The sequence below is a fragment of the Schistocerca americana genome, chromosome 2 (genome assembly GCF_021461395.2).
Source record: "Schistocerca americana isolate TAMUIC-IGC-003095 chromosome 2, iqSchAmer2.1, whole genome shotgun sequence".
NCBI lineage: Eukaryota > Metazoa > Arthropoda > Insecta > Orthoptera > Acrididae > Schistocerca > Schistocerca americana.
In genome coordinates, this window is record NC_060120.1 from 844989405 (window position 1) to 845061493 (window position 72089).

Genomic DNA, 72089 nt, shown 5'->3' on the forward strand with positions numbered 1-72089 from the left:
CGAATAACGTTCCAAGTTGCCTTACGTAACTGCGCGAGTCATGAGCCACCCGCTGTTAACTTCTGCGGCGGCCGTGTACACATTACACATCGGAGTCGGCACAAAGGACAGTGTTAATACATAGTGAAGATAGCGAGTGCGCTTCTCTCGGAATGCGGCCTGCTGCCCAGGTCCGGCCGCGTGCTGGCGGTGGCCTATTTCCGAGCAGCAATCCGGAACCTCGGCGACAGCCGCCGCGCCGCCAGCGCCTCTGGCGGCGCGCCGCCACACCACGCCTCGGTCGCCGACCTCCCAGAGGTCCGCACAAAAACACGTGAGCGCCAGCCGTAGAGGCATCGGCCCAGCCCTGTCCTTTCGCTGTGTCCCCCACCCCCTCCCTCACGGCGAGCACGCGCCGCTACACAAGAGCGCTTGCTATACTGCAGCTGCCAGTTGCGGTCACGTCTCGTGCGTCTAGCGACTGTAATGTCGAAAAGCAGGGAAGACTGTTTGTTGACGTTTCTGTCTTTTTAGTCCGTACGTACACGGCGCTCGGGAGAGGCCGTCGACTCTGGCAGGCTACAGTTTTGAACTAAGAGTTTGATTCATGAAAACTTTAAGTATTTATTACTACGCAAATGAAGTAAGAGAGAAAAGCTACACATAGAAGTTGGCCAAAACCAGTCTGAAAGGCTTGTAAGAATGTTGCAGGGTAGGTTGCGCTGAGAAATAATTTTGCGAAAAAAAATTCGATGCATTGTAACGTTATCAGGTAATTAGCACTCACGTTGGCCAAACAGGCCGCTGCGCGCGACATTTCAAGCGGGCCGCCAGAGACGGTGTCCCTGAATGTATTCTTTGTTTCGTTTCCTAAAACCGAAGAAGCGAGCAATACAGAAATTGAAAATGGAGCATTAGTAACGATCGAACCCGAGCAAAACGATGAAAGGTCTCGTGCGTTATCACGTACGCCGTGAGAACTGACACTAATTGTACTGGCGGTCTAATTTCAGTGCTAATCAACTCGGAAATGGCGCAACGTACGAATTTGTTTAATAAAAACTACAGGGTGGCGCACGAAATGTGTTACCAATCGTTTCTTTCAAAATTTACGACGCACATTAGGTATCCCGCTGGGGTCTCTATAGCAGTACCAGCAGAGCTTGGAAAAACAAATGAGGTACGAAATGACGTGTAATTCACGATACTGCCGCTAGGAGACTAGTAAGCAGCAATGGCTGACAATGGAAGACTGACGAGACAGCAACGATTGGCAATTGTGTTACTTCTTCATGAAACAAAAAGCCTTGTTGTGACTCAGAGGCGTTTTCGACAAAAGTTTAACACACGATGGGTCCCTTGCAAGAAGATCATCCACAGGTTGTAAGATAAATTTGTAAAGGAAGGAACAGTATTGGAAGCGAAGCGACCTCGGCCTAAGCCTGTTTGTTCGCCGGAGAATATTGAAGCGGTACGAGTTGCTGTACAGAGTAGTTCCGGGAAATCGTGTAGAAAGGCAGCAGTGCAACTGGGAATATCCAGACGCTCCGTTCAACGCATTCTCCATATGTACCCATACAAGATAACCTGTGCACAGAAGCTCACTGAAGAACACAAGGAGCAGAGACTACTGTTTGCTCAGTGGGCGGAGGGTAGGGAAGAAACTCCCAATAACGTTTGGTTTTCAGACGAGGCGCATTTTCATTTAGACGGTGTGGTTAACAAACAAAATGTACAGTTTTGGGCCACTGAAAACCCACAAGTGCTTCATGAACGACAACATTATGGTCCGAGGATTACAGTGTGGGCAGCAATTTCCAGTCACATACTTATTGAACCCTTTTTCTTTGAAGAAACTGTGAACAGCGCGTGCTTCGCAATAGCTTCATTCAACAGCTTCTTGCTACTGCCTTGCTCTTCAACACGCAGTGGTTCATGCAAGATGGAGCAAGGCCACATACTGCAAACACTGTGTTGGAGGTTTAACACGAGCATTTCGACATGCGGATCATTTCACTCAGGTTTCCAGGTCGCTTCAATGAAGGACAAAATTGGCCCCCCAATAGTCCAGACCTCAATTAAAAAAAATGGTTCAAATGGCTCTGAGCACTATGGGACTTAACATCTATGGTCATCAGTCCCCTAGAACTTAGAACTACTTAAACCTAACTAACCTAAGGACAGCACACAACACCCAGCCATCACGAGGCAGAGAAAATCTCTGACCCCGCCGGGAATCGAACCCGGGAACCCGTGCGTGGGAAGCGAGAACGCTACCGCACGACCACGAGATGCGGGCCCAGACCTCAATCCATGTGACTTTTTTCTTTGGGGGTACCTAGAGGAAAAATTTTCCCGAAACGTCCACGTGATTTAATGGAGCTAAGAAGACTTATTCTTCAAGCTTGCAGTGAAATTACGGAAGACTTGTGGCGTAGGGTAATACTAGCTTCAGTATTCGTTTGAAGGAAGTTAGGAAACGAAATGGTGGACATATTGAGCATGTGTTGAGTTAGAACAAATCTCCGTGGACGGCTCTTCATTGTAGTATATGCTCCTTTCAAATTGTATTGACAATAAAGTTTATATTCAAAAACAAAATGGTAACACATTTCGTGCGCCACCCTGTATTTCTCAGAACAACCTACCCTGCAACACCCTTAAAAGCTTTTCATCCAGTTTCTGGTCACCCTGTACATCATTTTTCGATTCTGTCCGCATGGCGTGTCAAACGCACATTCCACCGCCGCGCTATGGAAGTGCATAGATAACTCCAGAGAATGTGAATGCAGGCACTCGTACATATCGTTTTACCTAGTCATCGCCTCAAAATACTTCCCTCCACGGCTTCTTTGAGCTGTCCGAACACACGATATTCACTCAGGGCGGCGTCTGGCGAGTAAGCAGGGTTTTATAAGACATTCAGATTTCATATCCGCATTGCTGGTACAACTGAACGGGCAACAAAACACCTGCCGTCAGACGTTCTTCCCGTTTACCCCTATTGCAGGGCGAAGGTGGTTTCGTATCAGATGTAAGCATGAACTGCTGGTCACTGTTCATCACCTTTAAATGGAATGCTCCAAAATTACACCGTTTGCATCTCGAAAGAAAATGAGCGTTCTGGCTTAACCAAAAGCGCGGGAACGAAGACAAACAACGCGAGACCAGAGAAGGTGGTGAAATGACATCGGCCAATGGTGCGCGGAATAGGACAGCAACAAGACAGGGGCGCCCTCAAGCCGAAGTAAATATAAGGGCCGCTCCTGGCAGCCTTGGTCGCTCATATCGGCTGAGTATTCACGTACATTAGTGGACAGGATTCGTAGAGTATTAGCACGGCCTAGCAGAGTGTGCTACGATATCAGATTGTAGTGATCCATATCCATTGCTTGTTTGAACACTATAGCAAGGACTCGGATTTATGTTGCATGTTGCCCATCGCTTGCGACTCCTTTGTACATTATTGTCGATCTGCTTCATAGAAATAAAACTACTAACGTTATTTGCTTGAATTGTTATATAGCATTCCGAGAATGCAGCATTCCCTAGGCACGCTACACGAGTCGAGTGGGCAAGACTCAACAATGAGCATGACTTTTTCTGCCGATGATTGAGAGTTGTATTTTTTTGGTCTCGCTGAAGAATTATGGCGCCATTCATCGCTTGATATTTTCGATTCAGGTTGGTGACCGTACACCCACGTTTCGTCAAGTCTCCTGGCAGAATTCTGTGCAGAAAGCCATTACCTTCGACTTGGTAACAACGCAAAAGTTCCTCACAACCATCGACGCGACGCTGTCTCAATTTAGCAGTCGACTGACATGTACACATCTTGGGGTCACGTTATGGAATTCCAGCGCAGCAGGAATAATATTGTTTGCTCAACCTACACGCCTGTTTTATTTCAGGATCTCTTCCACGGAGGCAATCTGCTTGTTCTTCACTACGCGCTGTGCCTCTTCACACTTCGTGTGAACGTCGTACTTTTGCTGCAGGAACAAACACGTATCACCGTACTTTGGTTTCGTCCTGCAATGCGTTTCCACGGCGCAAGTCGACAACGGTACGGCAGTCTTTGAACCGACACAGCTGTGATGAAACTGATGCAGCAACGGGCTACCTAGTAAACGCTAGTCATTTGTCGAAATTCAGAGCTAACTCCTGCCAAAGGCCAAACCGATAGTTCAACTTTTAGCAATTGTGTTGCACGTTTAAAGCCTTCATTTAAATCGCTCTCTTACTATTATCCAGCTAACCTTACGAGTTAAGACTCAGATTTTGGTTCCACCAGAGGCTGACGTCGGGGTTTCACTTTCGTCGTCTTATTTTGCTTTAGTGACTGTGGTGCACTATTAGGTAAAGCATTAGATACGGGTCCTGGAGATCCAGGGTTCACTCCGAGATAGGGTTGGGGATTTTTCGTCGGTCCAGTCCACCTGCAATCATAGGAGTACTAAGGATCTTTCCGTGGAGTAAAAGGCGACCGGAGGGATGGTCCCACCACCCTGCCCCTCCTAGTGCCGCGGAGAAAAAGGCTGTACCCTACCTGCAGTCAGGCCAATAGCCCAGACGCGAGCTTGCGCCACAGACTATACTAGCTACTTTGGGTTAACGTGATGTAAGGTTAGCAATTTGGACCCTGTGCTAAATTCGAGACATTACTCACATTTTTAATAAAAATCACCAGCAATGACGGCCAAAGACTTCCGGTATAAAGAGTCTACCAACACCTTGTAGAAAAGGGCAGAGGAGAGCAGAGAGTTCCAGGAAGGTAAATCGTCCCTAATGCATGAAGAATCACCCATTATTAATATCACGGGAATGCAGAAGGCAGTGGAAAAAAGCATTAAAAAATACATGTATCCACAAGACATGTGACGTGTAGTGTGTTGCATTAAAGGACACTCCCTTTACGTTCTGCAGCTGCACATTTAAGACTGCGTTCTCTCGCTCTGCACAGCCACTTGCTGCAGTAGGAAGTGGACCAGGGAGGGAACTGGTTGCGGCGGCGACGCCACAAAAAGAGGCGCGGGCGCTGGTGTCCAGTGTGCAGCACACGACCTGACGCCGGCGCGCGGCGTAGCTGCTAAAAATACCCTGTTTGCGGCCACGCCGCGACCCCAACTATTTTCGTCCCCCACCGTAAAGCTTTCCTTCTTTTCCTTTAGTTCCGAACACAAACTGCCCCCTTCAGTATATTCGGGCTGTTCCTATAGTCCCTCTCCTTTAAAGAACTCCTCTTACATCGCTTTCTTTTTTCCTCCAAGCATCGACGAAACATCTCAATCTCTCGTCTTCATCTATTACCACAGCTCTTATGAAACGTCCCCTTCGAAAAATTATACATAACTGTGCTTAAACTGACACACAGTATTTTTAGCGCAACGCAATCTGACTTTCAATAATCCCTACAAAAGAATGGCCCTGACTAACATTAACCTATACCTTTCACAGATCACTTACCTCACGAAAATCTTCGTTACTCGAACTACTGCAATACAGCAAGCGCCACTACTGCCAGCTAAATAAAAGATTCTAACTACTGAAGAGACTAACTACTGATAGGCATAGTTAGCAAAAGAAAGATTTTGATAGAGAACAAACAATGTATTTACCTTAATAGTGTTCAAAAGTCATAATATATATATATATATATCAGTCCATGATATCCAATATTACAAATTTACTCTTTCTGATGGACACACGTCCAGATCGTCCGCTCTCAAAACTCTGCCATCTCTCTCCCCACATCCACCACTGCTGGCGGCTCACCTCCAACTGCGCAACGCTACGCGTTGTTAACAGCCAACTGCCCAACACTACAATAGCAAATTCCAACAATGCCACCCAGCCACAGACTGCACACAGCACAGCCAGTGATTTTCATACAGAGCGCTACGTGGCGGTGGCGTTACCTAAACAGCTTACTTACACTCTTTAACCCAGTTTAGGCACTAACCTCATTTTGCTGATTGTCGTATTTGGCTGACTCTGCGCTTTGCGCGAACTCCCCTATACAATGACGATCCGAAACAATAATGGCCACCTGCTTACTAGCCTATTGATCCACCTTTGGAACGTAGTACGGCAGCGATTCTGCTTGACACGGATTCGACAGATGTTTGATACGTTTCCGGATGTATGAGACACCACAAGGCTACGCACAGGTCACACAGTTCCTGTAGATTATGGGCCGGTGATTTGTGGGCGAGGAGCTCGTCCCCGATAGCAGCGTCCAAGATGTGGTCCGAATTTGGCGGCCGAGACACAAACGAGAGTTTCTTCTGTGAGGATGCGCACATGCTCCCCGAACTCTTACGAGACTTGGTAAGAATGTATTCCAAGAGTAATGAGTGTCATGGTGTGGGACACTACGAATGTAGTGTGTGGACATACAAGGTGAGAATGTGGGTCTCGCGGGAGGCGTGTGCGAGATAGTCCTCTGTGTCCTCGGTGGGTCAGATGGATAGAGCGTCTGCCATGTAAGCAGGAGATCCCGGTCGGGGCACACATTTTCGCCTGTCCCCGTTCATACATATCAACGCCCGTTAGCAGCTGAAGGTATAAACATAATTCTAATTTCGTTCTAGATGGCTGCAGGTCATCAATGGTGTATGTTGTTTCGGACATGTCCGAAAGAACAGACACCATATCCCTATAGTTCATAACACAACTGTTATCTCGAAATGTGCTTTCAAAACTGTTATCAAGTGTTAAAGATGCTGTCACAATCCATCCACTGTTTTATCCAGTATAGCGGTAGGACTCTGCGACCGGGTACAAATTAAATGCAATGGTTGGGAGCAACGCGACAAGTCACAATTTCGGCAAATAATCATTCACTTTTCCTGTAATGTGTGCTGCCCCTGAGTACTCCATCCCAAGGTAACGTATGTTTCTTTTGCAAATCAGACACTATTCATCAAAGCAGAGGAAACACCATTTCCTCAAAACAATACGAAACACGGACTGTGTTCTGTGAAACAGTTTAACTTGGAAAAACAGAATCTGCATCCCGTTATGCTGATTAAAATGCTCCACAGAATCTGCATGCTGTTATGCTGATTAAAATGCTTCACGGAATTTATGCTGCTTTATTATTTTTAGAGAAAGCACGCTTTCCCTGCATGAGAAATATTATACAGGGTGCCCAGGTTGAGTACACACCCGTGACATTCCACAGATGTTACCTTATATTGAAATTTGATATTCAGCAGTCGGGGACCTGTCTACAGTTAATAATCCTAACAATGTGCCCAGATATCGAAGCAAACTCCACTTTTTGCTATATCTTTCGGAGCGCTTAAAAATATTAGTGTCAGACAGCGATTGCAGGTAAGGGGGAAAAAAAGCAGATTTGAGTTTAACGTCACGTCGACAATGATGCGATTAGAGGCGGAACATAAGGTCTAATAGAACTGGGATGGTGAATGACATCGCTCGACGTCCTTTTTCAAAGGAACAACCTCAGCAGACGCCTTAATCCCATTATGAAAATCGTGGAAAATATAAAAGATGGTCAGAAGCGGATTTGAACTCTGCTCAACCGCTCTTTGAGTGTTACTGTTTGTGCTAGGGCTTTTTACAAAAACAGAAAACTATTGTGTTACTCGTGACGACGAAGATTACCAACACAACCCATCTTGAATTCCATTAATCGTTATTTACTTGTCGATGTAAGTGGAAGCGCCCTTTGTCGTCTGTCTTGGACCTCATCCCTAAAGCATTCCGCAGCTATTTTTCCGAAGTTTCACTAAACACTTAAATGAACGTAACAAAATTTTGTTCATCTCCTCTACAGCCGTGATAAATGTACGTTACTCAATTATAAACAAAAGATTTACCTCAAAATCAACGAAGACAAAGTCCGGAGAGTTGACAATCCTAAAAAGGTCTTGCCCTCTACGTACGTGGATATTTTTTCTATTATTGCCATTTAGCCATCGCCGTATCCCCACACAACCATTCTTAATACCTACTCTACTACTGATTTCATTGATTGATGTTTACAAATAATTAAAGAGGAACTAATGTTACATACATTGCATCACTAAAAAAGAGAACAACATATACGTTAGTAAACGTCTCATAAATAAACTGGAAATAAACAAAATATTTAAACATCAATTCTCATCGTCTCTTACATTGTCATGCAATATATCTTTAAATGAATAAACATAGCAGTCAGTGTGAGCCAGCCGGCCGGGATGGCCGAGCGGTTCTAGGCGCTAAGTCTGGAACCGCGCGACCGTTACGGTCGCAGGTTCGAAGCTTGCCTCTGGCATGGATGTGTGTGACGTCCTTAGGTTTAAGTAGTTCTAAGTTCTAAGGGGCTGATGACCTCAGCAGTTAAGTCCCATAGTGCGCAGAGCCATTTGAAGCAAGTGTGAGCCATATGTAATGGGATAACAGCGAGACTGCAGTCGATGTTGGAACGAGAACCTCTGACTTAATCAATGCTCGGAATAAACTATTTTGTTGCGACTTGCGAATCATCTAATATTATCGCACATCTGATAAGCGTCTTCTTTTCAGTGCACAAATCGCACACTACAGATCCCTTAAAATCTTTCTGGAAAAGTCGACTGAATATTTTACAGTAGTTCACTCGTAATGACACGCATTAATACCCGTAGTTACCCAATGCCTGCTCCGATTCAAATGTTCAAACCCGGGCATGATACTAAGTGGAGCTAGTGGACCGTCAAAAGTGTGTGGATGCTGACAATGACGATCGCAGCAGCCACTCGCCACGACACACGCACTGCTACCGCCAGTTCCTGCAGTCAACGAGAGGCGTGGAGCGAGCCGAGGCCCGCGCCACTTCGTTTTGTCCCGCTTCTTCCCCTCGCCGATCCTCCCTCGCATTTTATGACGGCTCCCCTCAGCCTGCTGGTCCAACTGACGTCGCACCCCCCCCCCCCCAGACCCTCTCCCCTTATATTCTCAAGAAAGACAGCGCATTCTTCTCTCACCCCAGACGGTCGACCTCATTCGTCTCCGTCTCGGCGAAGTAGCGAGGGAGGAAAGGTCGCGTGAGTCATCTGTCTGTGAATCGTGTGAGTTCTCGTATTTTAACTGTTTGTACATTGTATTTTCCGAGGCGGCGACTGGGGACCAGTCCGGCACATGCCTGAAAGAGCGAGGAAAACCGCCTAAAACGACACTTTGGCTAGCCGGAATACCAGACTAACGGCTTTTAACCCACCACTCGGTTTCGATCCGGGTCTGGCTTACCACATTGTTACGCAATCAGGCCTGTTCCATATCATTACTGAGTACTGAATGTTCCGCTTCCTCACTACCTGAAATGTACCTGAACTCCCTTCTTTTCTTCTCCACACGCGGTTCGGCGTCGAGTCGACAGTTTCAGAACTCCTCCAATTCGTTACCATCGGCAGAGTCGGAGTAACAGGCCTGCTTCCTTTCACGCAGATTTCTGCCGCCTCGTTAGTTTTCGTATTCCTCTATTTCTTATTCTCAGCCGAGCAAATCGTTAGTGCCACGGAATAACTACCGAATACATTTTCTCACTTCTCATCTTTCTTTTTTTTCACGTAGAATTTGTTTCCAATTCGGCAGTATTCGTATCCCTCCAGTTCCTTCGTGTGGAACTCTCCGTTTTCCGCCGTGCGACAAACCCGCCGGCTTTTCGATTGCCCACAGCGTTAATCGGGACTACGGCAAAGGACTCGAACACAGTGACTCTCGTCCGGCGACCATAGGTGTGTAACCGTGCCTTGTGGTTGCCGAGGCCGATCACGGTGCGGCATCACTGCCCTGTCTGCCTATTGCGGCCTACGTGAGGACCCAGCGTGTTGCTTCACTTTAGAATTATTTTCATTTGACAACGAGTTCAATTCTCGTAATTTCAGCTGTTACAATTAATGCCAGTATAGTGAAGGGTCTCTGTTGCATTCCTTTCATGTTAATTTCTTAAATCTGTTGTCACTTACGGCGTACATTCTACTTCTAAATTTACTATGGTGTTTCTGACTCTATCTGGGAGGAGACCGAGCAGTTGAACGTGTTACTTTTACACGTAAACAAGAACGATCTGTCACACTACGACACTTTAAAACACAGTTTACATGTAATTCATGTCACACAGTCTCTTACAGAACCTCGATCTGTCACACTACTACACTTTAAAACACAGTTTATATGTAATTCAAGTCACACAGTCTCATACGGAACCTACATCCGCTTTCTTTTATATACTGTATATGATAAGATACTGTCATCCCCCTTCCCTTCTGTGTGAAAGGAAGAATGAGCAAATGTATTTATAGTTGCATGCTTGATGGTAGCAGACAAGCCTGTCTGCTAGAGAACAGTAGGACCAACATCAGAACAGGTAGCAAAGAGGTTTCTATTCTTAGTATAGTCCTGTCCGGCCCTTGTTATGTTGGTATAGGAAGCTGCCTCTCTGGTCACTTCCGTTTGTATCTGTGAGGCACCCTCGGTAGGGGCCCACGCCAGTCGGTCCGTGGCGAGCGTCGGAAGTGGTAAGATCTCCCGCTAAGCGCATCTCTGCTAAATCCATAGGACAATGGATTTCTTAACTTCAGCCTAATTGAAAATTTAATCACCTTCGTTTCAGGTTTAGATCTAAAATATCTTATGTTATCTTAAATTGCAACGCAGTGTAATTCGAGTGTGAATGGTTCAAATGGCTCTGAGCACTATGCAACTTAACTTCTGAGGTCATCAGTCGCCTAGAACTTAGAACTAATTAAACCTAACTAACCTAAAGACGTCACACACATCCATGCCCAAGGCAGGATTCGAGTGTGAAATTCAGAATATCTTCCAGTAGTTGCTTTGTCTCTACTTTGTGGGCAAAGTGGAACCACATGTTGATGATCCGTAACTCTAACTAAGATCATCTATCTTAAATGCGAATGTGCGTGAGATTATAACGTCTCGTCTTGATTTCAACATAGCAACTTGTGGGGTGTACTTTGTGAGACCATTACCACGTGCTTATATAATTGTTTGACCCATCAGGTTAATAGTATGACGATAGTAACCAGTTGGAGGTTTTTCTTTTGTAAATTGCGTTTCGATATAACTTATTTTAATTATCAAAATTATTGTGGAGTTACACTCTTTGTGTAAACCAAGTTGGCCAGGTGAAGCATGTGGTGTGATTATCAAAGCAGCCCCCAGCTATTCTTTACGAGAAGATTTCACAGACAATTAGTATGAATTTAGAATACCAGTGTGTGGTAATTTCGCTGGCCAAGTTGGCCGAGCGGTTCTAGGCGCTACAGTCTGGAAACGCGCGACCGCTACGGTCGCAGGTTCGAATCCTGCCTCGGGCATGGATGTTTGTGACGTCCTTAGGTTGGTTAGTTCTAGGGAACTGATGACCTCAGCAGTTAAGTCCCATAGTGCTCAGAGCCATCTGAACCATCTGAGGTAATTTCACGACGGACAGGATTGCGCTACGACCGTAACTTGTTTGGATGAAAGTTGAATCGGTTGGTTGTGGTTAATTTCGTCTTGCATATGTTTCAACGTTCTTTGTGTGTTATTTTATGAATGAAGTGTTGTATGCAGTCTCCCAATCTTGGCTCCATATTTGATGTGTTCCGTAAGATTATAAACTCACATTTTCACAATCCTAAATAAGGCACCTGTTTAGTTATGAATCAAGTTTAATATGCTGAAATTTTAACGGAACAATGATCAATGTTAAAATAAATGTCAAAATATAAACTGATTTATTTCTTTTTATTTAAATTCTCTTTTTATATGTAAATTAACGGCTGTCGTAAGATGACTATTAAAAGATTATAATTAATGTTAGTCTGGTTGGCAATTTGGTAAATTAGACTGGATACCTGGTGAAACAGTTGCTCAGTAATGCAAGGATAACTTCCCCAGATAGCTCACAGCTTTTAACCCGCCTTTATTATCTTGAATATCAGCACAGCTTTCAGAACAACTTAATGCATCAACTTTACAATAGTACAGCCACGGTGCCTATTCGTCAGTATGTAGGAAAAAAAAACCTCTTCAGGAACGAGATACAACTCAAACAGTGTACTCAAAAGCACCGTTACACCCACAACTTGGTAGGTTGGCAAAAAAAGTATTTGTGTGCTGTGGCTACGTCAGTTATGCTGTTCAGTGACGAAAGCGACACAACGAATACTTCGTAACCGGTATATCTCTCGACAGTACCGAATACATGTGGTACAAAATCTAGCTGTTCATTTTCCATGCCTACTCGATGTAGCGCGCTGCGCGTTAAGAAATACAAACAGATCCATACAAAAAAGAAAATGAAAGCGAAAAAACTAAACGAGCAGTCCATTACTGCCGTGAGGGTGGCAGCTAGGGGAGAGTGTAATGTATGCACCGCGACAGAAGGGTCGACGCTTTGCGTGTCCCAGCTAGAACTGAGAATGCTGAACTCCAGAGTAATGACTACGTAGCGACTTACGACAGTCTGTGTCAGACGGAACATGAACGTGAAACTCCTGGTTATAGCGAATACGTGCCTTAACTATTAACTCCGAGTCTTGCAACACATCCGTTGACCCAGTAGGACTATTCGCCCATACGGCATGAGAGAACCTCTTACTATGGTTTTCGCAATTAGTCAGTGGGAAGACTAAAAAGTAAGTTCTCGGATTAGAAAGCGCATAAATCAGGAATGTAGTCTTTCACACCTACTGTTCAGTCCATACATCGATGAAGCAATTTCAAAGGACATAAATGATAAGAGTAGCTGATGGCATTTCTATTCTTAGTAAAAATGAGAAAGAACTGCAGAAATGAAGAGTCAAAGCCGGCCGAAGTGGACGAGCGGTTCTAGGCGCTACAGACTGGCACCGCGCGACCCCTACGGTCGCAGGTTCGAATCTTGCCTCGGGCATGGATGTGTGTGATGTCCTTAGGTTAGTTAGGTTTAAGTAGTTCTAAGTTCTAGGGGACTGATGACCTCAAAAGTTAAGTCCCATAGTGTTCAGAGCCATTTGAACCATTTTAAAGAGTCAAATGAGCACACACGATGGACTGAAAGTAAACCAAAGACAGGTGAAAGTAATGATTAGCAGAAACGAGATTAGCGATAAATATAATAGCGAAACTGGGGACCACAAAGTAAAGGAACTGAAAGAATTTTGCTACCTTGTTAGCAACAGCGCACGACGGAAGAAGCACGGAGGAAACAAAAAGCAGATTAGCACAGGAAAATAGGGAATTCCTTGCAAAAGTAAATCTACGAGGGTCAAATGAATCCGTTAACTTGATGTGAAAATTTCAGAGAAGATATTTTTGGAACACAGAATTACATCGAAGTGAATGAGGGATTGTGGGCAAACTGGATAGGAAGTGAATCGACGCGTTTGAGATGGAGCGCTACAGAAGCACTTTGAAAATTAGAGGAATTGGTAAGCTACATAACGATGTTCTCTGCAGAATCGGCGAGGAGACTAACACGTAAATTTTGGCAAGGAGAATACACAGGATAACAGAACGCGTGTTAAGGCATCAAGGAATAACTTCCGTGGTAAATAAGGAAGCTGAAGGGACTAAAACTGCAGTGGCACACAGTGATGAAAAACACTGAAGAGCCAAAGAAACTGGTACACCAGCCTAATATCTTGTAGGGCCCCCCGAGCACGCAGAAGTGCCGCAACACGACGTGGTATGGACTCGACTAATGCCTGAAGCAGTGCTGAAGGGAACTGACTCTATGAATCCTGCAGGGCTGTCCATAAATCCGTAAAAATATGAGGGGGTGGGGACACAACACGTTGCAAAGCACCACAGATGTGCTCAATAATGTTCATGTCTGGGGAGTTTGATGGCTAGCGGAAGTGTTTAAACTCAGAAGAGTGTTCCTGGAGCCACTCTGTAGCAATTCTAGACGTGTGGGGTGTTGCATTGTCCTGCTGGAATTGCCCAAGTCCGCCGGAACACACAATGGACATGAGTGGATGCAGGTGATCAGACAAGATGCTTACGTACGTGTCACCTGTCAGAGTCGTATCTTTACGTATCAGGAGTCCCATATCACTCCAACTGCACACACCCAACAGCATTACAGAGCCTCCACCAGCTTGAACAGTCCTCTGCTGACATGCAGGGTCCATGCATTCATGAGGTGGTCTCCATACCTGTACACGTCCATCCGATCGATACAATTTGAAACGAGCGATCGATACAATTTGAAACGAGACTCTTCCGACCTTTCAACGTGTTACTAGTCATCAACAGTTCAATGTCGGTGTTGACGTGATCAGGCGAGGCGTAAAGCTTTATGTCGTGCAGTCATCAAGAGTACACGACTGGGCCCTCGGCTACGAAAGCCCATATCGATGATGTTTCGTTGAATGTTTCGGATGCTGGCACTTGTTGATTGCCCAGCACTGAAATCTACAGCAATTTGCGGAAGGGTTGCACTTCCGTCACGTTGAACGATTCTATTCAGTCGTCGTTCGTCCCATTCTTGCAGGATCTTTTTCCGGCCGCGGCGATGTAGGAGATTTGATGTTTTACCGAATTGCTGATATTCACGATATACTCGTGAAATAGTCGTACGGGAAAATCCCCACTTCATCGCTACCTCGGAGATGCTGTGTCTCATCGCTCGTGCGCCACCTATAACATCACGTTCAAACTCACTTAAATCTTGATAATGTGCCACTGTAGCAGCAGTAACCGACCTAACAACTGTGCTATACATTTATTGTCTAATATAGGCGTTGCTGACCCCAGCGCCGTATTCCGCCTATTTACATATCTCTGCATTTGAATTCGGATGCCGTTACCGGTTTTGTTTGGCGCTTCAGTGTATATCGCAAAAATAATGAATACTTAAGGTAAAGTGCTTTTCTAGGATGAAGAGGTTGGGACCGGAGGGAAATACGTGGGGGCCGCCTCAATCTTCGTATAAGACCGATGACTACCCCAGCTCCCCCCCCCCCCCCCCACCCAAAAAAAGGTAAGAAAGGGAACATCAGAGACACTAAATATACGACGCACCCCTGGTTCAGGTGACTTTTCGCTGTAAGCAGGGGATCCGGGTTCGATCCCAGGCTGGCAGAGCTTTTCATTAGTTGCATCTCATTCACTCCACGGAACTGTATATTACCTGACCGGAGGATCAATTCACAAATCGCAGCCGTGACCAAGAAAACCGAGACGCGCTATTGTGGTAGAAATCGATTGGGAGACGGACCTTCGGAAACAGAGGTCTGCGCGGACAAAATAAACGCTATCCTGATCCGCGAGTTCCCTCTCCGCACGACCCACTCACGCCTCTTACCTTTACCTATAGATATGAGTTTTGTCACGTCATTTAATCCGTTCGGTACACCAGAACTCTGACGGTAGGCTTGCGCTTGACCTGAATTTTCGCCTTCTGCACCGGACCTTGTAGATTACATTACGTAGGGCCTGTAAGTACAGGATGGCATTTACTATACTTTGATGCAACAGACGATCCGTAAGTTAGAGATTGTTGCAACAATTACTGAAACTTTTTTGCCGGAACGTTTTCGCAATATCGGAAGGTTAAATGAAGTCGTCACATGTCGCATACTGTCAACTGTTTATAATGTACATCGTTTATTAAATGTAGGTTAATTTGGTATAATATTAAATCAAATTAACATGCTACACCTCTCAACGTAGCAAGCGCTGCAATGTGTATACGTATGTTCAAGAGAATTGTTGAGAATTGATTCATTCTATACCGTACCAAAGGAATTAGCCCCCCATCTGCAATCTGAGGCTACATTTAATACAAACTTTTGCCACTTCAAGCTATCATCGCCTGCGATTTATAATCACAGGTTTAGCATCGTCAAGCTCGATGATAACTTGTGATTTTAAAGGTGTAATTCCGCTTCTACACATTGAGGAGCAATAATTTGGAATTTTTGCTGATTATTTTTATCGTCATCGATCAGGATTTCCTCAGTCGATATGACGTTTACTCTGTTTGAGATTTTTAATTTTCTTTGAAAATCTAACATTACTGGTAAGTAACAATTTTTCTCTGTCAATAACTCATTGAGTAGTACACATTTACCATCAGAAGGCTGTTAACTGTAGATCGTTGTACCAAAATAGTGGCATTCATACTCACATTAATAATATAAAAACATATACTTCACATATATTAAAGAAATAGGCTTGCCATTTCAGTATCAAAGTAATGTACCTAAATGCAGAGTCGATACCTGTCAGTCGTTTGAGATGCATTAACTTTTATGTAATCGCTAACAAATTTAGCTCTTATGGCATTACACATCCTCAAACTCACTGAATAATAGCAATTTTAGAATTTTGCCATCTCTTAGATGAATTTCTGCGATGGCAGTGTACCATACATTATTTACGTTGTATGTGAAACACGGACAGGAGTCAAAACATGGAGCGAAGTTTATAAGCGTTGGAGTGCCCTGGAATCGCTTTCATGCAATGAAGACCAAACAGGAATGTCTCAGACATAAGCCAAGTGTTGGCAAAAGGGGCATGAGCTGTACGTGTACGTCCAGCAAGAGGGACATGTCGCCGTCTTTAGCTTTTGCCTGTATGAACAACGTATCTACCCTCTCCACTGTGCATTCCAGTCATCACTGTGGCAGTCTGTCTCGAATGGATAAAGGTATTGACTCAAAACAGTAATAACTATTACTACCGACGATATGTAATCCAAATGGACAAAATCGTCGTACTGACACTACCGTTTAACTTCCAACCAGTGAGTAACGATTGTTGTGGATATCTGGGGATATACCCGCATATATCCGCAACGACATGGACTTATTCACAAAGTAACCACTGCTGTCGAGATTATGTTAACGGCAAAAATTTTAATCGTTAGCAGTGGCGGTAAATGGGGGAGGGACGGTTGCGTACGTCCCTGGTCAGCAGAGCTTGGGTCAGGGTCCTTGGCTACATGCCAGACCTTCCCGCAACAACTCGTGGAGTGAAGGCGTGCAACCGGTCTTCTGTCAGGTGGCGGACTTTCAATTCGCCGAGCCAACTCACAGAATTCAAGACGAGCAAGCTGTGTGCCTACAGCGAGTTTCACCGCTTCCCTCATCTCGTATCACCGTAATCGCAAAATCAACGCTATACAAGACATTCACTCTTCGCCTCAATCTACGCGAAACAGAGCAAAGAGAGAGAACAATGACCATTCGCCAAGAGATAATGCCAACATGCGCAAAGCAAGAAAGTCTGCACAATTAGCGAAACTCGATTTGTGGCTCCGGTTTCACGCGAACACTTTGTTATCCCTGAGCTGGTTTCACTGATAATCACCCATTATCGTTATATTCTTATTCCCTAAGACATGAAATGTAGATTGTTGGGCAGTTCAATTACGCATTTTAAAATACTATTATGATTACTGTAACGATTATGATGAAGACAGTACATTTCGTCTTTATGTATTCCTTACGTGTTACACAATTACTACGCAAATGTCAGCATACAAAGGAAATAGGTATTAACCTTGATTTACGCAAGGTTAATCCCTAGACATTACGAATTGATTGTCGTTATAGCGATTAATCTGAAGACTGGCGAGACTCAGTTCTCCGAACTGTTCTATCCTTCTGTAAATCTTTTCACACCTGCGTTACTATAATCAAAACTTGACCTCCACCAACAATCTTTGTCCCCCACACTTCCTTCCATTACCAAATTATCTCTTCGTTGATGCCTGAGGTTATGTCCCGTCAAATGCCCTGTCTTCTGGTAATATCGTGTCGTATAGTTCTTTTCTTCCTAATTCAGTTGAGTACGCCTTCCTTAGCTACTCTGTCTACCCGTCTAACATTAATTATTCTCATACTTCAAAAGCTTCAATAGCTTATGGACTATACTGCTTAGCGTTCGAGTTTCTCTTCCGTACCCTCTCCGTCTTCAGGCCACGAGTGGCTTACCGGGACCATCCGACCGCCGTGTCATCCTCGGTGGAGGATGCGGATAGGTTGGGCGTGGGGTCAGCACACCGCTCTCCCGGTCGTAAGATGGTATTCTTGACCGAAGCCGCTACTATTCGGCCGAGTAGCTCCTCAATTGGCATCACGAGGCTGAGTGCACCCAGAAAAATGGCAACAGCGCATGGCGGCCTGAATGGTCACCCATCTAAGTGCCGACCACGCCCGACAGCTTTGAACTTCGGTGATCTCACGGGAACCGGTGTATCCACTGCGGCAAGGCCGTTGCCTCGAGGGTACAACCAAACAAAAATATTTCGTATTAGGAACTGGATCGTATGGCATACAGTAGTGCTAATGATTTTATTTCGGTCAAATTCTGATGGTTCAAATGGCTCTGATCACTATGGGACTTAACTGCTGAGGTCATCAGTCCCCTAGAACTTAAATGGTTCAAATGGCTCTGAGCACTATGGGACTCAACTGCTGAGGTCATTAGTCCCCTAGAACTTAGAACTAGTTAAACCTAACTAACCTAAGGACATCACACACATCCATGCCCGAGGCAAGATTCGAACCTGCGACCGTAGTGGTCGCGCGGTTCCAGACTGTAGCGCCTAGAACCGCTCGGCCACTCCAGCCGGCTCAAATTCTGATCATCCGTTTCAAGATCGTACATTTCAGAAAAGATTTCCTAACACTCACAATTATATTCGATGTTAGAATATTTATCCTTCTCGGGAATGATTTTTCTCACATTTGCCACCCTGCATTTTACATCCTCTCTACTTCCGCCATAGTCAGTTATATTGCCCAAATAGGAAAACTCGTCTACTTCTTTCAGGGTCTCATTTATTAATCTAATTCTGTCACTGTCACCTAACCTATTTCGAGTAGACTCAATTCCGATTACACGTTCATGTCCGATATACGAAGCAAATAAATAAACGTGCCTATGACACGGCACACTGCTGCGTTGAAACACCGTAAAAAGCTGATCAATTCCGGACACGGAAGAAGAGAAAAGAAAAGGTTCGGCTGAAGCGGCAGCGGGCCGAGTGAAAGGAGAGTCTGTCTCTCCCGAGAAGGGTCTGCGGCCAGAGAGAGCGGCCAGCTGGTACCTTACCGCCCACGCGCCGCGTTTGCTGCCAGCCACACTGTACACTCGCACTTGTTTGTTTACCTTCCCAAACAGACAACGGCGTCTGGACACTGGCGTCCAGCAATAGCATCTACTGGGGCCAACAAAGTACAGAAGAGTGTGGCGCTCACCACTACCCCTCAGAGATTCTTTCATCAGGTGACCGAAATAAGCTCACAGTACAAAATAAGAGTGACCCCCTTAAAAGAGCGCTCTGGTCGCTTTGGGGCGCGTTAGATAGATGGTGTGTACCAGGCGATAATCTAGCACGTCTCTACTGACACACACACACACACACACACACACACACACACACACACACAAATACACACAGTGCTCCAAGGGGAAGACCATAATTCTATCAGTTGCGCCTCTCGGTTGACGAATAAAAAATAATAATAATAAGAACAAGAAATTTTATGTGTTTGTTTTATTTGGCGTGACGTTGTGTAGACCAACTTGAGAGACAGCGATGTATCGAAAGTTTCCTATAAACATATCAAATGAATATGTAATTGGCAAAGGCCGGCCGATGTGGCCGAGCGGTTCTAGGCATTTCAGTCTGGAACCGCGCGACCGCTACGGTCGCAGGTTCGAATCCTGCCTCGGGCATGGATGTGTGTGATGTCCTTATATTAGTTAGCTTTAAGTAGTTCTAAGTTCTAGGGGACTGGTAACGTCAGATGTTAAGTCCCTTAGTGCTCAGAGCCATTTTCTAATTCGCAAAGATATGAAATAATGATGTAGATGGCTACATACCTGGGCGTCTGCACACCAAATAAATCACAGACTACTACTACTACTACTACTACTACTACTGCTGCCCGCCCGGTTGGCCGTGCGGTCTAACGCACGGCTTTCCGGGCGGGAAGGAGCGCCTGGTCCCCGGCACGAATCCGCCCGACGGATTTGTGTCGAGGTCCGGTGATCCGGCCAATCTGTGGATGTTTTTTAGGCGGTTTTCCATCTGCCTCGGCGAATGCGGGCTGGTTCCCTTTATTCCGCCTCAGTTACACTATGTCGGCGATTGCTGCGCATAAAAGTTCTCCACGTACGCGTACACCACCATTACTCTACCACGCCAACATAGGGGTTACACTCGTCTGGTGTGAGACGTTCCCTAGGGGGGTCCACCGGGGTCCGAACCCCACAATAACTCTGGGTTCGGTGTGGGACGGCGGAGGGGTGAAGTGGACTGCGGTAGTCGTCGTGGGGTTGTGGACCACTGCGGCTGCGGCGGGGACGGAGTCTCTCCGTCGTTTCTAGGTGCCCGGTTAACATACAATACAATACTACTACTAATAATAATAATAATACTAATAATAGAATATAATTGAAAGACGAATTATTAAAAACTGAGTGTCTTATGAACAACAAATGGTTCGGAAATGAGAAGTAGTGAAGGAGATCTTCCAAAATATATAGAAAATATCACAAGTAAATGCAGAGCAAAAATTAATCTTTTTTGGACACCTAACGAGTCAATAAGAACAGGCGAACGAAAGAATATTCCTGTATTTCAGGTAAAAGAAGTTAACAAGAGCATGCGCCGCAGAAAAAAGAAAAGAACGAGAAAGAAACAACATCAAACAACCGAAAATAACAGAAAGAAACTTTTTAAGAGCGAACTAAATTCAGAAGGTTTTCAAGGAAGAATAAACGAGAAATCGTGTAGAACATGGACAGAAGAGAGAATAAGGACACAAAGTAAGACGGTGTAGTAGCTGTGGAAAAAAAAGGAAACAACACAGAAAGAAGAGCAAGTTAAGTTGTCAGGTCAGTCAGGAGTCAGTCACCACGAAGATTACTTGAAATGAAATAAAGTACACTACTGGCCATTAAAATTGCTACACCAAGAAGAAATGCAGATGATAAACAGGTATTCATTGGACAAATATATTATACTAGAGCTGACATGTGATTACATTTTCACGCAATTTGGGTGCATAGATCCTGAGATATCAGTACTCAGAACAACCACCTCTGGCTGTAATAACGGCCTTGATACGCCTGGGTACTGAGTCAAACAGAGCTTGTGTACAGCGTGCCCATGCAGCTTCAACACGATACCACAGTTCATCAAGAGTAGTGACTGGCGTATTGTGACGAGCCAGTTGCTCGGTCACCACTGACCAGACGTTTTCAATTGGTGAGAGATCTGGAGAATGTGTTGGCCAGGGCAGCAGTCGAACTTGTTCCGTATCGAGAAAGGCCCGTACTGGACCTGCAACATGTGCTCGTGTATTATCCTTCTGAAATGTAGGGTTTTGCAGGCATCGAATGAAGGGTAGAGCCACGGGCCGTAACATATCTGAAATGTAACTTCCACTATTCAAAGTGCCGTCAATGCGAACAAGAGGTGACCGAGACGTGTAACCAATGGCACCCATACCATCACGCCGGGTGATACGCCAGTATGGCGATGACGAATATACGATTCCAATGTGCGTTCACCGCGATGTTACCAAACACGGATGCGACGATCATGATGCTGTAAACAGAACCTGGATTCATCCGAAAAAATACGTTTTGCCATTCATGCACCCAGGTTCGTCGTCGAGTACACCGTCGTAGGCGCTCCTGTCTGTGATGCAGCGTCATGGGTAACCGCAGCCACGGTCTCCGAGCTCATAGTCCATGCTGCTGCAAACGTCGTCGAACTGTTCGTGCAGATGGTTGTTGTCTTGCAAACGTCCCCATCTGTTGACTCAGGGATCGAAACGTTGTTGCATGATCCGTTACAGCCATGCGGATAAGATGCCTGTCATCTCGACTGCTAGTGATACGGGGCCGTTGGGATCCAGCACGGCGTTCCGTATTACCCTCCTGAACCCGCAATCGCGTTAGGCTACAATCCGACCTTTATCAAAGTCGGAAAGGTGATGGTGCGCATTTCTCCTCCTTACACGAGACATGACAACAACGTTTCACCAGGCAACGCCGGTCAACTGCTGTTTGTGTATGGGAAATCGGTTGGAAACTTTCCTCGTGTCAGCTCGTTGTAGGTGTCGCCACCGGCGCCAACCTTGTGTGAATGCTCTGAAAAGCTAATCACTTGCATATCACAGCGCCTTCTTCCCGTAGGTTCAATTTCGCGTCTGTAGCACTTCATCTTCGTGGTGTAGCAGTTTTAATGGCCAGTAGTGTAGTTTTAAGTGATCGGAACCGTAACTCCGTAGACATTTAGGTCCCTTCCCTACACCTACGAGTATCGGACGCTGCTGAGTTTGTTTACGTATCGAGGTCGCCAGCAGCTGCACGCTAGTCGCGTTCCGCCCTGAATTGGACCCACGACGCCAGGCGACAGCGACAGCGACAGAGCAGAGCAGAGTAGGGGAGCTGTGTGCTGTGGTGTGGCGGCGGCCGACCTTGCCTTGTTTACGGCGCGCTGCCTTGGCCGCCGTCCAAGCCCGGCGCCTCCTGCCAGCAGACAACTGCCCAGTCCGGCGCCCGCGCAACGCGGAAGCAGTCAAACGCTCACTGCTGCACCACGCATACGGAACATCTATCTGCACAGACTGGTGCGCGTTGAAAGAAGAGAAGGAAACTGTTTCTGAGTGGCTTCCAGAACACGGTAAAGAGAAACGCAGCAAGTGCATTTTGCGTTCTTATGTAATATTTTGCTTGGAAACATGTCACCACAGACAAGGAAATGTCCATCTCGCCCGTGGCTCCGAGCTTCCGTTGCGTGATGAAAAACAACGCTCGTGACCGCCGCCTGAATACATGCCGTTCTGTCGATGTGCAGCGCGCCACACAAATTACGCAACGTCCTGCTCCACGGATTTTTAACGGATATGATTACCGGCAGACCAGATTAATTACCTCCACTGCTACACACAGTGAGTAACGACAATATTCGAACACTATAAGATATTTACTTTGTATAGCACCATAAGTTTATTCTTAACAAAACAAAAATACGAAATAATCAAGTACTATATTAAGGTAGATGTCAAGTAAATAACAGTATGAACTATTTCACACAACTTATAACAGCTGTAAACAGTACGATTTAAACTAAACATTGTTCGAATTTCACGTTACTTTAGTATTCGGAAAGCTGGGACTTTACCACCACGACGTTTAGATCGCGGTTTACCTTCACACTTTGTACTCTTTTAGTAGTCCATTAGGACAAAATAACTTCCAAGTAGTAAGGCGTTCTACTAAGGCGATTTCGAGAAAATCGCAACAGAGGTTTTGCGTGTCAGTGGCGTGCCGGTGTGTTGCAACCTCGAGAACGAGTTGGCAGCGGTCGTGTGGTTAGTGCTCAAGTTACATGATCAAAACTAGTCATATTGTTTCATTGTTTCATTTGAAAGGTAATATGCTGAAAAGACACGTGCATTTGCATCAACGTTTACTGACTTTTCAATATTATTAGACTGTCTGCTAATTTTTAATATCACAACAAATATTATATTTATAATAAACGTCCAAACGCAAAATGTATGCCTGTCGTGATTTCTGAAATACCTTATACCTGCAATCGCGTAAGGTGCCGAGAACTGCTTTGCACCTGGACACTTCGATGTGCATGCACAGTTGTCACGGACGAGGCACAGTTCTGGAAATCCCTAGTCAAACATCGACAAATAAAGATGTAAATAACTTTATTCAATAACACCCTGAATTACAATACCCCAGAATATGAGGATAAGGTCTAACTAAACGTCGGATTTGTTTTCGACATTACGAGTTGCACCATGATACTTTTCACACAGACACGGAGAACATAACTAAATTGAACTGGCATCTACAACATCGAATGAATGCAACTTTAGGGCAAGCACAAGGAATCTTCAGAGTTTCCACGGAAAAAATTCTCTTTCTTCCGGCAATCTGGATGCAGACTATAGGTAACGCAACATTCTCGTAAATATCGGTGACGAAAATTGGCGATGTATTTTAATAGCATCTTCACAACAAGCAATTTCTCGTTCATTGTCAATCAAATACGAACAAGTTTGAAATCATTTTATAAAATTTTAAACTTGCCTGTTATGTTTGTGGTCTTCAGTCCGAAGACTGGTTTGGTGCAGCTCTCCACGTTACTCTATCCTGTGCGTGCCTCTGCAATCTACATCCTTCTCAATTTCCGTACTGTATTCAACACTTGGTCTCCCTCTACGATTTTTACCCCCACCCACACTTCCTTCCAATACTAAATTGGTAATCCCTTTGAGTCTCAGAATGTGTCCTAACAACCAATACCCTCGTTTGTTTGGTGAAGTTGTGCCACGAATTTTCTGTCTTCCCAATTTCATTCAGTAGCTCCTCATTAGTTGCGTGATCAAGCCAATTAATTTTCAACATTCTTCTGCACATTTCGAAAGCTTCTGTTTTCTTTTTGTCTAAACTATTTATCGTCCATGTTTCTCTTCCGTACCCCGCTACACTCTAGACAAATACATTCCGAAAAGACTTCCTAACTGATAAATCTATATTCAATGTTAATAAAAGTCTCTTCTTCAGAAACGCTTTTCTTGCCACTGCCAGTCTACATTTTATATCCTCTCTACTTCGGCCATCATCAATTATTTTGCTACCGAAATAAAAAAACTCATCTACTACGTTAAGTGTCTCTTAGCATCACCTAATTTAATTCGACTACACTCCATTATCCTTGTTTCATTCCGTTCAACTGCTTTTCCAAGTCCTTCGCTATCTCTGACAGACTTACAATCTCATCGGCAATCCTCAAAGCTTTTATTTCTTCTTCCTGAAATTTAATTCCTACTCCAAATTTTTCTTCCGTTTCCTTTACTGCTTGTTCAATGTAAACATTAACTAACATCGGGAATAGGCTACAGCTCTGCCTCACTCCCTTTTCAACCACTGCTTCCCTTCGATGCCCCTCGACTCTTGCAACTGCCGTCTGGTTTCTGCACAAGTTGTAAACAGCCCTTCACTCCCTGTATTTTACTCCTCCTGCCTTAAGAATTTCAAAGACAGTATTCCAGTCAACACTGCTGAAAGCTTTCTCTAAGTCAACAAATGCTGCCCATCCCCTAAGATAAGTCATGAGGTCAGTATTGCCTCGCGTGTTCTTACATTTCTACAGTATCCAAAACTGAGTTTCCCCGATGACAGCTTCTACCAGTTTCTTCATTCCTCTCTACAGAATTCGTGTTAGTATTTTGCAATCATGACTTATTAAGCTGATAGTTCGGTAATTTTAAAACCTGTCATCAGCTGCTTTCTTTGGAAATGGAACTACTGCATTCTTCTTGAAGCCTGTGGGTATTTCGCCTGTCTCATACAACTTGCACACCAGATGGAAGAATTTTGTCGTGGCTGGCTCTCCCAACGTTGTCAGTAATTCTGACGGAATATCATCTACCCCCGGGTCCTTGTTTCGACTTAGGCCTTTCAGAGCTCTATCAAATTCTTCTCGCAGTATCATATCTCCCATCTCATCTCCATCTACTTCCATTTCCTTTTCCATAATATTACCCTCAAGTTCATATCCCTTATATAGACCCTCTGTATACTCCTTCCACCTTTCAGCTTTCCTTTCTTCGGTTAGGACTGGTTTTCCGTCTGAGCTCTTAATATTCATATAGCTGCTTCTCTTTCTTTTTGCCAACCGACTCCTTAATTTTCCTTTCCCCTACTGAAATATGGTTCTAAATTCTTAAATCTGTCCTCTAGCCATTTCTGCTCAGCCATTTTGCCCTTCCCGTCAATCTAATTTTTTAAGCGTTTGTATTCCCTTTCGCCTGTTTCATTTGCTGCATTTTTAAATTTTCCCCTTTCATCAATTAACTTGCCTATAGAGGTAAAAGTCGCATGATATTTGGTTAATAATAAAGTAAATAAACAGTCAAACGACATTGTAAATTTAATAAACGTTCTTGCAAGCACACGTGTCTGTTCATTATAGTATCTTTCACATGTAATATGTACGAAATACCAATTACTGAGCTTGAACGTTAACTACACGATCGCCGTCAGATTGTACTCAGGGATGCAACGCACCTGCGCATCAGTAACGCGTAGAAACTTGTCTTGTTATTTTCTCGAAATCGCCTAAGTAGCATGCCTTACTACTTCCACATTATACTGCCCTAATGGTATACTAAAAGTGTACAAAGTTTGAAGCAAATCCGTGACCTAACTGTCGTGGACTCTCCTTGTGAGTTAGAAGGAAGTATTCGTTTACAAGAGCGATGGAGTTGTCCAGGCGGTACAGTGCCACGCAAAACTAATACCAGTTTTGCTATACGACAACTTGTGACTTTTCATAATGCGAAAGGTACATCATATAGGCAAACTGCTTCAATGTTCAACAAACGAGTGACGTGGCAGGTATCGTGAGACGATCTAAAAACGAGGACCGTACAGGCTCTCCACAGAGGTGACAGAACTCATGGGATAGTGATATGCACACATGTAGATGGCTTACACATGGTACAAAAGGGCAATCCATTTCCAGAACTATCATTTGCACTCAGGTGATTCATGTGAAAAGGTTTCTGGCGTCATTATGGCCGCACAATGGGAATTAACAGACTTTGAACACGGAATGGTCGTTGGAGCCAGACGTATGGTGCATTCCATTCCGGCAATCGTTAGGGAATTCAATATTCTGACATCCACAGTGTCTAGTGTGTGCCGAGAATGCCAAATTTTAGGCATTACCTCCCAGCTAGGACAATGCAATGGCCGACGGCCTTCACTTAACGACCGACAGCAGCGGAGTCGGCGTAGAGTTGTCAATGCTAACAGACGAGCAACACAGTGTGAAATAACCGCAGAATTCAATTTGGATGTACGACGAACTTAGCCCTTACGCGGCGAAATTTGGCGTTAATAGGCTGTGGCAGCAACGACCGACCCGAGTGCCTTTGGTAACAGTACATCATCGCCTGCAGTGCCTCTTCGGGGCTCGTGACCATATCGGTTGGATCGTAAACGACTGCAAAACCGTGGCCTGGTCAGAAGAGTCCCGATTTCGGTTGGTGGGAGCTGATGGTGAGGTTGGAGTGTGCAGCAGACCCCACGAAGCCATGAACCCACGTTATCAACAAGGCACTGTGAAGCTGGTGGTGGCTCCATAATGGTGTGGGTTGTGTTTACATGGAATGGGTGGTTCAAATGGCTCTGAGCACTATGGGACGTCACATCTGAGGTCATCAGTCCCCTAGATTTAGAACTACTTAAACCTAATTAACCTAAGGACATCACACACAGCCATGCCCGAGGCAGGATTCGAGCCTCCGACCGTAGCAGCAGCGCGGTTCCGGACTGAAGCGCCTGAAACCGCTCGGCCACAGCAGCCGGCGAATGGTCTGGATCCTCCGGTTCAAATGGCTCTGAGCACTATGGGACTTAACATCTGTGGTCATCAGTCCCCTAGAACTTAGAACTACTTAAACCTAACTAACCTATGGACATCACACACATCCACGCCCGAGGCAGGATTCGAACCTGCGACCGTAGTAGTCGCGCGGTTCCGGACTGAGCGCCTGAACCGCTAGACCACCGCGGCCGGCGATCCTCCGGTCCAAATGGCTTCATCACGTCAGTGTATGCCTCAAAAAGGCCTACCAAAGAAGTTGGATGCACATGACAAGAGGAATCTAATACGAAAAACAAAGAAGAATCCTAAAATCAGGGCACCCAAATTCGCAAATGAGCTAAAGGAGACTGAAAAGAAGGTACATCCTCAAATGAATAGCACAGCACTGAAAGATAGTGGCTGCAATGGAAGAGTGGCTAGGGGAAAACCGTATGTGAATGAAAAGAATCGAAAGAAGAGATGGGACTTCGCTAAAGAGTTTATTACGAAGGAAGGAACATACTGGAACGACGTCACTTTCACCGACGAAAGTAAATTTAACAGTTTCGGGCAGGATGGACGAAGAGTGGTGTTGCGGAAGAAGAATGAAGAATTCACAGTAAAAAAACGTGAAGAAAGCTATGAAGCATGGAAGTGGCAGTGTTCTTGTTGAGCATTTAGATAGGTGGACTTAGAGGTCATAGACACTATTATGGGCAAATACGTCTACCTGAACGTATGAAAAAAACAACTTGCTCGGGAGTGCACAAATAGGGAAATCAAACGCGTTCACGTTTTACGAGGACAGTGACACGAAACGCAAGGATTGCATTGTGAGCTCTCAACCCAGTTGAGAATATGTGGGGAGAACTAGAGCGACGTATTAGAAAAACGCCAATATCTTCTATAGAAACTTTGAAGCGGCGATTAAAACAAGAATGGAACGGTCTATGACTGATTGTTTAAAAATATCATCAGCAATAGACTGCAGCGTTTGAAAGTGGTGATACATCAGAAGGGTTACCTGAAAAGATACTGAAACATACATATTTTTTACAAAATGAAATAATTAGTTATGACAAGTGTCCGGATATTAAATTAATGCGAAAATAGTATCGAGTTTTATTTAAACGATCTTATTAAACAACTCACGTAAATTATGTTAGTAAAGTTTATGCTTTTATTTACAAATCAAATAAATTGGTTACATTTTTTGTTTGTTTTGTTAAGAAAAAAGTGATAATGCTACAAAGTAAAAATATCATGCTGTCCGAGTATTAACGTTACCCACTGTACGTAAAATGAGTCTAAACAAACCGCCAACCTCGCTGTGACTCGCGAGACAGGCTTAAACTCCTTACTCCTCCAAAGTCAATAATCAGTGCCTCGTAGCTATCCAACTACTTTCAGTAATTCCGGGCTTCGACCACTGGACTTGGAAATTTACACCACTAACAACACTTCATACACCGCCTCCAAATGACTTCTTACTGCTACTGCGTAACGTCCACGACAACAGAACAGTATATAAAAAAGAAGTAACAGCAATCCCTACCAGTCCACGATCTGTCTTCTAAGACATTTCAACTGTCGTTCTCATTAAATCAATCTTTGCTTCCTGGAATAGCTGTTTGCAGAGTATTAACCGACCTTTAACAGCGAAGCAGAGTGGAAAACTTTTCTTCCGAAGGAAATGCGAAGTTGCATTTCAATCGTTTTAGTCGCTAGCCAACTGAGAACCTGTGTAGTTGTTGTTCCGTTCAAGTTGGCTTAAAAGAAGTTCCAGCTATTTCATTATCAAAGGTATTTACTGTGGTGTCGATGAATGTAAATGGATATATACTGTACATACAAAACACAGAACGAATGTTTGTAGCGCCAATCGGCCACACGAGATAGAGGGGCTGGCCAGTACTTACCTCAGCTCAGTACAGCCGATAGATACACATAAAACAGAACTGAAAATTTACATTCCTAGCTTTCGGAACTTTGTTCCTTCATCAGGGAGGAGAGAGGGGAAAAAAGGGAAGAAGGGAAAGTGGATTCAGTTACTCACAACCCAGGTTATGAAGCAACAGGGAAAGGTAAACAGGGAGGGTAGCAAGGATGGAGGCATGGTTGTCAGAGGGAAGCCAAAGATATTCTACTGTAAGTACTGTGCCAGCTTCAAACCAAAGAGGATGCATACAGAAGTAAAGAGGTATATAGTATAAAGATAAACACAACTATGTAGGATGAAAAGATGCGTGAATGGCTAAAGAGGAAAGGGAAAGAGGAGAAGACTCCCATCCTACATCAAAGACACAAACCACTTCCTAGAACGCCTCAAATCCATGCCCACTCCTCTCCCACCTGAAACCTTTCTTGTCACCATAGATGCTACATCCCTTTACACAAACATCCCACATACCCATGGTCTCTCTGCCCTTGAGCACTACCTCTCCCAACGCCCACCCGAAGATCTTCCAAAAACCTCGTTCCTTATCACACTTACCAACTTCATCCTCACCCATAATTACTTCACTTTTGAAGGCCAGACCTACAAAAAAATCAGGGGAACGGCCATGGGAACCAGGATGGCTCCCTCCTATGCCAACCTCTTCATGGGCCGCATGGAGGAGGCTTTCCTGAAGACCCAACAGCTGCTTCCCCTGGCCTGGTATAGGTTTTTAGATGACATCTTTGTGGTCTGGACTCATGGTGAAGAAACACTCCTTAATTTCCTCCATAACCTCAACTCCTTTTCGAATCTGAATTTCACCTGGTCCTTCTCCAAAACACAAGCCACCTTCCTGGATGTTGACCTTCATCTTGTTGAAGCTCACATCCACACCTCTGTCCATATCAAACCCACAAACAAACAACAGTACCTTCACTTTGATAGCTGCCATCCTTTCCACATCAAACGCTCCCTTCCCTACAGCCTAGGTATTCGTGGCAAACATATCTGCTCCAGTGACGAATCCCTCAACAACTACACCAATAACCTGACCAGTGCTTTCCTCTCCCGCAACTATCCTGCAGACCTTGTCCACAAACAGATTTCCCGAGCAATACATTCCTCCCCGTCCAACAACAATGTTCCTACCCCCAGACCACACAGAAGCATCCCCCTTGTCACCCAATATTATCCTGGCCTCGAAAACATCAACAAATTACTCCGCCAGGGATATGACTTTCTCAAGTCAACCCCTGAAATGAGATCATCCCTTGACAAAATTCTCCCCACACCACCCAGAGTTGCCTTTCGTCGCCCCCCTAACCTCCGTAACATCCTTGTTAAACCCTACAATATTCCCAGACTACCTTCTCTACCCAGCGGTTCCTACCCCTGTAACCGATCCCGCTGCAAAACCTGCCCCATGCATCCCCCCACAACCACCTACTCCAGCCCCGCTACTGGTAAAACATACACAATTCAAGGCAGGGCTACGTGTGAAACTACACATCTCATTTATCAACTGACATGCCTGCACTGCACAGCCTTTTACATCGGCATGACAACTGGCTGAGCGCATGAACGGACACAGACGAACTGTCCGCCTAGGAGATGCCCAATACCCAGTAGCGGAGCATGCCCTCCAGCATAATTCTAGGGACCTAGGAACCTGCTACACCGTATGTGCCATTTGGCTTCTCCCACCCAACACCAGTCCCTCTGAACTGCGGAGATGGGAACTTGCACTCCAACACATCCTTTCATCCCGCCATCCCCCTGGACTGAACCTACGTTAAACAACCTCACTCCCATTCACTCTTCAGTCTTCTCTTCTTTCCCTTTCCTCTTTAGCCATTCACGCATCTTTTCATCCTACATAGTTGTGTTTATCTTTATACTATATACCTCTTTACTTCTGTATGCATCCTCTTTGGTTTGAAGCTGGCACAGTACTTACAGTAGAATATCTTTGGCTTCCCTCTGACAACCATGCCGCCATCCTTGCTACCCTCCCTGTTTACCTTTCCCTGTTGCTTCATAACCTGGGTTGTGAGTAACTGAATCCACTTTCCCTTCTTCCCTTTTTTCCCCTCTCTCCTCCCTGATGAAGGAACAAAGTTCCGAAAGCTAGGAATGTAAATTTTCAGTTCTGTTTTATGTGTATCTATCGGCTGTACTGAGCTGAGGTAAGTACTGGCCAGCCCTTCTATCTCTTTGTTAGTATTTGTTTCACATCTTATATGAGATTTTCCATTAATCATTTACACTAGATATTTACAGAAACAAGACATATACCACACTGGTTTCAGAAGGCAGACGTCACTTTTAGCTGCGAGAATAAATTAATCTCGAGACGAAGCGTTTGTACAATGGCGAGGCGGGGTATTCGGAGCTGGTATGCTCTACCCCCTCCCCTTGTGAGGCCAACTTCCGGTTTCTAATAAATCCCCGTGCAAGGATTAAAGGTGAGGACACGGCCCTGTAAAACTGTTGATAAATGGCTACTGCGGCCGCGGCCCCCGTTTATCTGATTTATCGGCTTAAATTTCCCCTTGAAGAAGATGGGGCGCGTGGCCACAACGCGCACCGCAGATTAAAGCACGGAAATTCCTCTGCCGATAGAATCGTAACACTGACATTTTCCCGATCGTAATAGAGATAACAATATCTTCTTGTTGAAAGGAAAGTATACCTAGTGAAAAACTACGCTAGTAAATGCCAGGTTATATATCTCTCATGTTCGAAGTCGAAACACACACAGTCGCGCGACGCAGAATCTGACACCTATTTTGAGGGGGGGAGGGGGGAGGGACAAAGATGCCAAACGCACTAGTGCTCGGATTTTTACAATAAGCAGACGACTTTGAAGTTCACGACTTGCATTGGTGAAGAGCGCCATTCACTCAATCGAACACACTTTTTGCTCGAAGCTTTTACCTTACAGATAAAGAAAGAAAGAACGAAAACTTGTAAAGAAAGAAAGAACGAAAACATGGTACAAAAATGATCAGCTTCTTCTCTTGGAAATCATAATCTATTCACTATATTCAGTATAGGCGACGAACTGTAACTGTGATTTAAATTGAAGGTTTATTTGCGAATAAATATGAAACCACTTTTTTAATACAATTTATTGTACCACTAATATGTTTTCGAACCACTACAGGCTCATTATCAGATGGAGGTATTACAAGAATATTATGTCGTGGACCAAGTGTAGCTAGGCGCTGAAGAGGTGGTGACTGCACCGCATCGCGTGTCCATATCAAATCCGTTCTCATAATGTATATTCTCAGGTACTATACACAAATATACACAGCATTTAGCTGCACTTGGTTTTACACTTATTCAGAGAACGTAATCACTGGATGTTATTACAAAGAATATGAATATCACATATGACACTTTGTTAGATCATGATCTTTGGCCCGAGACGCATTGCATTGCAGTACAAATACTGTAACTACAGTTAATATAAAGTGAATCCTGCCAGCAGCAGCAGCGATCTTATATTTGTAATATACACGTAATATGGAGTGAAAGTTGAATAAAAGAGTGTCATATAGAGTGAAATATTTACTATGTAATTAAAGATTGGACTAGTTACCGAACGCCACAGCTGTTACACTACTGGGAGAACATAATTTATGCAGCTCACTCACCATCACCACCACAGTGTCTAAATTCGCTTGGTCCACGATATAACGTTCCTGTAACATCTGCATCTGATGATGAGCCTGCAGTCGTCCGAAAACATGTTGATGGTATAATAAATCGTATCAAAAATGCAAAACAGAATTGTTGCATATTAACTCCCAAATAAATCGTCAATCATTATCTTTTTGTTGGCCTTTATCCCGTAACTGAGTCGGGACGTGAATACCAGCCCGGTATTCATCTGGTCGGATGTGGGAAACAGCCTAAAAATTACATCCAGGATGACCGGCACACCGACTCTCCTCGTTAATCAGCCAAGTGGATTCGATCAGGGTAGGGGGAGGGAAGGGGGGAGGGGGGGGGGACTCCATAAACTCCGGAAATTCTCTCATTGTCCGCCCCGGTAGCGCGTCGGACTCCTATTCCCGGTCAGGTCGGAGATTTTCTCCGCTCTGGAACAAAGTGTGCTGTTGTCCTTACGCTCCTATCGTCATAATTTTTATTCCAGTCTTGAGATGGCTGAATCGGCACAGCTCGAAAGCTCATTAAATTTAAAAGAAAATTATGAAGTAAGTAAACTTAAAGTTTTGCACTGCCCTCATGACGTTATTGTGTGTGTGTGTGTGTGTGTGTGTGTGTGTGTGTGTGTATGAGAAAGAGAGAGCCATGCGCCTTGTGTGCACTCTTCAGACTGACAGCATGCCTCAAGCGCTTTACGGAAGGAGGTTTGTCAATAGGGCAACTTGCCCACCGAACAGGCGTACATCGCAGTCACGTCATTCCGTCTTTCTGCTGCTATCGCGTGATACGAAACACTGAAGATCTTCTTCGTAGTGGTTGCCCGGGTCTACAACGCCGATAAATACAAAATACAACTCTAAGGTACTTCGAGCAGGGTGCAACAAAGCTAGGCGCTGCCTTTTTGGAGAAAACTGGAAGGCCTTTGTATCTCTCAGACAAACTGCACCCGTCTCCATACGATCTGTTTGGCTTCTATGTGTCCATTGCCAACAACAGTACCAACTCCCCGGCACCTCCGTGCGCGAAAAACGTAGGCAAGGGAATACCTGGATAAAATGTGTTGGGATCTTTCTAGTGACGATAGCAGGTTTCTGCCTGCCGTCTGGTAACCGACATAGTTCGCAGTAGATGGATGCGGCCAAGTACGAAGGCACCACATGCAGTCCCACAGTTTCAGCAGAGAACTCGGTCAGTCACGCTTAGAACATATAATGTACAGACGATGAGCACTTCCGATCGTTAGTGAATGCAGTATCGAGGCAGGATCCTCCAACATATTGTCCAGCTGTATAGTCAACATTTCGGCGATGCGGTTGCCTTTCAATATCACAATGCACGACCATTCAGCTTCCACCTTGTGAACGCCTTCTACTACTAGACAGCAACTGACTGAATGAAATGCAATGGCCCGTGGTATATGTTGACCCAACTGGCTGTTCTTGCGACCAGTTGAAACTTGCAGCCCGTCTTGGCAAGCACACTCCTAATGCAACAGATGACTACAGAACGGGTGTCATCGAAGAGTGAGGCAGGTTTCGACCACCTTGCGGACAGCATGCCAAGAAGTATCCAAATGCGTTACAATGCCAGGGGTTGAGCAAAACACTATTAAATATTACCCAGTAGCAGATTCTAATCCCACAGATGTGGAAAAACATCATACATACTATATATCTTTCCGTTTTCTTTGATAATGCTCATTCTTTCATTCTCTGCTCGCACTGAATATAAGTCCGCTCAAGTTCGTTGATTTGCACGTGGAGCAAAAATCGTTGAGCAGATTATTTTATTTAAAAACTCTCAGCAGTTTTTAAAGATCATTAGCCGGCCTCAAAGCTGCAATTATTGAACGATTTATACGAGAAAAAGAATTTGTTCCTGGTCGTTATAAAACACAGATGTGCATCGCAGGGAATTATGTTGATCAACTGGGTCAGGAATAGTTCAAATGGTTCAGATGGCTCTGAGCACTATGGGACTTAACTTCTGAGATCATCAGTCCCCTAGAACATAGAACTACTTAAACCTAACTAACCTAAGGACATCACACACATCCATGCCCGAGGGAGGATTCGAACCTGCGGTCGCGCGGTTCCAGACTGTAGCGCCTAGAACCTCTCGGCCACCTCGGACGGCCAGGTATAGTTATTTCGAGATGTATACCAGTTCTTATCATTTATAATTTGGGTTCCTTGTTTCACTTTTGATCCTAAGCTTAGGCACGGAAAAGAAGCGGCGATGTGTGATCTAGTGCCACAATAAAAATTTAACGCAATTAATGTGCCAGACAGAATGACAAATGTTAACTCAGCGCCTTTTTGAAGGCAGACATATTACTGGTAGTGAAATTAAGGTTAAAGTTGTTTAAGTTATTCTATGTTCATTTCGAATTCGTGAAGAATTACACAACGTTTTGTGTTGACTTCGCTGTTACTAATAGGGCGTTTAACCAATTTAATTTCAAGTTACTGAAGTTTCAACAGATGCTGAAAGTAAAATTTAAGAGTTTGTTTGGAACAGAATGGAGTCGACGACGAGATCATTACAGATGAGGTTGCGGTGGCGGACAATAGCGTTTCAAAAACGAATCGCTCCGTATTTAGCTCTAATCAACATTAGCGTCAACGAGTTATCGGCCAGTGCTGCACACACGTCTCAAGATGGCGCTTTGTGACGGTCGGAGCTGGTTATACGAAATGTAAATGTGTGCGTAATAGTTTACTAAACACAGCATTCACGGTCGTCTCCAAAGGATAAAAATATCATACTTCATAAGAAGAAACAAGTACGTCTATTAGTGGAAAAATGTGAGCTCGAAAAACACAGCGAGCCGGCCGCGGTGGTCTCGCGGTTCTGGGCGCGCAGTCTGGAACCGTGCGACTGCTACGGTCGCAGGTTCGAATCCTGCCTCGGGCATGGATGTGTGTGATGTCCTTTGGTTAGTTAGGTTTAAGTAGCTCTAAGTTCTAGGGGACTGATGACCACAGCAGTTGAGTCCCATAGTGCTCAGAGCCATTTGAACCATTTGAAAATACAGCGAACGTTACAAAAAATGTAAAAATACCCACTGACGACAGGTGAAGTGTTACAATGCAAGAGACGTCCGTCGACTGCCAGTGCTGATTACAGATAAAGGAAAGAAGTAATGTAGGGTTTCTCCGGAGGATTGTGCAAACGGATTCGCAGATTTAACTTGTCTATTTTGAAATATTGGCACATGTCTATTTCTCTTTCAGGTGCCAGAGATTTCATAAGACACGCTAGAGTAACTAGCAGTTCTTTCAGTTAATAAAGGTAACAACGCCACCCGACAAGATGGCCGGCACGCAGCTGCTGAAGCGTCCAGTGCGGAGAGGGAGCTGGCCGCCTGCCGCTGCCTCCACGCTACGCTGGGGGCTCCTGACGGCCGATGGTCTGGCAGCGTGCCGCCGCACACCGAGAAAGACAGCCGCACTGGCAAGTGCACGCGTCTCTCCCAAATGGGGACGTGGGCGCACCGTGGCTGCAAGAAGAGCCCATTACTCACCGCGACCAACCAGGCGCTGCATCTGCAGCGCGACAAATTGCTACACGTCTCCGAGTTGCTCGAACGACGGTAAATACACAGCAGTAAAAGCAGTCACTTCGTTTTCGACGTGTGTTAAATCTGCACATAGGATGTCATCGTACAGCGTCAACAGTATCATATCACCGAAGGAAATTATTTTTTTCTTTCTCGGTGAACGCTTAGCGTGATTTGATAAATGACTCCTATTTCGTCGGGAGCAGTTGCGAGTTTGAAATCTACGTAAATATGGGATATAATGAAAAGGCTCAATGTATAACGTTGGTAGCTATCAACGCATCATTCAGCACTCCTCTGGCTTGTCACAATTTGATGACATTCGCGATTGTGTTAAATTATATTTAGATCCTGAATGAGTAGTACTATTGCGTCGACGCATTTGTTCAAAAAAACAAGATGTGCACAATGCACATCATTCATTGTCGAATGGCAATTGCTTCACTTTTCGATAGTCTGGAGGGACTTAACATCTGAGGTCAACAGACCCCTAGAACTTAGGATTCGAACCTGCGACCGTAGCGGCCGCGCGTTTCGAGACTGAAGCGCCTAGAACCGTTGGGCCACAGCGGGCGGCTTTGGAGGACAAGCAGAGTGCTTAATACACTATCGCAGAATTATAAGGTTAAAAAGACTTTCATTGGAACATCATTACAATACCGTCACAAAGCCCATATGATGCACTTCTCTTCTGACGACCGACAGTGAATGCCGGCTGAAATGAAGGCGGATATTAGGGAATATAAATATTTAATGGTAAGAAAAGTAGAGACAAAATCTTTTATCGTCGAAATCACCAATTATTTAAAATCATTAGGCGTCTTAATGCGAGTGGAGAATCATTTGGTAACAGATATTGCAGACAAGGTTGATATTATCTTCAACTGTACAGAAAAGGCGCTAAAGTTATTTCAGTGTTTGGTTCAGCGTACGTATGCAAACGCTTTTTTCTCTGTTTGAAATTGAGAATGTGTTGCCAACATTCGGGTTTAACACGTTTTAATCTCTGTAACACCACATGTTTCTATCATGAACAGCAGTTCCAGATACATTACATATACTACAAAACAAAAACGTGCATAAATTTAGAACCATCACAACCTAATGTTTGGCGCCTGGATGTAGACCTAGTACTTCTGTTCACAGAATTAGCACTGTCCAGTGTAGTTACTGAAGTAAGTAAAGTTATTGATTTGTCGGAAAAATAAAAAGTTCAAAATAAACACTCGTGATATCATAATCACAAAACGTTGTTGCAACACTAGCCCTTTTACGAGTACGCGCACTGTGTTGCAAACACGTCTCCCTAAGTTTCCTGGGGGTGCAACCTTCTACTTATAGCCGTCTCACTCGCACATCTGGTCTTAACAGCGCAGCACTGGAGGTGGAGGGGGGGGGGAGGGGAGGGAGGGGAGGGGAGGGAGGGAGGGAGAGAGAGAGAGAGAGAGAGAGAGAGAGGCCGGAGCGCTGAGCAGACTGGGATGGCGCCGAGGAGTGCGAGTGCACACCGGGGAAATAAGTGCAAGTCTTGGGCAGCCCTGATTTAGATTCAATATTTAATTGCGGGTTACACAGCACGTACAGCCAAAAATCACATACAGGGGGTAATACAATCAGTAAAGAAAACTGAGGTAGCTGCAAGTATATGATAGTAGAAGCAAAAACTTTCTAGAGATGGTCGTTTCCCAGTTATAGGGGAATGTGTGCTTACTAGCCGCCACTGACTTCATCATGCCATACTGTCCACTCTATCGCAAATGGATCTGAAATGCAATTTCTTTATCTTACCCATATAATTGCTAATTAGGCTGGAATTATATCTATGGCTCTGCTTAATACAGCTACACGTTGCAATTTACTGCACACTTGTACTGTCAATGGAGGTGTTCCACGTGTCGTCCTTTCACTTAGATCGACTACTGCGTTAGTGTTTGCAGTGCAGAATGAATTCTTTCGAACAGACCCGGATCATCTTGTAAATCTTGACAGGATTGTACACTCTGCTTCTCCACTGCTTCATCGGTATCAGTGGGTGTGCTGCAGGCCGTTCCTCCACCTCCCAGGGAACTTTTTTTCAACTCACTGGAACAAGTTGGCACCGGAGATTTAAAATAGTACACATGTCTTAAATCGCAATGTAACTGTTATTTGGCTCTGGGATGACACCAGTGAACGTGACTACGGGTGACCAACGTGAAGCGACGGACAGGAGAGTGTGGCGAGGCAGTGTGTGTGTGTGTCTGTGTGTGTGTGTGCGTGTGTACAGTAAACCTAAGATAAGTTGAGTTACGTTCCGAAGTTGTTCATTATCACATTTTGTTTACGATTGCCAGCGACCTAAGCGACCGAGTAACATGGCAACGTCTGCTTTGTGTGTCAGTAAGAAATAAGTAACGTAACGAGTGCTATTTTTATGGCTTGGCGGGAGATGGGGGAAGGAGGGGAGCTGCATGGTTGAAAAGCACCGGAGTGCTGTACACTTCACTTCTAACATGATACCACACTGAAAAGTCCAGAGCAGTGAGATGATGTTGGAGGCTTGTCCTATTCATACTGGCGTGTGAGCAGCAAAATGTCACAGTTCTAAGGCCCCATCATGCATGTACCAGATATCCCCAACCATGGGCTACAGGCGACATTTGAACCAAATTAGATGCAGAGTTAATCAAAAACTTCACAGGATTACACTTTAAATACATTTGTACAAACTACGACAATATTACATACTGTAATATGAGAAAGGGACAGAGAGAGATAACGGAGGGAGCGACAGAAAGAGAAAGAGACAGAGAGACAGAGAGAGGTTAAATCTGACCATATATGCGTGCATGTATGCTTCCAAAAGTACGTCGTTGATATTTCATCACTTTTACATATCCCAGCAGCTTCTAAACAAAAATGTAGAAGTAAGTTCGGTATATTTATGACACTCGTCGCATTGAAATTATTTTTGTGTGAAAGAAACAGAGTTCGCTTCTAAAAGTTACTAAGAAGAAAGATTGAAAGCAGAATCTGAGTGGGATGCCATTTTACTTTCCGCAGACTGCACGGGGAACGCAAGAACAACACGAAAAAGAGCACAAGGAACCCACCCACACACACACACACACACACACACACACACACACACACACACACACACACACTTGTCACGCAGCACATACACCACAGCTTAAAGGCGATGTCGCGATCCTCCGGCTGTTGCGTAGCAGCGCGGGATGCGCTGACGTCGCAATGCAATTTAAAGGACTCCTCGCGCCGTCACGACTTGTCACGTAACCGAACGGCGACCTGCCGTCACATAGCGGTCGGTTCAAACGAGAAAGAACGCAACATCACATGTCCCACTGTCAACTGCTCATTGTGTTCAACATGGTAGCAGACACTAAGTGTTCTTCTGACCTTATTGTTACTTCACTGGACTCTTCTTACCGCCGTAACGAGTCCAGAAAATTGGAAAGAAATGCAGGATGATCTGCAGACGCTTGACGCAGGGACTGGAAGTCAATCGTCAATACAGACCAGGGGTTCCCAAACTTTTTCTCTGACGAGAAGTTAAAATTATAACAAATATCACAGAAATCATAATATCTTTTAGAGCGCTTAAACTTAATTTAGTTGGAACAGACCTCGGGAGACCCAACTGTACCACCCGACTGCCGAGTCATCCTCAGCCTACAAGCGTCACTGGATGAGGATATGGAGGGGCGTGTGGTCAGCACACCGCTCTCCCGACCGCTGTTCGTTTTCGTGAACGGAGACGCTACTTCTCACAATCAGGCAGCTCCTCAATCGGCTTCACAACGGCTGTGTGCAGCCCGCTTGCCAGTAGCGCAAGGGAAACCCGGACGGTCACCCATCTATATGCTAGCCAAGCCCGTCGGGAACCTGTGTTACTACTGTGGCAAGCCGTTTGCTTTAAAAGTAATTAGTATTGTCAAAATGTCGGAAGAATACCACCATGTTATTAAAAGTTTTTCGCGGAGCACTTACTCATTCCCACGGATCACCTGTGTACCGCAGAACACGGTTTAGGAAACCCTGCCGGCCGGGGTGGCCGAGCGGTTCTAGGCGCTACAGTCTGGAACCGCGGGACCGCTGCGGTCGCAGGTTCGAATCCTGCCTCGGGCATGGATGTGTGTGATGTCCTTAGGTTAGTTAGGTTTAAGGAGTTCTAAGGTCTAGGGGACTGATGATCTCAGAAGTTAAGTCCCATAGTGCTCAGAGCCATTTGAACCATTTAGTAAGCGTACATCCCGATTTTTAGTGGAACGACGACATAAAATTAGGAGTCGAGGACGCAGATGTCAAATTGCGATTAAATGGAAGAAACCCCCCGGGAAATGTAGTACTCGGGTGAAGGAGATAGTTTACCAAACCCCTCTTTGACCTTTAATTCAGTATTGCTCGTCGGCGTCGGACACTTTCCAGAGAACACTGATACTGAAAATAGAGAACATACTCAGAAGAGCAGTGGATTCGTTTAACCCTAAATTACTACACTCTCGTAAAATGTACGATTACGATTCCCATCAATTTGGTATTGTCAGTATAGGGTGTAAAACAGAACATTTAGTACTTATTCTGTATGTGACATTCTACTGGTGACCTTATAATTGTAACTAACTGGTGCATATATTATAAATTACACGTCTTTGAGGCCGAGGTCGGTAACGCATGCTTGTGCGGTGACGCTCGACCTGGAGGTAAGTCAGATCGAATCCTGATGGTGGAAAAAATTTTCACAGCCAGTCCTTATTGGGCAAAGGGTAGAGAGGTGGTGGCGTAAAGTTCTTGATCACCAGAATTCGCGTCGTGGCCCTTGTTTCAACACCGAACCTCGCCCCAGTGTCTCATGAAGTGAGAACATATGAGACTGTTGATGGTGACCCGTCTGTCGGACGACCCCCTTGGTGCTGTTCGCGAGAAGCCCACATCACGTTTCACCCGTTCCCTTCTATCATCATCATGCAACATAGACTTTAGAAAACAGACACACAATACATATAAATAGTATTATAAACACTGTAATGGAGCAAGCTGTAAATAAATAAACAAAAGAACTTAAAATTATGACTTCCTTTGAGCAAAATATGGACTAGTGAAATTTACCATGGTTCAGTAACAATGTAACATTTCCTTCCCCTTAGTGTTCTGGGTTCATAAGCGCGAAAGCGTCACGCAGATACTCATCCAACTCGAGTGACAGACACTGTACGAGAGGCGTTAACCATGCCTGTCAGATTCGCTGTAAACATTTGGAGGCTGTTCGCTTGTAGCAAAGTCAAGCAGCATACTGCTTCCTCCTTCGCATAAATGGTTCAAATGGCTCTAAGCACTATGGGACTTAACAACTCAGGTCATCAGTCCCCTAGGCTTAGAACTACTTAAACCTAACTAACCTAAGCATGCTTGACTACCCTCGTTCTTTCCACGCACTATTCGCGACTGCAACAGGACAGGATCGACGGGACTGTTACACTATGAATGCTTCGCAATAAACGAAAAGGGCTTGGGGAGTGCAGTTGCAGATGTATAACAGTGTTATTTGAACCGCGACGTTAACTATCGCCCATCCCCACTCGAAACTTCTGGGCCGGCCTCTTGTGTTGACGCGTTGTGTCTGAGAGGCGTGCCGCCCGGCTGGCCTGGACGTGGCAGCTGTAAACGAGATGAGGGGCGTCGTCCTGTATGGGCAGCCGGGGACTCCCTGGGAGTCCCTACGCTAGGGGAGGCTCCCAGGGGAGGGGGCCGAGCCCCGAGCCCTGGCGTGGGAGGGGAACAGTGGCGGCATCGAGCGGCGGCGACACGCGGCACACACACAAACAGAGTCCCCACGTCCCGGCCGTCAACCTCGCTGACCACACTGAACTATTCCTGCTTGCGCAATGCATTTCTTCGCAACCATACTTCGACACAATGGATTGCAATCGAATTAAATACGGCCATCCCGTTATGTTTTGGATCCAAAAGATGACACGAAGAAGACAGTGCAAAAAGAAAACTGGTACAGACAAATACCAGTGCACCTTGCCTACTGTGCCAACCAAAACATAAAAAAACATCTCCGCGTCAGAGCCACTGTGAATTGCAGAAACGTTCCCACACGCCCACTGGCATGGTAAAGGTTGAAAATTTATCACAAAACTATAAAGTACGAGAAGACAGAACTGTAGGAAACTCCACACAACTCATACAGCACACGAAAGACATATAGATTCCAGATACAGCCATCCTGCTGTCATTTGATTTGGAGAAAATGTATTCCAATATACCAATGACCGAAACAATAAATATTACAGAACAAAATCTTAAGACACACAGCACACTTCCAAATGAATCTAGCAAAGAAACAGTCAATCTGCTGGAGCTAATAACACAACAGAGCTATTTCCAGTTAATAATGAATTCTATTTATAAAGTGGAGGAATACCAGTGGGATCCCCAGTGTTTGAAACCATACCAAACAAATTTATGAACCACCCAGGATTGGTCATATTTAACAGAACAGTGCTAAATAGGTACAACTGGATTAGATACATGGATAGCATCTTGTGTCTGATAACTATGCAGTAAAATTGACCAGTTACATACAAACATAAAGTCTGTTCCTCACGAGATTCATTTTACAATAAAAAAAAGACAAAATAAGCTATTTAGTTTTTTGGACAATACAACAATGATTTAAAACAACCAACACACATCTGACTTACACCGAAAACCTACAACAACAGACACATTTATACACAAGAATCACAAATCCCAGCACTTAGATACAAGCTTCGCAGACTAAACACAGCACCATTAGACACAGGCACGTTGCCACTTGCTGGTGCACATTATCTTTTAAATATCCCCACAGAAAGAAACCCAGCGACGTCAAATCCGGAGACCTAGGGGGCCAATTACTAGAGCCACATTTGCCGATTCACCGACCGGTGTAAACACTGTATGCATACTGTAACAACATATCCTTTGAGATTAACTTTACTATTTTATATAACCAATTACGATTTTTCATTTAGGTAAGGCATTTCATATCACTAGCCATACATTTTGCGTGTTTTTATTGTATCGCGTTTTAATAATTTTCTCCTTTTTTATTTAAAGACGACGACTTAGCTCTAAGAATATGAGAATGTGTAATGATTGTCACATTTCAGATTGGTGTGTACTGCATAACGAAAATTCGAATATTGAATGTATTTTGCATTGTTAACTTTTTGCATGCAATTTTCTGTATTTTAGATCTGGCGATGGCTCGTCTGTGAGCCGCACCCGGTAATCAACAAAGAAAATTTGCGATATTGATGTAGGATTTTTATCCACACATGTTTTAAATCAACAGATCGCTTATCTCCCCACTGACAGTATCAAAGAATAATATTCTGTATGTTATTTAACAGTTACATGGGTAGGTCCAAATAACTGGTAGAAACGGGGGAAGGGGACTGATACCAGCAATGTTGACACTCTTCAGCCATTCTATGAAATTTCTACATTCGTATCAAAAATTTCAGAAGTTAAAAACAGGCGAGGTGTTTATGACAAAATGGTAACGGATGTACACTGAGGACGGTGTTCGCTGGTAAATGTTGATAGTGGATGTGAGGGAAGTTCTGGAGAAAATGTTATGTGGAAAAGGATGTGGGCTATTTATGTGGGAATGAACTGACATTGGGATATAGGTGCTAGTAGACAAATGGAATGCCTGATCGTCAAGGAAAGGATAGGCTGCAGCCTTTCGGGGTAAGGTCGGATGGGTAGGATAGATTTCGGGGAGAGTAGTTCTGCTGACGACCTATCTAGAGTTAGTAAAGTAGAACAGGAAAATTGGTAGGTTAAAATAAAGTTGATTAATTATCGAAGGCGATCTAGGACTGGTTTTGGGACCAGAAAGCGGTTAAATTGTGATGATTTGATGTAGGATATGGTGACGTTAGGAAGGGTAGATTTGCTGGAGGACAACGGCAAAAGGCTGTAGGAATGGGACCATGGAGGTAAAAATAAGAGGAATTGTCATGACGTCACAAACTTGAAGCACCCAAGTGAAGATCTGCCATCTTAGCTACCCCAAAAGATTCGCTTCTGGTGTTTTGATAAAAAAATGCCGGCTTGCGTCGCTTGCGGCTGTACTAATCGTTCTGACTGTAGTCTAAAGTTTAAAAAAAATCACATTTCATTCGTACGTAGACCTACTTAAGGGCTATTTTCTTATATATACTTGAAATTTTGATGCACTGTAAAGTTTTGCAGTATGGTTTTATTTCTGTGATTTGACTTTAGATTTCCTATCAATCCAACGCGAAGAGCTCTCTGGAGGTGAGCAAGACACTTGGTTTTCATTGTTTGGTTATTCCCTGGTAACTGAAAACTCCTGGCAAGAAATATCCTGGAAATGGGGACTAATGTTTTAAAATGCAATAATTTAATATAAAAATAAGATAACTACATGTAGTTAATTAAATCTTCAGTAAAATGTGTGGAACACCTGTTACAGTGGTTAAATTATAAGTACTTAAAGGGTTACATATTTGCCACACTGAATGTCACTTGGTAGGTACAATTTAAAAACAAAGCAGATGTGTGAACTACAATGGGCCTGACAATCTTAAATTCAGTTCTTTTCCTTCGTAATTTAACGAATCTTGCACTTTGTTGACATGACAGCTGGCTTGTTTATTTCATCCCTGCATACTACATCTATGGGACACCCAAGGAAATAAGGTAAGTTTCTTGCAAACTTGGACATTTAAAATTTGCATTTGACTTGAAAATGCAACGAATACAAATTGGTGCCTCTAAACTATCAGCCATTGCTTTTGGAGTTCCGGCTTTATCAATTATCTTCACAAACACAATGAAAGTGAATAGAAATGGATTACGAAAGCACGCTTTTCATGGCACATACTTCTCGGTTATGCGAAGTGTATAAACAGAAAGGAATTACAGTACTGAGGCCAGAAGCGTCATATTTTCGTGTCGTATTACTGTATCGAATACGCATTTTGAGACCAGAAAAACGTTTGAAGTTCCGTTCCTTATGTTGTATTTTTCACTAAAACAGCGTAACATATACTATATAAAACAAATATCGCGTGCACACGACAGAAATAACTAACAAGAAGCAATTGTAAACACTCGTCCGCTAATGTTTTGGGGGATCCAAGACGGAGGCAGGCCCCGCCCACTGGCTTCAAAACAACGTACAGCGTAAGTCTGTAGCGCCATCTCCCCTTATTCTACCTTTTCCGTGATTTCCCTAAATCGCTCCAGGCAAATTCCGGGATGGTTCCTTTAAAGGGCACGGCCGACTTCCTTCCCCGTCCTTCCCTAATCCGATGAGACCGATGACCTCGCTGTTTGGTCTCTTCCCCCCAAACAATCCAATCCTTATTCTACCTCCACGAGTAGGACAGAGAGAATGCGTGTCGTATTGTGGTATCGACTGGGCGTATGGGGACAGTGAGTTTAGGTGTTACAGGTCGGAGGGTTTTCAGATCTGGAGAGTCTTTGTGAAAGCGATGGGATTTGCAGTGAGGACAGGTTGTTTTGTTTGTGCAGTGAATACACAGACCATCAGCGTTTAAGATGATTCCGTTCCGTGTCTTGTTGCGAGGGCACGGTTCTCTTTGGTCAATAGAAGTTACTCGACTGAACAGACTGCGAGGCAACTGACAGAAAGACAATAGGTGTTTGTCTCCACGCGCTCGGTCGGGCCGTGCTATATTGCGCTGCTTTGTAGGTAAGCATCGGCCGACATTCCTGTGTGTGTGAAAGGTGTTAGCGGCGCAGCTGAGGCGGAAAGCGACAGCGTAGAGGCGGCAACGGCGCAGCCACGGCGCGGGGGATGGCCCCCTGCCTGTGGGGGATGGGAAGTTGAGGGCACGGATGGCATGGGGAGGGGTGGCGCGGCATGGGACTGGCGGGAGGGAGTGCCAGCACCTGCTGCGACGCCCGGCACCTTCTGCACAATGCCAACACCAGCAGCTGACAGCCTGAGGGTTGCCCACAACTGCATTCCTCCCCAAACAGCCACCCAGTCGCTCACCTGTAGCGTGACGTTTCCTAAAGTCACACTGAAATATAGGACTGCTGCAGACCATTCCTTCGTTTTTCCAAGGAATTCCACGCACAAATATGTCTCATGCATGACTAGAACCGTAAAGAGATCTTATTTACATTTTGCACTCTGCAAATGTTCTATTGGCTCTGAGCGCTATGGGACTCAACTGCAGAGGTCATCAGTCCCCTAGAACTTAGAACTACTTAAACCTAACTAACCTAAGGACATCACACACATCCATGCCCGAGGCAGGATTCGAACCTGCGACCGTAGCGGTCGCTCGGTTCCAGACTGTAGCGCCTAGAACCGCTCGGCCACCCCGGCCGGCAAATGTTCTATTAATGCCCCTCTAGTCACACGACACGTTTCGAGGTTCTTGGGGGTTGGGATCCGTACCTAAACACGCTCCTTAACGTACCGCCAAAGGGAAAAGTCACAAAGCATTAGGCGAATTCGGGGGTCAAAAGGAACCGAGCCACATCGTCTTCTGTGCCACGTCCAATCCAGCGATGAGGAAGTTCGTCGTTTAGATAGTGACGAACATGGATCCTCCAATGAGGCGGTGCCCTGTCTTCTTGGGAGATGAAAGACTCGGAATCAGCGGTCAGTTTTGGAAACAACCATAAGTGCAACGTGTCAAGGTACGAGGTATCCATACAACTTCGTCTGTGACATTGCACAGAAAACATTAACCTTCGGCGAAACTCGTTCTTACCCAACAATTACATGACGATTTTCAGGGCCCCCCACTCCAACATTGTGGCGATTAACATTTCCTGATAAACAGAAGGTTGTTTCGTTCCTGAATATCAATCTGGAGGCGAAACGTTCATCCTCAAGTGCTTCCTACATCGTGATTCAAAACTGAAGGCGCCGACCATATTTTTGTTGCAGGAGCTGCAGACAGTACGGTATGAAATGTAACAGCCGTCGCAGATTCTTCCACGGAGCTTGCTGCGGTATTCGAAGGTCGTGGATTGCGCAGACCGTTGATTTGTATAGAATTCCGTACGAAACTTTGCCTTACTCTTTCCACGGCTGCATCTGGCGCACTTTGTCCATCCGTACTTTTCTATTTACAGAGACAACCAGTGCTGAGCGGTTCGAGGCGTTTCAGTCCGGAACCGCGCTGCTGCTACGGTCGCAGGTTCGAATCCTGCCTCGGGCATGGATGTGTGTGATGTCCTTAGGTTAGTTAGGTTAAGTAGTTCTAAGTCTAGGGGACTGATGACCTCAGATGTTAAGTCCCAAGGTGCTTAGAGTCATTTTGAACAACCAGCGCTCCTAAATTGTCGATACTAACGCACGATGCTTTGTTTACACGGCGGTTCTTTTCCATAGTTACTTCAGAATGCACGCAGCACTGCTGTTAAATGTCTCGCATATTACAACACACAAAAACTCTTTTCTTGCTTTATCGTCATTCCCTCAAGGCATTGCATTCGTAACGACAACTGCTGAGCACAATGCGAACTCGGTGAGTGTACAGTTCTATTCATGCATCAAGTATACGCTGAATCACCAAAGAAACTGGTATAGGCATGCGTATTCAAATACAGATATATGTAAACAGGCAGAATACTGTGCTGCGGTCGGCAATGCCTATATTAGTGTCTGGAGCAATTGTTAGATCAGTTACTGCTGCTATAATGGCAGGTTATCGAGGTTTAAGTGACTCTGAAAGTGCAATGGGACACAACTTCTCCGAGGTAGCGATGGTTCAAATGGCTCTGAGCACTATGGGATTTAACATCTGTGGTCATCAGTCCCCTAGAACTTAGAACTAATTAAACCTAACTAACCTAAGGACATCACACACATCCATGCCCGAGGCAGGATTCGAACCTGCGACCGTAGCAGTCGTGCGGTTCCGGACTGAGCGCCTGAACCGCTAGACCACCGCGGCCGGCGAGGTAGCGATGAAGTGGGGATTTTCCCGTACAACCATTACACGAGTGTACCGTGAATATCAGGAATCCGATAAAACATCAAATCTCCTACATCGCTATGGCCGGAAAAAGATCCTGGAAGAATGAGACCAACGACGACTGAAGACAATCGTTCAACGTGACAGAAGTGCAACCCTTCCGCAAATTTCTGCAGATTTCAATGCTGGGCCATCAATAACTGTCAGCGTGCGAAATATTCAACGAATCATCATCGATATGCGCTTTCGGAGACGAAGGCCCCCTCGTGTACCCTTGACGACTGCACAACACAAAGATTTACGCCTCGCCTGGGCCCATCAACACCGACGTTGGACTGTTGATGACTTAAAACATGTTGCCTGCTCGGACGTGGCTTCTTTCAAATTGTATCGAGCGGATGGACGCGTACGGGTATGAAGACAACCTCATGACTCAATGGACCCTGCATGTCAGCAGGGGACTGTTCAAGCTGGTGGAGGCTCTGTAATGGTGTGGGACGTGTGCAGGTGGAGTGATATGGGACCCCTGATATGTTTAGATACAAGTCTGACAGGTGACACGTACGTAAGCATCCTGTCTGATCACTTGCATCCTTTCACGTCCATTGTGTTTTCCGAAGAACTTGGACAATTCCAGCAGGATAATGCGACACCCCACACGTCCAGAATTGCTATAGAGTGGCTCCCGAAACACCCTTCTGAGTTTAAACACTTCCGCTGGCCACCAAAATCCCCAGTCGTGAACAATGTTGAGCTTATCTTGGATGGCTTGCAAGTGCTATTCAGAAGAGATCTCCACCCCGTCGCATTCCTACGGATTTATGGACAGCTCCGCAGGATTCATGACGTGAGTTCCCTCCAGCACTTCATACGTTAGTCGAGTTCATGCCATGTCGTGCTGCGGCACTTCTGCGTGGTCACGGGCGGCCCTACACGATAGTAAACAGGTCTACCAGTTTCTTTGGCTCTTCGGTGTATTTATACATGTAATACTTTGGAAAAGATATATGAAAAGAACGAATAATTTATGAATAATTTATAGTTGCCACGTATACAACACACTTTGTGAGATTAGAACATTTGTTCATAAGAAATGCTCAACGCGGTAGTATTTATACCATTCATTCGTAGGAAGTCGCAACGTAACCTTCATTCATGGCAGTGCCTCTGTCTGTCCAGTTTAATGATCCACGCGTTCTTCGAAATACAGCAGTTGTTGGTCAAGTACCGCTCAGAGAAGAAGATGACTCACGCGTTCCACGGCTGCTAATTGTCGCACGCCAGTTCCAGGATTTTCGTCCACTAGACGTAGCGTACGTCTGGAGCGTAGCATTTAATGGAACTGCATCGTCGACTGTGGGAAAACTGGAGAAAAGAGACTCCAAGAGTCTGAGATGTGGTGCTGTAGAAAAATGTTGGAAATCAAGTGGACTAGTATGGAATGAGGACGTTCTCCGCAGAATCGGCGAAGGAAGGAATGTATGGAAAACACTGGCAAGAAGAAGGGACAGGATGAGTGGACGTGGGTTAATATATCAGGGAACAACTTCCACGGTAGTAGAGGGAGCTGTAGAGCGTAAAAACTGTAAAGGAAGACAGAGATTGGAATACATCCAGCAAATAATTCAGGATGTAGGTCGCAAGTGCTGCTCTGAGATGAACAGGTTTGCGCAGGAATTCATAGCGGGCCGCATCAAACTAGTCAGAAGAATGACTAGAAAGAAAGATAAGAAGAAATAAAAAAAAAAAAACAAAGTAGCGCACGCTCCTCCGTCTCAGGTGTGCAGAAGAGATTTTCCACTGTTTACATGTTGGAGTGCTGGAGAACGTGTGTCTGTATGACGCTGAAAAAGGCCGAGCGGCTTATCAGGTGTACTCTGCCGCTTGGATGTTTTTGAGCGTGGAGGCCATGGACTCGAAGGTTACCTCCATCTGTTAAACCACAGCAGGAAATCGTATCCGCTATGTCACTTGTACGCTTATGTCACCAACAAAAGGTGGGAAAAAAAAGAAAATGGGCTGAAAGACTGCACTTATAAACAGCACAATAACATTGACCATAAAAGAAAATACTCTGTGTAGGTACGAAAAATGCTATGTTACCCACCCCAGTTGCTAGCAATTTATCTTATACTAACACACACTAAACTACAACACAACACAAATCGAGGCAGACTGCAGAGTATCCTACTCAAATAACACCGTGTACAATGCAACGATTGTACTCACGTTCACAACAAAAGATCTTTGAGTCCCTCCTGTAACCGAGTTCTCATATGTCAGGAAGTATGCGGTTTCGCACCAATGACTACTACACTTATTTTCCTTGTTTCGACCACTGATACCTCTCAAAGAATTCCACACTCTTTTAACATATACGTGGCGGGGATAAGCTAGATTCCAATGGTGGCAGCGTATTAACTGTTGTGAAGCAGACTGTTTTATCTAGTGCGGCTATTACAGAATCCTAATGTGAAATAATGTGGTTGCGGAAGTGTCAAAGGTCAAAATGGTAAACGAAAGCTTTTATAAACCATCTGCCTCAGCAGCAGCTGCAGTGATAGAGCGTTGATGAACGTTACTTGTAGCTTTCCTGACTACTGCAATAGCGGGAAACTTCGATTTACCAGCTACAGAATTGGCGAGTTACGAGTTGAAACTGCCCCCAGAGGCTGTCACTTTGTTCTCAAGTTTTTTAGTGAAAAACAATTCGATCAGTTAGTTACAGAGCTGAGAGCAACGTCTTGCGCCCCCTAGTAGCTAACAGACCCTAACTTTTCGAAATAGTTAACAAAGAATAGGGACCAGTGACCATAAGGCAGGTACAGCACCAATGACTACATGTGCTACAAGGACTGTTAAGAAAAGCGTGCAAATATTTTTACTTGGCAAGAGTAACAGGAAACAAATTGCAGAGGGTCTGAACAGTCAACATTTAACATTCAGATGTGGCGAAGAAAATGTGAAGCACAAATGAGTAAAATTCAGTCATACAATACGCCTTAGACATGTACCCGGTAAGGTTGTGACGTATTTGAAAGACCCGCTGTACTTCGACAGCCGCTTTACGAAGTTGCTAGGAAAACAAATAGAGATTCTTTACCGATTTAAGGAGAGCCTTACGGAAATACTGAAAACCTGTACTGGCAGACGCTTGAAGATTAGGTCAGTTATCGCGCGAATGTGTACTTATCAAGTTTCAAGAATCAGTATTAACTGAAGAATCTGGTGTCCACAAATTATCTTTACAACGCTTGACTCTCATAATTTTAACACTATAGTAGATTATAAGAACTCGTTTCCAACTAGTGACGATGTAACTCACAGTTTCTTCCATTTTCTAGGCACCTCAGGTCCGACGAAAAATATGAACGGCACAGCGGAAAGCTGAGCGTGTAGCCTGGTTCAGAGACAGAAAGTTCATAGCCAAGTTCATATTAGTATGAAAGGCAACCACCGCTCCGACCAACTACACGGGTTGGCGTGCGCCATTTACGGGAACAGGTAATGGGCTTCATAAAAATGGGGAGGGTTTGCTCATTTGTTTCTGACGAAAACGTGGAAGAGGTACAGCAAGCATTTGCAAAAAGTCTGACAAAATCTGTGGATTCGGTGGCGGGAGAGATAGAAATGCCGCCATCAACAGAACACAGATTCTTGCAAAGGAAGTTACGGTTTTATGCCTAAAAGAAGCAGCTGGATCAAGCACTAAAGCCGACGGACAATCTTTAGTAAGAATAGTTTTCAGTGGATACACTAGCCAAGACTGACACAAACAAAGATTTTTTTTAAAAAAGTATTTGTTTTTTCTGGTAAGTCAACCTTTCATGTACCCGCCAAAACAGAACCGTTGTAACAATGGTACATGATGATCAGAGTGTGCACATGAAACAGATAGTTCCAATGTCAATACGTGGTGTAGACTTAAGCATCATCGGTCCATTATTTATCAGCGAGTCTAGAGTCAACACTGATATTCACCTGGATATTTTACAAGGGCCTGATGGGTCACGGCTGGAACATTCACCGGCGCTTAAACGTCAGTCAATTTCTGGATGAAATTCTTTGCGGATTCACAATCATCTGATCTCGCATCACCAGACTCTTTCCCGAGGAGTTTTTGAAAGATGTGGTGTTATCGAACCAAGGTTACAGATCCACAGGACTTGAAGATCGGAACCGCAATGAATTTGAACACATGCCATTGACTTTCTCGAGCACACATGAAGAGAAATTGAATACCGATTGGACGGTGTCCTTGCCTCTAGGGGTGTACGTATTGGCTTGTATGAATGAGAAAACAAAACTTTGTGAGATCCTGTGACATCATCAATCATAGTTTTGTAGTTATCATAGTCTAAAGCTGTAAAGATAATTTATGGATATCCATTACTTCAGTCTTCGACGTATCGCTTTCATTTGGATGGTGAAAACAAGATGACCGTAATTACAGCGCACACACCGTCATTTAAACTAAAGACTAATGAATTTATAAACGCAGGTTCGATAGTTCGAAACACTTAGAACCAACTGGAGTGAGAAACAGTCAGTTCTGAGTTCTTCATATAGTGGTTCAAATGGTTCAAATGGCTCTGAGCACTATGCGACTTAACTTCTGAGGTCATCAGTCGCCTAGAACTTAGAACTAATTAAACCTAACTAACCTAAGGACATCACACACATCCATGCCCGAGGCAGGATTCGATCCTGCGACCGTAGCGGTCGCTCGGCTCCAGACTGTAGCGCCTAGAACCGCACGGCCACTCCGGCCGGCTCTTCATATAGTGCTTTTACCATTTGTTTAGTATACTTTATCAGGATGTCATCTTCAACTGCACAGTAATTTTAACAGGCGTTTGAATTCAGTCACGTGAAAGAATGTGGTCGAAACCTGAAAACGCGTACTCCAAGCGAGTACCTTTACATAAATGTATTCACTGAAGGTCTCGTAAATGTTTGCTCTCTCACAATTGCGGCCGGGAGAGGACTCCTAATCGGCGCTGCACTACTAGTTCCAGCAGTGATTACAAGCACCATGCTACATCCTGTAATGGGTACGTCATCAAGAACAGCGTTCTCTGTCGTCATTATGAAAACGTGTCCACCATTGGAACAATAGCGCATTACAATCCTTTCTTCTCGAGCGTAGTACGCAGCTACATATTCCATTCAAGCTCGTTTGGTGATTACTATGAAGATGTGGGAAGCAGTCGTATACCTTGAGTCTTTCAGTTGCTTAGGAGGCTACCTCCAGAGCTTGTGTAAGGCCTCGTGAACGATAAACTATAGTCGCTATTCAGGAGAGCGACTCGAATTCGAATCTTCTTTGCTCACGGAATCAGAATTTCCAGTGTGCTGCAAAGGGTACAGTAGTCGTTAAGACAATGCATCCGTCTTCGGCGTGAGCGATTTTCGAACCCCAGTGCGGCCACCTTGATTTAGATTCATTGTGCTTTCTGTACGTCATTTGGGGGGCAAATGGTTTTGAATAAGCCAGGCTGACTTTGCATCTATATCCAGCTGAAAAATGTTCCATCTCAAATGACGTCGAAGCTAATTTCTAATCTTACATCTCCTACAAACATTACCTACAGAAAAGACGTTGGTTTACACGTTTGATGAGTCTACTAAAGCCACGTGTGTTCGTTGACACAGAGGGGGAATTGCAGAAACAACCACATATAAAATATTACTGAAACTGGTTGAAATGGCATCGTACGCTTGCATGCTCTCGCTGTGCGGAAAAATTACCGCGCCCACTTTTTCAGGGAAGCCATGAAAATCCACAAACATGACAACAGCTTCAATAAGAAAGAGGAAAGCCTCAAGCTAAACGGAGCTGGGATTCCCGTGCGGCAACGAACGGCCGTTACAGGTAGCAACGGAAGAACCGCAGCGGGTATTGAGCAGGGAAAAGGCCTCAGACGTTGGCGCGACAGGTAAGTACATCCTGAGGCCGCGAGTTCGACTCCAGTCAGCCGCCAGCAATGGAGAGCGAAGCTTTCACAATGCCAGCCACTTGTGCTGACGTAACTTCAGAAAAACCGTCAAACAAATGTCGGTTCAAGAACCCGAGATAGAAGCCAAGGCAACAGGTTTATAGAATGAAATTTCCAGAACGAAAGGAGATGAGGTACTGGCAGAACTGAAGCTATGAGGACGGGTCGCGAGTCATGCTTGGGTAGCTCAGATGTAGAGCACTTGCCCGCGAAAGGCAAAGGTCCCGAGTTCGAATCTCGGTCCTGCACACAGTTTTAATCTGCCAGGAAGTTTCCACAGGTTTATAGTTTTTATTACTTATCATTGAATTTCAATTCCATTTATACATTTATGCTTAGTTTCCTTTACCCTCTTTGCATCCTTATCCAACTGCAAAATGTTCCGTCTCCAATGACCTCGAAGTTAATTTCTAATCTTCCACCTCCTAGAAATTTTACCTACAGAAAAGCGTTGGTTTAGCTTAGTTTTTTTTCGAAATTCGAACTTACGCTCCGTCCCTAAAGGCCTCGCCTACATCGTTTCCATGCAGTTCTCCCATTCATCCTTTGTTCGTATGTGGCTTGGTTACTTCTCAGCACTGCCATGACTACAGATACGCCAAAGCAAGTGTGCTGGAATTTACTCTTCAACTGCGCTAAAAACATCTCGTTCGGTACTATATTAATACAGTCTCACAGACATTTTCGACAAACCAAACAGCTACGCGAAACTGTAAAATACTTATTAGGAAGTGAAATATTCTAAGACAATATCCGTAACCAAAAAATGCTTATCAATAGTTAGAGAGAGAGAGAGAAAGACGAATGATATGTTTCCATCAATCATACAGTGGCGAAAAGGAAAAATATTTCACCATGAAGCACCAGTCCTAAATGTATGCAACGTTTTGGGAGATGTTCGTCAATAAGGCAAAATTTTCATCCCATTCGGGACTGATATTTTTCATCACCAGTTTGAAATGTGACCTCCACGGACACGAATAACTCCTGAATTCGTTGTGGCACCCAAGCAAATAGGTTCTGAAAGCCAGCTTCAGAAATTTCTCGCCATATCTGGAGCACATTCTGCGTCAGTTCATGAATATTTCTGGCTAGAGGCTGGTGTGAAAGTATACGTCTTCCCATTGTATCTCAGAAATGCTCTACAGGGTGAGAAGTCAGGGGATCGGGCAGGCCATTTAAGGATCTGTAGAAAGCACTGATGGGGAATTGCATTATCTTTCAGGAATATACCATTTGCTGTCCTGACCATGAACGGTATGAGAAGAGAGGGTACCATTCTTTCCACATACTAGCGAGCATTCAGGCCCCCTTCAGCAATTGTCAAATTCTGTTGTCATTTGCAGTACCTCTATACGTCAAGATCACAAGATGTGGAGAGGTATTGGTCTCACGAATCGCTACTTCCTGCTACTTCCCACCAAGGTGACTACAGAGCCTTTGGCGTCGAGAGAGAGAGATTAGTGTTTAGCGTACCGTCGACGTAGAGGTCATTAGTGACGAGAGTACAAACTCGCATTAGGGAAAGATGCGGAAGGGGATCGACCGTGTCCTTTCCAAGGAACCATCCCGGAATTTGCCTCAAGAGATTTAGGGAAATCACGGAAAACCTAAATCTGGATGACCGGACGAGGGTTTGAATCTTTGTCCTCCCGAGTCCAGTGTGCTAATCAGCGCACTACCTCGCTCGGTTTGGCGTCTATCTGACTGTGACAGACAGAAGCGAGACACATCGCTGAACAGTATAGAATGCCACTAAATGTACCAGTTGACTTTACACCATGCAAATGTCTAACAACTGAAAATCCAGGATGGAATAATGACAATCTTATGGAAAGGGTAGTTGCTATTCAGCAAGAGGCTGTGGCTCCACGGATATTCCGCAAAGCCTCATTACTGCCAAGGATTATGTGACAATTTTGGTGTGATCAGATACATCCCATAGTACAATGTTTGTTTCCCACTGGTGATACTGTATTCCAACGCGACAGGACCCCTGTTCACACAGCTTCCATCGTCCAGGACTGGTTTTGTGAGCACGAGGATGAATTCTCGCACCACCCGTGGCCACCACAGTCACCAGATCTCAATAGTATTGAGCCTTTCTTCTGTACTTTGAAGACAAGGGTGCTATACGCTTCCGTCATCGTTACCTGCAGGAAGAAGATCCCCTTGAAAATCATACAGGACCTATAGTTATCCGTTCCCAGACGACTGGCAGCTGTTTCTAATGTCAACCGGTTTCCTACACTGTGTTGTGTTACCTTTAGCTTTTTCCATATTTTTGTTCACCCCCAGTAAAGTGTCCATTTACGCGTTTTTTGGTTAAGAGTATTTTCAACATTTTTTTTTAATTTGACATAGCCTTTTTCTTGGTCTTCAATTTGCGTGAGACTGTTTCAGTGTTCAGTTACGCCGGGAAACAGGTTGTCGAACAGCGTTTTTCGTCCTCAGTGAGGTTGGAGCCGAAACAGCGAGCCACGGAAACTGCATTTGACACTTCACGAAGACAACTACGCAACCTAAAGAATCGCGGAAAGAAAAATCAAAACACTGAACTGGCTGCAAGACGTTTCTGTAGTCGGAAATTTCATCCTCTGTAAACAGCGTAAAGATCGCAATCGGTTTAGCGTGGAAATGAGAACTGGCTGCCAGCAATATGCGGCACTCACCGGCCTATATCTGCACACGAGAGTGGGCGCCAGGCAGTGAAAGCACTGGCCGCTTCCGATAAAGTGCGCGCCAGATAAGCGCGCGGCTGCTTCCCTTTAAATTAAAGCCCGGCTGGGCCGCCGTTCTTTATTCCCCTTTAAAAATGACAAACAGTCGCGCCGGCCGACCCAGCTGCTCTCGCTCTCTCAGCCTGCGGACCCCTTTAACTCCTGTCGCGTACGCGCCAACGCGTGCGCGTTTCGTCCCTGGCAAGTACTGTACGCAGAACCGACACCGCCATCATCCTCTCGGGAAGCGGTCGTCAAATTGTGGCCCGCAGGCCGCATGTGGTCCGAATCAAGTATTTGTGCGGCCCGCGGTTCTCAACCGTATTTTGTAATAATGCGTCTCTACCAAACAACAGCCGTATCCAAAACACGTCCACTGACGTTTAAGTGCTTCTAAAGAGCGTAGTTTTCCTGCTTAGTAAGACATGTACAGATAGCAGTATTTTATGATGTGCTTAATTGTAATTGACGTTGATGAATTTGGTCGTGGGCAAGTAAGTTAAGTTGGCCGCTTCCATCAGGGGCAGATGGGTTAGTAGCGCGTCCGCTCCTGGTCTAGAGGATGTGAGGGAGGAATGTTTTGTTCTTGTCTTCCATTACTGACAGCTTACGGGCGCGCAAGCCTCATACCTTTTAGCTGCTACACACGAATTTGAATTTCAAACGGAAGTAACACACCTTCTTGTGACTGCGCATTGCATTTGTAGCAACGAATGTGTAATTAAATTAAGACTACTGTAATAAAAATGGTTCAAATGGCTCTGAGCACTATGGGACTTAACATCTGAGGTCATCAGTCCCCTAGAACTTAGAACTACTTAAACCTAACTAACCTAAGGACATGACACACATCCATGCGCGAGGCAGGATTGAACTAGCGACCGTAGCGGTCGCGCGGTTCCAGACTGAAGTGCCTAGAACCGCTCGGCGACACCGCCCGGCACTACTGTAATACAAAGCATTGAGTAGAAGAGGAAATGACATTCAAAATATTTACTAAACATTTGTGACTCTGTCTTATGTTGCACAATGCATTCAAATTGAAGCACAATTACTAATATTAATCAATTAACCATCCGCTCAAGCACGCAACGCAACAAGACTTCGTCAGGCAATTTCAGTGTCACAACTTCGTGATCGCTGAAGGTGGCGGCAATCTAGAACAGAGAACAGTGGATACGAAGTGTTCCGAATGGTACCGCCTTTCACCGGCCAGTACTTGTGGGCCATCGGCGAGCTTATCACGCCCCCTGCTATAGCTAGTGCACTGTGGGCTCATAACATATTTATGTCGGTTACTAATTTAATAAGAATATCAGTGCAAACGTGGCCCGAGGTGCGGCCCCAAATGTCAGTATGGGTCTTGAGAAGAACAGTCTGACGACCATTGCTCTGGGGTCATCAATAGTTGCGCTGCGCTGCTTTTAAAATCTCGGTGAAGCTACCAGTTCTATCTTCTGACAACATTGTTGCGCAAAGGTACTACGAATACAAACTCTAATGCAATTTTGGGGTCAACGGAAGCCTTCCGATTGCATCCGCCTGCTTTCAACCGTCACTATGTCACCAGGTTTTTGAGCTGGTTTTGTTTGTAGATGTCGTGTTGTTGTGTTTGATGTTGCCCTCCGGTGGTGGATGTGGACGTGTTGATTTTAACGTGTGGTATTGGGTTCATCTGAGTTTTCGTTGTCATCGTACTAACGTGGTTCTGAGTTTAGGCAATAGGCGCGATAACGTGGATCGTGGAAGTGTTTTCAGTGAGTTATTAAGGTGTTTGTTTCGTTTTGTTTCTTTTTTGTTTGTTTGGAGTTTCTGTTAGGTCTGATTAGTTTGGTTTTTGCTGTACGGAGAGAAGTCTAATGTTTTTGATTGTTTTTGTTGTTAGGTATGAATATGACAGTGGAGTTCACGATTGACAACTACGTTTTGAGATGGCTGACGATATGACGTCCGTCGTACAGTTTCTGCAGATTTTCCGTCTTGTTGCTGAATATGTTAGATGTCACGTTTGTTGCAACAACGTGAGATTGACGACAGTTCCGGCGACTCGGATCATGGATATGTATATGTGATTTTGTTGGCGTGTGTGTGTGTGTGTGTGTGTGTGTGTGTGTGTGTGTGTGTGTGTGCACGCGTGCGTGCGGTAACCAACCTAGGTGGTATTGCCGGAGGCTTTTGCTGGTAAGTAATTTTTGTTTTGGTTTTATTCTATAGTAATTTTGATGTTTTGTGTTGTATATTTATGTATGTCGGTTGTGTTTTAATTGATGTAGTGAATATGGGGTATTTGGGTTTTTGAGTTGTTGATTTTGGTACCACTTTTCGGAGTTGTAGCTGTTGGTTTTTTGGCATCGATAGCTGCGGTTGGGCTGTACAGGTCAAGGGAAATGCCCGATTCCCCTTTTTGGGGTTGTAGTTGTTGCTTTTTGGTGTCGTTATTTGCAGTTGAGCTATATAGGTCAAGGGAAATGTCCCAGTCCTGTGGTTTTGTTGGTGTAGCGGAATTCTATAATTTAATTTTTCTGGATATTATATGTTTTGGAATGATATTTTTTTTAATTGTTGTACATTTAGTTTGTCCGCGCCCTAAGCCCCCAATTTTTCGCGGTTGTCCCGTTAGTCTCATTTTATTTTGGAGTAAGACGTTATTGTGTCATTTTTATTTTTGTTCGCGTTTGTTGGCATGTGTATGTAGTGATGTCATTGTCATCATTTTATATACCCTGGAAGTAGTCATTTCCGCAATATCGATGATGTCATGGGTTAATTCGGACGCTTGTGTAAGGCCCAGTTTTGTTAAATAAACGCGTGGCTGGAAGCCGTGGCTATTATATCAAATAAATTATTAGCTGGATACATCGACCAGCCACAAACTGATTTTAGGTTACTTTATTCGAAAAGTATCGTTACCGGTTCCAGTTTGTACAATTTGTTATCAGACGGCTTTCACGCACTCGTCAGAACATATGATGCACTGGTTAACTGGTGAGCTGCCCTAGAATAAATGATCATTCAGGGCTAGAAACGTGCAATAAAGATGGTTGCGTTACAGACCTGTTAGAATGCAATTTACGTGAAATGTTCAGCTGCAGCACTTGTTTTCACAGTTTCCTTCCAACGAATCATATTCGCCATGTTATTTGTACTTTCATCATCACATACGTTGGTCTACATTATTAAAAACTTTCGTTTGCGATACAATGATACAAAGATATGGCATTTTGGCAAAGGAAGCTAAAGTTACTGTTGCGCGAAATGGAAAAACTATTTTACATTAAATGTGAGGTATTAAATACAGATAGACAAATGGGATTTAATGACTTACAACGCTATAAAATTATTTTACAAATACAATATAAATCATGTTTCTACAATATTACTCATGGCACTAAATGTGAATGAATTTTAATGCACTACCATCATTACTGTTCAAATAACACGTAAGACTTTCACACACTTTCTTATCCCCATTTGTTTATCTCAGGTAAACCAATGCGTCATTTGTTTTGACGAAAGCATGAAAGATGTCTGCTGATTATGAATTGTATAAATTCAAAACTGGGAATAGTATTTTTTAATAAAGTAACCTAACAGGGATTTGTGGCTAGCTGCTGTATACCATCAACTATTTTTAGAAATAATTGTATATAAAACTTCTGAAACCTTCAGATACATTAGCAAAAATTTTGCCACATATCAAAAGAAAGCTAAATAACAAAACAAATATTGACAATAACAATAATAAAATTAGCTAGACCAGTGAAACTCAGAAACGTGTAAAATAAATGAATGTTTCTGAAAAAGATATTTAAAAGAGAAAAAACTTCAGAAAAAATTAAACACTTTTGGAGTTTTCAAGAGAGAGAAAAAAAGGAAGCGCAGGAGGAATAGGGGGCAAAGAGAAGAGGAGCCATCAGACTGACAGTGGGAAAAAAAGCATTAGGGAGCAAGAAAGACAAAACACAATTGAATGTGGCCGTAGTGAAGAAGTGTATGTTCTGTGATTATTGTAGATAAATTATTCATTCGGTTTGTACTGCTGCGTTATTTATTTATTTTATTTTAATGTATTACTAAGCATTTTGAATATGTTTTGTTCATTGGCATGCGTTTTTACTGCATCGTATGAAAATAAACGTTACTGAAACAAATTAAGTAGTTAATTCTAGTTTACTTTAGTAATCTTTATACTTATGTGCTTGCAATAAAAACGCGTGACTATGAATAATACATGCCAGAAACGCGCAGCAATGTGTTAATAAAAAATAAAACGTGACTGGTAGCAGTACAAAACAAATAATTTAAGAAGAACCACCACCGGAAGTAAGAACTCGAAAGTTGATGTTGGACCTGGTCCATTGTTAGTTGCTGGCCGGATTCGGAACAAACAATTGTGTCTTGCACGAGCGAAACTCCAGCACTAAGTGAGCTCGAAGATATGTAGGGTAAAGAGCCTGCCTGTTTCGTATTGTATACCACTGCCTAACATAGTACAGCTAAGTGGGAAGAGGTGCATTGTAAGGCAGCGACGTATCGTGATCTCGTTATCTGCTCCGCCAGAACAGAGCAGCGGATACCCCGAGGCGACTTCGCGACGTAAGACGGACTGCTGCAGCGGCGGACACAGCAGGGCGCACGCAGCTACACAGTAGCGGGTGGGATTGGGCTGCGCTGGCTGGGAGACGACACGGGCGGGCGCTGACCTTGGGGGCGGCCTTTGCCCCAGAAGTAGCGGTAAGCCGAGGCGGCCAGCCTACACGCAGACAGCGCTGCGTTCCCAGCGAGGAGGCTCGTCCCAGTAGCTGTCTGCTCAACGCTGGCGCCTCCTGCCTTTACGGCCGCGCGCGCAAACTGAATGCGAACTTTCACCGTACGTCATCCTGTGACTTTGCCGTACGAAGTGAGTGCAGATGGTGGTTGCGCGTTAGTTAACTTTCACAGTTGCCTGCTGTATAGCGATGCCCAGGCAAACAATAACGACAGTCACCTCATACTCCTTGAGGGTGATGCAGTATCTGCAGGGCGATTCTTATCAGCGTTTGAAAACCCCCGAAGCGACGTAGATGACGCGGAGAGTGTAAGACACATGGGGCCCAAATGTCGGAAAATACCCGAAAAGTAGATAACAAATGTTGAATATGTGACGTGCCCATATGACGCACCTCGCTGCAGGTACAACGGTTGAGCTGGCGTAATGTTTTGGGTCATGTACAAGATGCGAAAGTTATGTTTCTTCGTGTCTTAAAGTAGCTGCAATCCGTCCAACGAACTTGAGTACGCGACAAACTACGTAACAAATTAGTACCAAAATAAAAAAAAATAAAAAAAGAGCTCTGAGCACTATGGGACTTAACTTTTGAGGTCATCAGTCCCCTAGAACTTAGAACTACTTAAACCTAACTAACCTAAGGACATCACACACATCCATGCCCGAGGCGGGATTCGAACCTGTGATCGTAGCGGTCGCGCCTATAACCGCTCGGTCACCCCGGCCGGCAAACTAGTACAAACCGAAACTGTATCCACAATAGACCGCAATCCGAATTGCATAACGGTGACACACACACATTCACGTTTTTGTATTTGTTTACTAACAGGCACTCATACTATTGCAGATGACATAATGTATGCCGAGAAAAACGGCAACAAAAAAACGCAGAAAATATGCCGGTAACAGCGGCAACAATTGTAAAATCATGCTGTGAGGTATAGTAAATACGGTATTAGGAAATTATTCATAGAAACAATATTTGGAACAAAACAGCACACATATAATAATGTTTTCCAATGTTTTATAAGAATGCTATTTCTACATGTTTAAGAACCAAACAATACACTGATGATGGCGGTATTTGTCGCTGAAACTAGTTTGAGGAAATAAATAACTAAATAACAAAAGCGTTTTTCATCAAGGCGGATCCATAATCTCATACTGTTGGTTGAACTCACTGGTATGTAACACACGATCATACCAATTCAAGTCAAGTATTCACGTTGGCATGGCTCCGGGCCTATGTACAGGAGTATAGCACATGTGCCTCAGGATTCGAATCTTGTGTGTGGCAGGAAGTATTTTTTCAGTTGCTTAGACAATTTTGCGTTTACATTGAGATAAGACTTACTATTTTATTTACCTGTCTCGCGGACCCTGCTGCTTTACGACAAAAAAATTAGCGTTTTGCGTCACTACCAGTAAATGACCCAAATTATTTTTTTTTACTAAACAAAGTCTGTAAGCGAAAAGAGAAGGGACAGGAGGAAAGAAACACAAAATAAGAACAGCTTTTGCTTGGTTACAGCTTGGGACAATAGCTTCTACATTTACAAAACAGATCACATTTAAAACCAGCCAGTCGCCATATGAGCGTTCGTCCAGTGATTTCATAGTTACCCACATACGTTGAAACAAAGTTTTCAATTATTATGAACATTGAGGGACCCAATATAGCTAAACGGTTTCATGAGAAGAACGATATGGTAACCGTGAGTTAAGAATGCAAGGATGAAAATTACAGTTTCTGCCATCGACAACTGGGTCATTAGAGACGATTCGTACTCGCGGCTTAATTTCTGCCGAAAGTGGGGGAGAGATCCTAGCAAAAGAAAAGCTGTGAAGGCGTCATGAATCATGTATGATTAGCTGTTGATAAATAAAAGTACGTATTCTCGCTTTAACAAAATCTGTGATAGACTGCTTTGTGCGTTCGAATACCGGTCCGGCACACTGTTTTCATCAATCAGGAACTTCCATTCGCAAATTTTTTACAGGCTATGAATATTCTATTTCCGTGTTGCATTTCTGTTATTGTGAATTAATGTGTAGTGTGCCATGGATAGTACACAGAATTTCACTGTGTTGTAGAATGCGTTGTACGAGCTTAAACTTGCCCTTCAAATGGGTATTTTTAACTTACATCTATGTTTGCTCCACGAAGTAGAGGAAACAAAACACTGGTGGAACATGCTAAATCGAAATATTATCATAATATAATCCATTAACACAATTAATACTTGACATTATCTTTTAAAATGTTGCTAATTTTAAATTTGTTACTTTATTTTTTTATTCCGTTAAGTATCACAACGAGAGGTGCACAAGACAACTAGATTCAATACAGATACGTTTCAGAAACACAGTGGTTTCAGACAGGCCATATAATATGAGGGAGTCCGTAAGTTGATTATATGGTACGACACACACACACACACACACACACACACAGTGAGGTCAAGAATACTTTCGTATAAGATCGCGTCCAGATATGAATTACGTTGTAGAATAGATTATATCTGGTACCATGTTTATTTTAATGAGCAAAAATATAAATTTCTGTTCCTAGTCATTTGTTGAAAGATGTTTATTCTGAGATGTGCTCAGTAATCTCTCACATGTTTCTAAAATCGATGTCAAATTATGAATTTATAAAATAGTGTAAAAAGCAACAGGCAAATACACCTACGTCAAATTTATTAATGAATAAATATAGCAATAATTAACATTACATACTCTACAAAGCCGGCCGCGGTGCCCGAGCGGTTCTAGGCGCTTCATTCCGGAACCGCGCAGCTGTCCTTAGGTTAGTTAGGTTTAATTAGTTCTAAGTTCTAGGCGACTGATGACCTCAGAAGTTAAGTCGCATAGTGCTCAGAGCCATTTGAACCATTTGAGATGTGATGAAGGGCCCCTTTCTGTTCCAGTTTGCAAATTATTCTTTTCTTGCACTGTTTTATAATGTTCACTCCATAATCCTAATTTTATTCTTGTGTTGTCCCATAATATAATAATGTATTGCTCACACTAATTGTCACCACGAAAGTATGAACTGAATGAATAACGAAAGTCGTGAGTTCAAGCTTAGCTATAAAAACACGCAATTTTCTTGCCCTTTGTTACGGCAATATTACCCGCCTCCCATCTCCCTCTTTCCGACTGCCCCGACTCAAGATCAAATTTGACTAGTTTTAAATGTGTTGCACTGATATCGTTACGAGACACAGATAGAAAAAAGATTTGTTTACATGATGAATAAATTACTGGCAGAGATAAAAAAAGTAGCTCCGTTCTTTGTTTGCCTACATCGAAGGTCGATATTTTACCTATAGCACATAAGTTACTGTGTTTTACAGGCTACAGTATCGATGTTGAAATATCGATGTTAAAGTCGTAACATCGATATTCTGTACATGTGAGTAGTGATGTTGAACGAACATCCCCATCATCGATTAAAATTACTTGATAGTTGACGCCTGTCACTTGCCGCTACAGTTTTGCCACTCGCCTGCCGGCTACCTCTCGGTTATAGGCGACTCACAAACACAACGGTCACTTCAGAAGTGCGGAGCAATGTTCAAAGTGGTCGCCACGAGGTATGTCGGAAACGCGAGACGCACTGTTAACAGCTTATTTTAAGTGACCAATGAATGACTTTCGGAACACGAGCCATTTTGTAGCCCTGAATTTAAACTCAAGTCCAAAGCTCGCCACAACCTTCTGATGTGCAGTGTATCCCAGAAAACGGCGATCGACAATCCGCGGCTGAACTAAAATCACGATCGCTTCGTTCTAAAGCAGACCTCTACGAGCAAACTGAAGGCAGAAAAAATTCAGTTTCAGGCCTAAAGGCAAACTGTTAATTCTCGCTATCACTGTTTACTTGAAACTATTCTCACATTGTCTATGCGAGCTAGCGCGTTAGCAATCGATGGAGGAGTCTAGGTTGGGACTTGGCTGCAGATTATACGCGGCACACGCAGATTTCCAACGAAAAAAGAATTACAGGGAGAAAAATAAGGGCAATTAAAAAAGTCAATACGTTGGTGAAAATGAAGTGCAAAATATTAGAAATATAAAGATACATTTAAACCAATTAGTTGAACAAAAATAATAATCAAAGTCCTTTGATTAGATTTAGAAATAAAAAATGCTGCATTTGACGAGATTCGAACCCATAACTTTCTAGAAATCGGCTTTATGCGATAACCATTGCGATACGCCACAATAACTGGCTACGTGGTTATAATTTATGTCTGTGGTGACCCAGTCGCGATGTTGATTCGGTCTTCAAAAATTCGGCTTCACGCAATATTGTGAGACGCTCATGTAATGTAAGCCGATGTCTGTGATTATAACTGTATATGTGACGCTGAATCGCGTCTTGTGCGGAAATAGTCTATAGTGTTTGGTTAGTGCTGCGTATGAAAGGTGTGCCTTTCATTATGCTCGTTGTGTAAGCATTATGCTCGTCGTGTAAGCGTGTTGCTTTTGGTGTGGTTGTCATGTGTGATCAAATACGAAATAAAAGCGCCAGATCCATTATTCGGGAGTGATACACATCGAGGAAATTAGCCGGACAAGGAACTGGAAGAGAAACCAACAGACGGTGTGATAGTTCGGCAACACCCAACAGTTCGGCCGTGACGTTGACCGCTCTGACTGGAGGAAACCAGTGTCAAGTATCAAGGAATTTTAATCGGGCTACACATTCTATTTCATGCTGTTGCGCTGAACGGCCTGTGTGAATGCCTGCTTCCAAAACACAATGTGCGAACTTTTGCCGCGCAGTGTGTGTGGACGTTTACTGAGAAGACGCAGGGGTCCCGATAGGTAGGGAGCGAAGCGAAGCAGCGGCCAGGCGGAGGCGCGGGTACCGTTAGGCCCTCCCCCCCGCTATCGGTCGCGGTCGCGGGGAACACTTCGCCACGGCCGAGGAGAGCCATCCGGCGTAGCGTTGCATCGCAACCCGGCTCCTGCTTGTTTTCTTTATTGTTATTTCATCCCACTCGCCCCTTACGGTCGAGGATGTGGGCTGCTAGCAGTACAATATCCCGCTCTTCAGCTTATAACATTAATAAAAATTAATGAAGGAATGGCAAAACCTATAAAAAGACGCAAAAATTTAAAAGACTTTAAAACACAATGTAGAGGACATTACAAACATAGAGAGTGGTTTTCTTCGTTTAAAGATTAAAAAGGAAAGAAAAAAGTCTGATAGGTAAAGATAAAAAGACCAACATGTACATTTAAAACTTTAAAATGAAAATGAGATGGCAACACTCGTTAAAATGAAGCAATGCGCTTTCACTAAAGAGCTGAAGGACATGCGCTGGATGAAGAACCCGTCGGAAGATTAAACTTTTGGGTGATAGTAGATATAAGCTCATAAGCCGCCAGGTGGTATCTGTAGAAAGAGGGTGGGCGTTAAGGTAGATATTGGGAAAGACGGAAAGGAAGGGAGAGTGTGATGTGTGGACAGGACCATACTATTAGAAGAGGAAGGGAGGGGGTGAAATGGAGAGAGAGGAGAGAGGGGGGGGGGATGTCATATGGAGTGGGAATAGGTGGGAAAAGCTGTAGGTAGTAGGATGGATAAATATCGAGAGGATTTCATTGTCTGGGAGAGGGAGTCGGTTGAAGTTGCGTTGGGATAAGTTACGGAATGTGAATATATGTAGGGGCAGTGGGACGTGTTAGTAAAGGCGCGGCAGCATACCAGGATCGGTGATCAGAGGTGAGACATTAGGATTATTGGAAAGTAGTTCGCGGGTAGTACAGGAGATGCGGAGGTGTTCGATATGGATGAGGAGGGGTGGGAATTTGATGAGACGGTAGAGGATCCACGTAGGTGAAGGTAAACGGATGCGGAAAGCCAGACGTGGTACGAGGCTTTCGAGGATTTGGATGGACTTAAAGAACTTTGGTGAGGTGGAGGTCCACGCAACATTTGCATAGTAGAGGATAGCTGGGATCAGGCTTTAGTAGGTGTGGAGAATGGTAGAAGATTGTAATCCCTAAGTTCGGTTTATTAGTAGTTTTAGTCTATTGTGGGCCGGCTGCTGCATGCTCTGAAGCGTAATGTCAACCCAAAAGCGAGCTGGGCGCCGCATACACAAGAGACTGGCCATGCGTTGACGAAAGGCTCAACGTTCATGACGTCGATTATATTACGTCCACCGGTCCACGCGCTACAATTTGTAGGTGCATACATCAATCGCCGCAAGTTTCGTGTACTACATTTACAGGATTTAATCTGCTGTCTGTCAGCCTCCTACGGGCCCAAACTGCAACTATCAGTTAACGGCAGGTGCCTAGCCTTTTAGCTAACACCATATAACTACTAAACAAGTGTATCCACTTAAATCCACTGTCTCATAATAGAGATAGCACTGCAATATTCAATTTTTCTATCATTAACAAAAAAATATAAATATAGCTTCCACACTGTCAAGACACTGATTACTGTACCATCTTCTCAAGTAATGTTGTTCTACGGCCAACTGATTTACATACTGCCCTCAAAGAGTTAATTTCCCTTATGACCGTCTCCTTGCTTACAGTAAGATTAATAGCTTTCGTTTTTTTTTTCAATCAGTTTTTCTTTTCATTCATTCATTCATTCACACATAGTGTTCCTTCAGTCCAAGCGTAAAGCAGAGCTTTCAACTAGATGAAACGAGGGAAGTTAGGATACATTACAAGTGAGAAGCAGCCACTGCAAGCTATTTCTGTAAAATTACTAATAAGCGATTATAGGTAGCGTAGGTCCATCCAGGTTCACACTTCCGGGAATAACTCTTCAGTAATCTGGTAAAGGTCTCCTCTATCTCTTTAACGTCTCATCTCCTGTTTTTATCTTTACCTTACGACAAGCATTGATGTACTTTTGCTAATTTGCAGAAGGATCGTATCGTCTCGAGGATTCCGCAGTGTTACTGGTAGAGGGTGGCCAAAAGCCCTTCCTGTAGCCACCCGTCCACCTCCCCCGGACAGAATTTGTGTCCCATCTGTCTGCGACTAGTGTTATCCCATGTGAAAGTGTGACAACGTTTTCGAAATTTTTGCGAATGGAAGACTGCTAGCCGAAGGGGCTCGGGTTCGATTCCCGAGGCCGGCCTCTGAGGCCGAGCGGTTCTAGGCGCTTCAGTCTGGAACCGCGCTGCTGCTACGGTCGCAGGTTCGAATCCTGCCCGGGCATGGATGTGTGTGACGTCCTTAGGTTAGTTAGGATTAAGTGGTTCTAAGTCTATGGGACTGATGACTTCAGATGTTAAGTCCCATAGTGCTTAGAGCCATTTGATTCCCGGGCGGGTCGGATATTTTCTCCACTGGATGTTGTGTTGTCCTTACGTTCGTATCCTCATAGCACTGTTGAGCTGGCTGTATGGGCACGTACCGAAAGCCAATGCATTAATCATATTTAGCTGATATTCCTGAGATATACGAGTCTCGCCTTTGTCTACGATAGTATATAATCGTCAGACTCAATATGGCACAGGAATATGGACTGTATACGATTAATATAACACCTACGCCTGACGCACGGGCAGGATTAATTCCATTTCGCTCATTGCTGGGGTGCTATTCCAGTATCGAAGAGCCTTGGCAATACTGGTGCGAGTTTAACAGGGGAATACTAAAGGGCTGAAGCGTGAATTTGAGTTTGTATTGGAGAGAGAGACGGACTAGGATAGTCCGGGCAGGCGTAGTAGCCACAGCGCCAGCATGGAGCAACTGACAGCGCATTTGTCTTGTGAACAGGAGACCCGGCTTTGAGTCTGGGCTCTTGTACAAATTTTAATTGATTGCTTCACCTTGGATCATTAACCAATGATAAAAGGAAGTGTTTGCGTATCCTGTAACTGATACGGGACGTGAGTACCGGCCAGGTATTCACTTAGTCAGATGTAGGAGACCGCCTAAAAACTACATCCAGGCTGACCGGTACACCAACCCTCGACGTTAAACCGCGCATTTTCAGCTGTCTAGATAACGAAAAATAGATATAAATCTGTATAGTATAAACATTAATGTCAACCGGAATTTGCATCCCCAAGTCCACATATGCTCGAAATTTCAGGAGTGATTAACAAAGTCCAATTTTATTTTTTTAATATCAGAAGATTTCTAATTTCCTGAATGATGTCTTCCAGCAACATGGTGAATTTTACACGGCAACCTTCTCACAGCTCGGATTATTATTCACTTATCACCTTCTGCAAATGTGGGTGGCTCCTGTAAAGAAAGGCCGTACAGTCAGTGTATTCCCACGACCACTTGGTGATATGTGCAGCAATTTCTGTCCACGCGCACAGATTTATTTAGACGGATTCGAACTGCGGCCATAGATTTCATCTATTTTCCTCAGACTTGCGACCCCGCGCTGCAGCCTCGCGCACACCACTTATCTGGAAAACTTCCGGTTCAGATTTGGCTGGACAAATGTGAAGTGCGCGGACAAGTCGTACCGCCTGTATCGGCCTTGAGCCGTCTTTCTGAAGACGTCATGAAATTCAGCGAATCAGCAAAGCAGCACTGACGTCATTTCACTCTGGACGCCACGGAACGGGATGGAACATCAAAATATTTCACTATGATTTTCAGACGGTGGCACCTGCAAAGACGCCAGTGGAATGTAATGCCCTCTCTTAAAACTGTTCAGGAAGAGAGCTTTGATTTTGAAGTTTCTGGTAGCAATGGAAGTTAACCATTCTCGGTGCGCTTAATGTTGTAGCAGTGGATTTTGTGCTTTTGTGTCAATGTTGCACTGATGCTCTCGGAATAATATTAGTGAAATTCTCCACTCGCGTGTGCAGCATATGTCAGTAGCTGACACAGAAATGGTTTATTAACACTATAACTGTGGGTACAACTACTGAAATGCGCTTTTTCGTTACTATACACGTTTCGTTCAGATAAAATATCACCAATGATAAGAGGTTCCTCGTTCAATTCCAGGTTACAATGGAGATGGGGTCTCCATGCACGTTTCACTAGAAACGAGTTTAACGTCCCGTCGACAGAGTGATCATTATGGACGTAGCACAAACTCTGATTAGGGAAGGATGGGGAACGAAATCGGTTAAGCCCATTTCAAAGGAACCACTCCGGCATTTGCCTTAAGAGATTTAGGGACGTCACGGAAGACCTAAATCCGAATGGCCGGACGGGGATTTGAACCGTAGTCCTCCCGAATGCGAGTCCAGTGTGTTGATCACTGCGCCACCTCGCTCGGTCGTTTCGCTAGAATTTTCTTCTCTCACCGGTGCTACGTAAGAAACAAAAGATAATAGGAGAGCAATTGGGGGGCCAATGAACGGATCAGGGGCAGCGCCGGGATGGAAGAGATGGAGGTGAAACGGACGATTCCCCCGTGTCCGGCCTCAACACATTGTAGGGTTTCTTCCCAGCTGCCCACTTGTACTTGAGCATCGGTAATACGACCGTGAGGCGGCATGACGTGATCCCGTTGTCTCTCTAGCTCGCGCTGCCTGTTAGCTATTCGCTCCGCGGTGATCGCATCGCAGTTCGTGGGAAGCGCGTGACGTCACTTCTTCGCGAGTTGGATGTCCACTCGTGGGACATTCGAGCGACACACTTGCGCGAGCGACTTGTTTTCTCACCGATCCCTTGGCGTAAGCCTTCAGTTCACGTAAGGCTTCTAAGATAGCCGTAACATATGTCGCGAGCAGTAACTGTGTTTCAGGCCACTTTGTACAGCTGTGTTACTAGTAATATTGCGGTAACTCCCGTAAGGCCCTCTTCACTTCACAGTCATAATCAAGCCCAACAGGCAGAGGATCACTAAATCAAATATTCAAAAGTGTTATTGAGAGATGCTCGGTAAATAGTCTATCACTAAAGTGCGTTTTCCTCTGTGTACGATGCCATTTTTTCGTAAAGAAACTACAGAAAAAGGCACAGTACACAGAAAAAAACGCATTTGAAAATGGGACTCGTTTTCCAAAACGAGGCGCTGGCCGGAGTGGCCGCGCGGTTCTAGGCGTTACAGTCTGGAACCGAGCGACCGCTACGGTCGCAGGTTCGAATCCTGCCTCGGGCATGGATGTGTGTGATGTCCTTAGGTTAGACAGGT

At 44.4% G+C, this 72089-nt stretch overlaps 1 protein-coding gene across 1 annotated transcript; it reads left to right on the top strand.

The window, feature by feature from the left end:
- Positions 1–22380: 22380 nt before the first annotated feature.
- On the top strand, positions 22381–37677 carry LOC124595619. The gene is made up of 2 exons (XM_047134439.1): positions 22381–22883; positions 36231–37677. The coding sequence occupies exons 1-2, from the start codon at positions 22694–22696 to the stop codon at positions 36542–36544; spliced, it is 504 nt and encodes a 167-aa protein (XP_046990395.1). The 5' UTR covers positions 22381–22693; the 3' UTR covers positions 36545–37677.
- Positions 37678–72089: the final 34412 nt, after the last annotated feature.

Bases quoted from the DNA above. Each gene is read 5' to 3' on its own strand.
- LOC124595619 (XM_047134439.1), top strand. From the start codon at position 22,694: ATGTCCATCTCGCCCGTGGCTCCGAGCTTCCGTTGCGTGATGAAAAAC. The intron at 22,884-36,230 runs GTGAGTAACGAC...CAGTTCTTTCAG, and splicing joins TACCTCCACTGCTACACACA to TTAATAAAGGTAACAACGCC.